This window comes from Python bivittatus, unplaced genomic scaffold, assembly GCF_059951505.1.
Source record: "Python bivittatus isolate LINGU-HERP-01145 unplaced genomic scaffold, Pbiv_v1 ctg000360_np1212, whole genome shotgun sequence".
Taxonomy (NCBI): Eukaryota; Metazoa; Chordata; class Lepidosauria; order Squamata; family Pythonidae; genus Python; species Python bivittatus.
In genome coordinates this window covers 879,212-946,871 of record NW_028277069.1, presented here as the reverse complement: position 1 = coordinate 946,871, position 67,660 = coordinate 879,212, and the positions used below count along the sequence as shown (strand labels likewise).

At 37.7% G+C, this 67,660-nt stretch overlaps 5 protein-coding genes across 5 annotated transcripts in view; 2 read left to right on the top strand and 3 right to left on the bottom strand.

The window, feature by feature from the left end:
• Positions 1-6,093: 6,093 nt before the first annotated feature.
• On the bottom strand, positions 6,094-13,144 carry LOC112542765 (vomeronasal type-2 receptor 26-like). The gene is made up of 6 exons (XM_088143673.1): positions 12,948-13,144; positions 12,057-12,348; positions 10,378-11,226; positions 8,642-8,869; positions 8,062-8,188; positions 6,094-6,992 (listed from the first exon to the last, which is right to left on the bottom strand). Exons 1-6 carry the CDS (start codon positions 13,142-13,144, stop codon positions 6,094-6,096), a joined length of 2,592 nt encoding a protein of 863 aa, XP_087999799.1.
• A 3,748-nt stretch (positions 13,145-16,892) lies between these two features.
• LOC103053816 (vomeronasal type-2 receptor 26-like) lies at positions 16,893-23,722 on the bottom strand. The gene is made up of 6 exons (XM_088143672.1): positions 23,526-23,722; positions 22,420-22,711; positions 20,644-21,306; positions 19,773-20,000; positions 19,181-19,307; positions 16,893-17,791 (listed from the first exon to the last, which is right to left on the bottom strand). The coding sequence occupies exons 1-6, from the start codon at positions 23,720-23,722 to the stop codon at positions 16,893-16,895; spliced, it is 2,406 nt and encodes an 801-aa protein (XP_087999798.1).
• A 6,622-nt stretch (positions 23,723-30,344) lies between these two features.
• On the top strand, positions 30,345-37,184 carry LOC107326644 (vomeronasal type-2 receptor 26-like). The gene is made up of 6 exons (XM_088143671.1): positions 30,345-30,580; positions 31,670-31,961; positions 32,309-33,172; positions 33,580-33,807; positions 34,010-34,136; positions 36,283-37,184. The coding sequence occupies exons 1-6, from the start codon at positions 30,345-30,347 to the stop codon at positions 37,182-37,184; spliced, it is 2,649 nt and encodes an 882-aa protein (XP_087999797.1).
• A 198-nt stretch (positions 37,185-37,382) lies between these two features.
• On the bottom strand, positions 37,383-60,415 carry LOC148215401 (vomeronasal type-2 receptor 26-like). The gene is made up of 5 exons (XM_088143670.1): positions 60,300-60,415; positions 50,582-50,873; positions 49,512-50,372; positions 48,523-48,618; positions 37,383-37,553 (listed from the first exon to the last, which is right to left on the bottom strand). The coding sequence occupies exons 1-5, from the start codon at positions 60,413-60,415 to the stop codon at positions 37,383-37,385; spliced, it is 1,536 nt and encodes a 511-aa protein (XP_087999796.1).
• A 6,690-nt stretch (positions 60,416-67,105) lies between these two features.
• The window catches only part of LOC107326680 (vomeronasal type-2 receptor 26-like), a 7,662-nt gene continuing 7,107 nt past the window's right edge, over positions 67,106-67,660 (top strand). Inside the window, exon 1 of the mRNA XM_088143669.1 lies at positions 67,106-67,362. Coding sequence (XP_087999795.1) covers positions 67,106-67,362 — 257 coding nt within the window. The remainder of the gene's footprint in view (positions 67,363-67,660) is intronic.

Here is a 67,660-nt window from a genome sequence, read left to right as displayed (position 1 = left end):
AGCTGCAGAAATTCTCAAAAAAAAAAAAAAAGAAAAAGAAAAAGAAAAAAGATATTAAAGCTAAAATGGACTTAATTAAACATAAAACGGGATCATTGGAAAAGGAAGAAATAGTACAAGAAATCAGAAACATTAAACGGAATTATTGTGAGGCCTATAAACTGAGAATTAAGGGTTAATCAACTGATAAATGAAGAGAGACAGATTTGTTCTTGGCACTGAGGGTGAGAAAAAGATTATACAAGATTATAATGGAAAATCGTACTAAGAGAATGTACAAAAAGAAGAAGTAAAACAATATTGAAAGAAACTATTGCAGATGTTTAAAGAGAAAATCAGGGGAATACAACAATGATGGAACTGACAGAAGCTTCCAAAAGCAGAATGTTCAAAAGGACACTTATTATTGCTTTCTCTTATCCAATAATATAGAAAAAGGAATGAACAGCCAGATATTTTGGGATATTGAATGAAAAGGGTGAACTCAAAATTATGCAAGCGCTGGAATAAAGTATAAATCTGAGATATATAGTTAAAAATTGTATAACATGTAGTGAAATCTGGTTAGAACTGTAACTTGGTTAGAATTGTAATTGATACTGTAACTGATATTGGTTAGAATTGTAACTCTTAAGAATTGGAAAAATTAAAAAGTACTTATGCAGGAGGAAGTTATTCAAAATTATGGAATGTGCAGAGATGAGTTAAATTGAGATTTGAAATTAGAGTAAGAAGATAAGCAATTTTATATGACACGGGATTTGTTTTTATTAATGATTAGATGAGAAAATATAGTAATGTAATAGATTAGGAAATTTTATAATAGAAATTTGATATTAATTATTATATATATACACATAAAATAGATAGATGGAGATGTATTACTAATCCTATTGAAAGTTAAAATTTTTTGTAATATATGATTTTATAGATTAGCTATGAATGATTAATAATTGTTAATTGATAAGTATACAAGTATATTTTTGAATAGATGATATGAGAATTTAAGATTATGAAAGGGGCACCAACGAGTTTAACTGGTTGACACACGGTATAAAATGGAAGATGCTTTTTTATGCCTTTTTATGTTTTTGTTTGTTCATGTTTGTTTTGTGTTTGTTGTAAAAATAAAAAAAACATTAAAAAAAAAAAAAACAATACAGCAGTGGCTTAATTTTCATGCTTTAATTTTATGTTAGAAAATAATGGGAAACTTCCTGTTCTTTGAATACTTACTAATGCCACATCCTGAACTGCCATTTCAGTTTGTTTTAATTTAATTTACTTTATTACATAATATTTTTTAAAAAGTGTTCTTTGTTCTGAAAACCCATCCAATATTTATTTCTAATTCTTTTCATCAGATACCACATTTTTACTTGGATGAGTTGCAACTATATAAAATTGTGGCATTTCCTTCGATCTTTTTTGGGAGGGAACGATAGGAAAGCATTTTTTTCACTCTCACATCAATTTCTCTTCTGATATTTCTCTGAAAAACTCATTCCCCTAGTTTCTTTCCAATAAAGATGATAGATATTGAAGCCTAATGGGTGCATACTGTATAATTGGTAATTGAACAAAATATGGAAAATATTTTGAAAGACTGGTGAACTGCATATGCAGGTTCTCTCATGATACAACAAGTAGTGGAAGCACCCATATTTGACCATGGAATCCATGAACTCAAATCTAGCTCTGGAATAGGCTGTTCTTCAAAATTATGGCAGACTCGTTGATAGATATTTTTCATGTTGAAAAGTAATTTTATTTTTAGCCGGCCATCTTAATGATTTATTTTTAGTCAATAATTCCATGTCAGTTTGTGCACTAATATCTAGGACTCTCTGTTTAAAAATTTCCCTTGCCATCCCGATGCTGAATGGAAAACCCATATCATGAAATAACTTCAGAGAGTTGACTGAACCAGGAATTGGTCTGTGCCATATTTCAGTCAAGCATATTTTGGGAAGCCTATCAGAGTCCATTGATTGGATCTTCAGCCAGTATGTAAAAGCATTAATTATTAGATGACTATGTAAGGAATGGATACCTAATTCTGCTCTGACTGCAGGAGCAGTCCTATTCTTATCCGTTCCCAATATGCATCTTAAAAAGCGGGTCTGGATTTGTTTGAGTGGGGTAGCTTTATTTAAACCCCACAATTCTGCATCATAGGTCAGCATTGGAACTATTTTGCCCTAAACATTTTCAATATAGGGATCAGGGTGCCTGGATAATTGTAGTTAAATAATTTCTATAATCTCTTAGTGCTTGCCATGGCCCTTGCCGAGCTTCTTTTGAAGTGATTTAACCACAACCGTGTACTAATAAAAACCACTCCTATGTAATTGAAAAGATTTACTTGTTCAATAGACTCCCCATTTATCTGCCAGTTATATTTCTCACATTTGCTGCTGAATACCATCACTTTAGATTTCCTTTTATTGATTTTTAAAAAATTATGAGCACAATAGGTATTCAGTGTTTGCAGCAGTCTTCTCAGGCCTATTTGGGAATGTGCCATTAGAACCATATCATCAGCATATAATAAAATATTAATAAATTTATCAAGGATCTTTGGCATATGCATGTCCACATCATACAGGAATGCAGGTAAATCACTGACATACAGATAGCATTGGGGCTAGAATACAACCCTGTCTGACACCATTAAAGATGGGTATACTCTTAGTTCAAGAGCCATTTACACCTGTACGAACTTCCAGATGGGTGTTTGAATAGAGGGCCTTAACCAAGAGTAACAGTCTGGGTTCCATATTTAAGTTGGCCAATTTCTTCCACAGAATATTTCTATTTATTGAGTCAAAAGCTGTGCTAAGATCTATAAATGCGGTAAACAGTTTCTTGCCATTTGCTACAGTAATTGCTTTGATAGAAGATGCTAATAGTTTTTTGTTTTTTTTTTAATCTGCACTCAGTGGGGCCCACCAATCAACGTGAGTCTTAAAAAGTTCCGGAGGTAAAAAATCTTCCCCAGGCACCTTATTAGGTTTTAAGGATCGAATAATAATTTTGATTTCTGTTATAGATACAGGAGGCCAAGGGGGAAGATTTTCAAAGGGTAAAAAATTGGTACTTTGTTTATGCAAAAGACCCTGGTTAGGATTAGAAAATAAATTAGCATAATAATCCTCCCAGGTGGAAGCTGGAATGGGAATATCGAATTGGAATTTACGTTCCTTTAACAAACCTGATACAGTATTCCAGAAGAAAACTGAATTTGTCCCTTTGTTCACTTGGGTATAATACCTGAGGATTATTTAATAAATGATCCACCCTGGCTTTCTAATGACCTCAAAAGAAATATTGCAGGTTCTCAACTGGTCTCCTTGATTTACAGATGTAACCTTCATATTTTAGGTGGTAAGGAACCTGATTTTATATATCCTTTTACATATTATTCAGGAAATTCCCGCAGTGTTTTAGGTTATATATGTGTTTCCCGAGACAAGTTTGAGCTATTTTCAGACATCCAAGTCCTAGTCTTTTCTAGGCAGATTGGACACAAGATTATATACATCCTATGATAAGAGGATATTAGCTAATCTTGAAGTGAGGCAGAACAGGAAACTTAATTGGGCTAAGGTTGATACCAAAGCATTATTGATCTTTTTGAATTCCGTACAGGCCCAGACTTGGAGAAACTCAATTTCTTCCTTTACTTTAGGTCCAGATAAAATTCTGACCCAGTATGCTGACCTGTGTCATGAGCTGAGAACATTTTTAACAGTTAAGCTTCCTGTTAGGAACTGTCAGCAGATTAGTTCAAATTGGTTTGACTCTGACTGCTTACACAGTAGAAAGCTCCTAAGGGCAGCAATGTGTCAGGTCCTGGGACATCCTACTAAAAAAAAATCATGCAAAAATGCTAAAAATTAGGTGTGTCCATAAGAAATGGATAGCCTTTAAGAAAGCTTCTTATAGAGCTAAATTATGGTCAGACTTGGAAGTTTGGACACCATTATAGATACTGGGCAAATTCTCATACTGGGAGTTCAAAGGAGCAGGAGTTCCTGGGTTGATGATAGCTCATTGATTTAATATGTTGCTGTTGGATCAAACACACTTCTAACCTTTGTAGGTATTGTCATATGATTGCATTTGAATATGTTCCCTGAAACTTTCATTGCTACCTTACCAGATGATAGCCTGCATCATATTTTTTGAGTGCTGCTTCCTTTACTGTTGATAGCTGATCCTAAAAGGCAAAAGTCTATTCACCACTTCAGTATCTGATTTATCAGTTGTGAGGCTGGTTGCAACATGTTATTGTTTTTTAACTATATTTAATCATAACCCTCATGCATTTGCAGATGATAACTTAAATTTTGAGCTAGGGGCCTCCCAAAGTCATGCAGGGAGCACTCACAGTCAACCATGAATATAAACCTAGGTCTCCCTGGTCCATTGTTTCTTGGCTAAAACAAACAAACAATCATAACTGAGCCTTACATGAAGATTTTTGCACACAGGTTAAGCAGGATAGATAAATCTTTTAAACTTTACACTTCCCAATTACAATAAAAAGATGAATACATACAACAAATATTTTTTCCCCTCCTCTGTGGTGGTATTATAGCTTAAATACTGTCATAATATATCAGGGCCTGAATCCAATCACTTGGATTTTAACTGTATTCTATTCAGGTTTCAGTATTTGTTATATCCCTCCTTAAAAGGTCTCACATCCCCAAAGAAACATAAGCATTTACATAAAAATAAATCCATTTTTGCCTGTCAAATGATTACTGAGAGAGGTGAGCTTGAAGAAAGACAAACTCAATATAAAAAAAGGAAAAAAAGAAAGATTTACCCATGGCAATATCTACCATTTTCTTCAGGTCATTCTGATTCTTGAAGCCTAACACAGTGTTGTAGAAATGATTTCAGGCACAGACCTGGCCTTGCATTGGTGTGACATAACAGTCCTTTACCAGCCGTGCCCACAAGAAGAGTCTGCATTCTCCTCTCTTCAAGGAATTAAAATATTGCATCTGTGTGAGTTTCTCCTTTCCCCCCATCTTGCATCTCTGGGGGCACATGCTCACTGGCTGACATAGGGATGGCAGCCAATATTCCAACTCAATCTTTCATCACTCCCCCATCACAGCAACCTTGATCTCCTTCTGTTCTTTTGAGCTTTCAGGGTTGTTGTTCTGAAGAGCAACAGACAGAACCCTATACCTGCTTAGATTTTTTTTTCCATTATTCCATGGAAAAAGTCTGTGCCTGCTCCCGTCAAAAGAATCCTAAACTAAAGTCTGGGTGTATGTATGTGTGTGTGTGTGTACGTGTGTATGTATGTATGTATGTATGTGTGTATGTGTGTGTATGTGTGCATGTGTGTGTCTATATATACACACACACACACATACATACATACATACAGGCCAAACACATATATACACACCCAGTCGAATACTTACAACTTTTTCCCCACGTATTTTCATCTTGGAGATCCTTGATGTAATGGAATGGAATTATGAAGGCCAGGCTCAGGGAGATAAGCATTTTCTTAGCTCGCCACAGGAGCATGGGAACTACAAGAGAATGAGACTGGCACCTCCCTGAGGAATTCACACCGTTGTGGCTGGCTGACTTGGGAGCTGGGGTTTCAGTCTGGGAAGATTCTTGCTAGATGTTGTAGCTAATAAACATAGCTGAACTGATTTTGCATTATCTTTTGGAGTTCCTTGGGCTAGGCCTGACACTTCCCTGTATAAGAGAGGGGTATATTAAAGGATTTGGGCCAAATTGCACCTTTGCTTTTTATGTCAAATGCTACCATTCTAATCTCAGGCCAAACCAAATCAATTGTGTTTTTCCATTATTCCATGGGAAAAATGCATGTATGTATGTATGTATATCAAAGGGGAGAAAGTGTTATGTCAAAGAACCATGGAAAATGGTTGAAAATGCAGCAGCAAGAGAACTTCTTTTGCAATGGGTGACTGTAATAAATCTTAATAAGAAGAATAATTCTCAATGATAGAAATATGACCTATATTTCCTATAGACAGCAGTCTTTTCTTCAGCAATTTCTCAGAGCGAGAAGGATCACATGATGAACTAATTCCTCCTTATTAGTTGCTCCCTGTGGTTTAGCTCAGGCCTGAAAAAAATGATGTAGCATTTTGGCAAAAAGATGCATCCTAGTAATGCAGTGCTGGAGGACAGGATGGAGAAGACCTCCACAGCTACCATGGCTTTTCCTTTTGTGCTCAGATAGGCTGGAACAAAGGAGACCCACACACTGCAGAAGGCCAGCATGCTGAAGGTGATGAACTTGGCTTCATTAAAGCTGTCAGGTAATTTACGGGCAAGAAAAGCCACAGTAAAGCTGGCGATGGCCAAGATCCCCATGTAGCCCAAGACGCAGTAGAAGAAGGAGGATGACCCCTCATTGCATTGTAAAATAATTTCTTTGGCTTCTGAGTACAGGTCTAACTCAGGGAATGGGGGAGATGTTGACAACCAAAGAGCACAAATACATACTTGGAAGAGAGAGCAGGAAAGGACAGCAGAAAAGGCCAGTCTTCTCCCCACCCATTTCCTCATTGGAGATCCTGGTTTCGTGGCCATGAAAGCCACCACCACAGTGATAGTTTTGGCCAGGACACTAGAAATGGCCACTGAGAAGGTGATGCCAAAAGTGGATTGTCGGAGAAGGCAGGTCACTTTGCCAGGTTGGCTGAGGAAGAAGAAAGAGGAGAGAAAACAGAGCAGAAGAGAGACAAGGAGGGTGTAGGTGAGGGCCCGGTTGTTGGCTTTAACAATGGGAGTGTCCCTGTGCTTAATAAAAGTTCCAAGTACCCAAGATGTCAAGACGAAGAAAGAAAGAGCACTGGAGGTTAAACCAATTCCTAATGTTTCTTCAAAAGTGAGGAAGACCACTGGTTTCAGGATACATCCTTTCTTTTCTTTATTTGGATAACAATCTTCTGAACATTCGAAGCAGTCATCCATATCTGGAAGAAAAGTTAATGAAGTGCAAACCAATATAACTCATTATATCTTTTTTAGGGTTCCTCCTGCTGAAAGAGTGAGTAAACTAAGGGAAGATCATTTTACTTGGACCAACAGGCAAAAATAAGCACCTAATTTATTTGTCTGATCCCTGTATTTTATCCTGACCTTAATGATGCTTCCGTGTTCTAGGTGGAGAACATTAGTTAGTTCTACAAGCACCCACCGTATGTCCTTTTGATGGTAGAATATCTGATCCATTCAGAAATTGTCCTTTATCTGCTGAAGTTTCATTGCTTTCACTTACTTCCAGGTTTTCATGGAAAATAAGTTCCAGAAAATGGCAGATCAAGTGGAAAAAGGTCTGCATTCATATACAGCTAAACGGAGCCAATGTAAAGTTTGTTTGCTGAGCATTACACTATCATTTGTAAAAACTGTCATTGTTGATTTAAACTTTAACTAGAGGTCTAACTTTAACTTGATTCTCCTTACTTCCATCCCATCTTTAAAGAAAAAGATTAGTGGCCCTCAAATCATACTTTAATCTGGGGAAAAGAAAAGAAAAGAAAAGAAAAGAAAAGAAAAGAAAAGAAAAGAAAAGAAAAGAAAAGAAAAGAAAAGAAAAAAGACATTTTTGAGTTAGGTCAATGCCCATAGACTCAAGTGATTCATTTGTGTGCTTTTTTTTTGGTAAGAAATACTTAATACTTCCTGGATTTACAAAAATTCATGATATTTTGTTTTCTGAGTGAAAAGTCTTAGGGAAAGGAACATCAAATGCATGAGGTTGAAAATGTAAAAAATAAATAAATAATAGATATAGATAATTTGATCACATAAGATCTATTGCTCAATCCATATATATTTTGGGCCTGTTTAGGAAATAGTACCTGCAGGAATCTTATGGACAAACTTTTACTCCTGAACAACAGATTGTGATTCACAGGTATAGAAATGAATATTTACCCTGAAGAACTAGTACAACTACTAATTCCATTCATTCTAAAGTAGTGTATTACATTTTGCTTAAGTCTATCTAATGAAAAATTGGTGTATTATCTAACCTACCATTTTGATTTGAAACCTTCCCTTCTGGGCATGGAGGACAGTCATAGCAACAGAATTGTTTTCCTTCAGCTCCTTTCTTCCAGGATCCAGGGGAACAATGGTCATTACACTGAGAAAGTGGAAGAACCTGTTCATAAACATGAAACAAAAGGAGATTTTTAAACAGGGGTGAAAGAATTCTTGACTTCCCAAAGGCTAATACATTTTATCTAGTTGGATTTATACCATACTTTAAAAAGATGTTGAAATTAAAAGGATGCGCAGAAAGGCCTGCTGAAGAACAGCAGGGTGAGTAAATACATGTACATTATGAGAATGTTATGGAAACTATGGGACTCCCTTGATTTCAAATGGAATTTCAACTGAAAGATGAAAACCCAGCATTTTCATTATAATGTCATTTTGTTAATTTGGTAAATGCTTGATCCTGGACAACATTTGTATACAATATCCCCTTTTTTTTTCTTTCAAAAAGAGATAGTAGATTTCTAAAGGCACTATGTTCAATATGGTTTAACAGATGAAGACATTTCATGGGATCCTAATGGATCAAGAGATAGTCCATTCAATGAGTCCATACCTGGTTAAAAGCTGGGTGCCAGACAATCAAGTCTTCATCAATAAATAATTCTTTCCCTCTTGGAGCACTGGGATCTAACTGTCCAACTCTAACTCTCTGAAGGGATCTGTTTGGAAAAGTGATCAAATTGATGATGTCGAATCCACCTGTTGCTTCCCGTTTCTGATTCAGGAAGACTCTCTCTCCAGCTGAATTGTTAAAAGAAATGCCTTGGAGAAACGGATGGAGCTACTTGAAAGAGAATGAGAGAAAGAGGGAGTTGAAAGGATAATAATGGAGAAGGGAACAGTATATTTAAGTTTCCTTCATTCATTTTTCCCATTCCTATAACAAATATCAAATACTGCCCCCTAAAAAATTGATCATCTGTATTGCATGGAAAAGTACAGGTCTATGCCATTATTAATTTGATATGATTTCCAGGAGAGATGAGAACCAATGTCAATTAATAAAGGCAAAATGAAAACAGGCTATTGAAATTATATAACTTCCTTCAATTATAATTTAGATTCACTATTTAAACAACTAATTAAATCTAGACCTTACATAATATTATTCTCCACTGTTCCTTGTCACTTGGCACAAAGCTAATTGAGAGCCTGAGACCTGACACATTACCTTTTGCCAGATTTTAGCATCTGAGACTCAAGCATTCTTTGATAGAAACAGAGAGAGACAGAGACAGAGACAGAGACAGAGAGACACAGCAAGACAGAGAGAGAGAGAGAGAGGTGATAGATACTATTTCTATCTAAATATCCAATTCTAACTCTCTGAAAGGATCTGTTTGGAAAAGTGATTTTGTTGATAAAGCCACCTTTACTTTCTCCTTTTTTTTAAAAAAAAAAGAATACTCTTTTTCCAGCTGAGTTGTTAAAAGAAATCCCTTGAAGAAACTTGTGGAAGAGGGAGTTGAAAGGATAATAATGGGGAAGGGAACAGCATATTTAAGTTTCCTTTATTCATTTTTCATCAGGAATCAGGATCAGAAAGAGGGAGTCAAAATTAAAAGAAGGCATCAGGGCTAAAAGAATTAAAGTTTCCCTTTCTTTACTTCTACTTCCTAGGAAACCAAAGAACATTTCCTGGCTTGAAATATGGAAGAAAAAAGGTTGACTCACAAAGAACTATCAAGAATTAAGATAGACAAATCACATTTATTTCATTAATTAATGATTAGAAGTATTTTAAAGCATCAAGCTCAGCAATTTGCCTGGTAGTTTACCATAACTATAAAAACCAACATCACTTTATGAAAATAATACACCTGTGCTACCAAAGAACAACTGACATCAACCTTAAATCCCCAATCTAACAACCCTGTCTTGATTAAATTGCCAAAATAATAAGAAAGGTGAAATGCCCACATTTCAGAAAGGCATGTGGAGCACAAAGCAAAGAAAGGCTATCTTCAGACATCTTGCCATTGAATTCTTCTTGGAACCAGGTTGGATGAATTTACAAGACAAGCCAATTCTAGGTGGAGATGAAATTGTTCTTTATGGATCCAAGGTGATAGAAAACTCTCACTGACTACACTGAAATTTGCGAAGGCATAGTTTATTTTCATCCTCTTTTATTCTATAACTACATAAGACCTCTTACACTACTAATTTTGTTGCCTCAGTATCTATATTGATATGTGGCCATAGGCCAGGTCAAACAAACCCTATTAACACATGGATGAGAATGACTATTCACTGAAACAAAAGATGAGTACAGCATGAAGAGATTACCTGCCAAGGCTGCAGATCCGGAAATTCAAATCTTGGAATTTCTCTCTGTTTGGATCTTGATCTCACTGTCTGTTGCAAAGAATGTGCCACTGTATAAACAGCATTGTAAATACTGTAGCTGTGGCCAATCATCTGCAATTCAAACAGAGGCCCAGGCAAAGCCTCCAAATTCTCTTCTCCATTACAGGTTTCATTGATCATTGAGGGTGACTCTGCATTTGGAAATGAACAGTCGAACAGTTGTTCCCAAACATCTTGAAGAAATCCATCTTTGTGGGTTGAAGGTTTGATGACTTGAAGATATTCTCTGAACCCTTGAACTTCTCTTGAATGAACTGAAAAGGAAAGAGCCCCATGGAACATCTGCAGATCCCAATTCCTTTGAATTCCTGTCAGTATGAAATCAATTGGGTTCATCAGGATCCAAACCTTTCTGAATGATGCACTTTCTTTATTTTCAGGATCACGTAGAAACACAACGCTTCTGAGCCACACAATTGTGAATGATTCTCCATAGACAAGAAAAGCATTTGATTTCTGATCTATCAATTTATTAGAAATGCTTGAGATTACATCAAACAATTCTGGCAAGTCTTCCAAGTGGGCACGTTGTGACAGTTTTTGTGTGAAAGCTAAACAGATGCCATTCTGGGAAAGCAATGGCTGCAGTTTTGGCAAGAAATGTTCTCCGTAATTATCAGTAGCAAAGACTCCAATCCACTTCCACCCAAAACGGAGAAGAAGTTGTATTACTCCAATGTACTGATGGTCCTCATTTGGGACCATGCAGTAAAGTGAAGATAACTTAGTAGTCTGAAACTCTTCTTGGGCAAAAGAGCCATAGATCAACTAAACAAAACCAAAGAAAACAACAACAGCAATAACAAAAGCAGAGTCATTATTTATGAGAATCAAAATATGGAAAAATGACTGCTGGATGGAAACTGAATGAAGGTGTCCCTACACTGAAATTTCCTCCAATTCAAGGTACACTATGGCAGTGTTGATGAACAGTCTAAGCAACTAAACCCCCAAGCAAAAATATTTTCTCACCTGTGGAATGTAACTGGATGACAAACCAAAATTTGCCTCCTAATATAGAGTTCCAGAATGCTCATCACCATGAACAGCTGGAAAGCTGCTAACTGTCTGAGCATCTGAACTCTTCCCAGCCTAAAGAAAGAATTCTTCAGAGCTAGACCTATTGGATTACATTCCTCTCTTCTCTATGGCAGATGGAATAAAATACCTATCCATGAAAGACTATCTCCATGAGATTCTGGAGAAATAGAAACAGTCAGGCATGTCCTCCTTTACTGCAATTATTATAGAGATCTCCAAAAGGACCATATAGCACCAATCCTCCAACTATCACAGTCAAAACAGTTGAGTTTTATACCAAACTATTATTATCAGACCCCAACCAAGACATAGCAAGGAGACTTGCTACTTATTGCTGGCTGGTGGTAAAACGACAATGTCAGTTGAACCCCACAACTAAGTTTAACTTATGTTTTACATTTTAATTTTCTGATCTATGATCCTAATAAAAGGTTTTGAGTTTCTGGATTGGTTTACTTGAGCCAACTGAAAAAATTGCAGAAGGGAGAAAAAGTATAATTACTTTAAGTCCTGCAAAAGAAGTCAATGTGTCTCTCTCACCCCTGTGCCCAAATTACCTGTGGGATCTTGTAGACATTTATGGTTTCTGCCATATAGGATGAGGTATCAGTCTCAAGTGCTCCAATGATGGCCATGAGATTTTTATGGCTGTCACATTTGTAGTTAGGGACAAATTCCTTGGATCTGAAAAGCAGGTCCAGAGTGGTGCGATAGGTCATCCTTGGATTGTAGTAACTGTCATAGATGTGGAATCCAAGAGTGATGTTAGGTAGGATCTGGGAGTCCTCATTGATCTCCTTCACAGCAAAGGCCAAGGCAAGGACGTGCTGGTAGAATTTTGGGATTATACTGAAAATAGGTTAAATACACCTATTCAAAAGCAATTTTACAATTCTTGTAACGTGACATCATTTCTACATGAAAAACATTCTGTCACTGATGGAAGTAGGAAGATGATAACTTTTCCAAAATGATAAATAATTTACACAAAGTTCAAATATACTTTTTACCTAGTATTTCCAGGATTTGCAACAGATAGTATGTACTACAACAAATGAAAGTGTTAACTTTTTTTTTCAGGCTACCACATTAATTTTCTATCAATTTAGCACAAAATAGAACATGGATAGATTCAGCAAGTGTCACTCATTTACTGTTTCTATGTTTTGTGAGGAGTGATAATGCAGAACATTTTTTTTAGTACCTTAGGCTCACTAAATGTTCTTCAAACACTTATTACACCAAAGTTGCATATATTTTATAAGAAAGATTTACCATAATGTAAAGAAAATTATTTCTTCTCCCACAACCAGATACATTCAAAATAGAAAGGAGACATATTACTTACAAACATCTGCACTTATGTTCATACAGCTTTTACTCATATAAACAATTTTAGGGAATCTGGCTAACATTAGAAAATGCATGAGAAGAAAAGAAATCCTTACAGTGGTAACTGATAAGGTTTTAGAGAAGGATGTTCCTGAAATTGAATTTCATAAAAGTGATAAAGAATGAGAGAAACCATCCCACCAATGATGAGGTCACCAGGCTGGTACCACTCATGTGGGACAGGGAAGGCATCACTTGCAGGACAACTCAGAGTAGCTATTTTGTTCACCAGGTGCCACAGGAGGATCAACATTGTGACTCTTTGCTTATGGAGAAAAGATCTGGGTCTATCATTCAAAGTGAAGTTCTGGCAGATAAGACAAGAGGGAGAGAAGTTGGGGAAATGAACCTCAGAGAGTCAGCATTACCCCCTCCCGCCTCTCTGTGGCTCTAGAAATATATATATATATATATATGGTTTTTTACTTCCTCTTCCCTTCTACACAGAACCTTTGATGTTTTCGTCTACTAGAGTAATAGAGTCATTTCAGTAATTCATAAGGGACATAATTATCATTGAACCATTGGAAACCTGGCAATTATTCTTCATATATCTGTTCAAGATATTTCTCTATTTTGGTTGTCAAAAATAAGTGACTGATGCTTAACTAGTTTTGAAAATACCTGGAAGAATAGAATTAGGAAGGTTGAGATCACAAAATTGCCCTAATTCTAGAAGTCAGAATTTAATTTGATCAAGGGATTAGGGAACTCTATTTCCCTGTAAAGTCTCTGGGGAAATGATCAAACAGCCACTGTCTTGTACAGATTACAAGGTCTCAGTTTGAGAATCCTATAGAAACTAGCTAAGAGGGAAAATTGAAATAGACAATATTTGACCCCCAAAGGGATAAAGAAGAAACACTTGTTCATGGCACAAGAGGAGAGAGGGATATTTGAAAAAGTAAAGTAAAACATGTTTTATGTTTAACTTGTACATGTTTTTTATAATAAGAAAAAGGGGAGTTTTCCCCAAGAACTTATACTGTATATGTGCTGGTCCAGGACCTTTAAGTTATTTTTGTAAATCCCCCCCCCCTTTCCGTCTCTCTCTCTCTCTCTTTCTCTCTCTCTCTTGTTTTAGCTCTCAGCTTGTGACTGATCTCACCCCTTCTGGCCCAGCTCTATGGCCCCAAAATGCCATCCAGAAGCAAGAAAAGAACCTGGACAAGCCCCAGTAATCTTACCAGGGCCCATAAATCCAATGAACAGTTCTGGATTGACTCATATTTCCTCACCGCAGAGACAACACAAAACTTCAGTAATGGATCTACTTTTTCAACATTTCCACCCACAAAGATATGACAACACAGAAGCCAGTAACAACACAGGCCTTCCTCCTGATCCTCCAAAACCTCAGCCCCAATCACTCCCTGGAGCAGAGGAGTAGTAGAGATTTATCCTCCTGGAACAAGTCTCATGCACCCTCCACAACTACATTATTCAACCTTTCCATTAGGTCTGCCTTCTCTCTGCTGAAATTCTGTTCTTTATATTGCAATGGCTAAATGACATTGCAGTTAAGGTAGACAACTTCCAACAAGCCCTTGATCTGCAAATCGTCCATGGTAATCAGGGGATTAAAAAGGCAGTGGAAGCTGGCCACATTGGAATTCCAACCGCCTGCTCTATAACATCAACAGGGTATCTGGAAGTCATTGATACAGCCAAATACCACCGTGTGTTACTGAAAAAGCAACTCCTCCTATAAATCCATCAGAACACCCCTAGATGGAACAGCTGCAAGACTATTGTGACCTCCCTATCGCATATCCTAAATTGCCAGAATAGAACAATTGATTTGAAAGATTTCCACTACTTACCCAGTCCAAGAAAAGTTAAGTAGATGCTCCTGAGTTTCAGCCATGATCTCTCCCCACCACATTCACACAAATGAGCAAATTCCTATGGCAGACTCACCATATCCGAACAGAGTCTTTAAGGATGAATTAGTCCATGACCTCATCACTGGGAAGTGACAAATGGTCATGACCTTGCAGACAAGAGCCATAAAAAATTATGCACCAAATGTGGTAAACCTGCCAGCCATGCCAAGAGCGAAGAGCCTAAGCACACTGCAAGAGAGGAAATTAAATCTATAAACACAGAACTCATTAAGTCTGAGAAAAAAAACTAGCAGACATCAAAACAATAATTCTGACATATCCTCCCAGACCTGGTAGTGATATGGAAGTCCAGCACCAATGGACTACAGCTGCCTCATTGTGCTGCTCATCTTCTAAACCATCACACACTGTTGCCTCTCCTCCGACTTGGACACACAGAAAGCTGTCGACACACTACTCTGACTTCCTCACCAATAACAGTGAAAGTGACACTGACAGTGACTCCTCTGAGAGCTCCACACCAGCAATATTCAAGGCACCCATGAAACCCCAAGTATCTGATGCCCAAACAAAACTGCCTGGCAAACAATACAAACCTCAGCCAAGCTCTACAGAAACCTAATCTGGAGGTACACCCCCATATGCTTCCAAATCTGAGGGGCCTCCCCTGGTTCTGGGGGAACCTGACTCACAGGAGAAACAGCTCCCCCCACCTCTTATTTCACTGGACAGGCCAAAGGATGCTCCCCTACTAAAGAGGTGGGATCCCTGCTTGCCCGGGTCGCAAGGATTACAGAGAGAAGTGAGTTTGAAGGAAGAAAAACTCAGCTTAAAAAAAAGAAAAAGAGAGAAAGAAAGATTTACCCATGGCAATATCTGCCTTTTTGTTCAAGTCATTCTGATTCTTGAAGCCTAACGAAGTGTTGCACAAATGATTCCAGCCACGGAGCTGGCCTTGCACTGCTGTAACGTAACAGTCTCTTTAGCAGCAGTGTCCACAAGAAGAGTCTGTATTTTCCTGTCTCCAATACATAAAATATGGCATCTGTGTGAGTTTCTCCTTTCCCCTCATCTTGCATCTCTGAGTGCACATGCTCACTGGCTGGCTTGGGGATGGCAGCCCATTTTCCGACTCAATCTTTCATCACTTCCCCATCACAGCAACCTTGAGCTCCTTCTGTTCTTTTGAGCTTTCAGGGTTCTACTTCTGAAGAGCAACAGAGAGAACCCTATACCTGCTTAGATCACGTTTTTCCACTATTCAAGTGGATCATGTTTTTCCACTATTCAAATCTGTGACCACTCCCATCAAGAGAAACCTAACTTTAAGTATAAGGAACACTCACACTCTTTTCCCCAGGTATTTTCATCCTGATGGTCCTTCCCAGTATAAGAGAGGGGTGTATCTTTTTTTCTAGGATTTGGGCCAAATTTCAGTGTTGCTTTTCATGCCAAATGATACACATATCAAGCCAAATCAAATCAATATTTATTATGTCCATTGAGCAGCATACACTTCTAATGAAGGCTGAGGAAGAAGGAAGAATACATTTCATTTCATTTCACTAAATGTTCAATATTATTAAAATCTGATAATAGATTACAGCGGAAATAGAATGATGGATAGAGAGTGAGCGCTTATGACCCAGCTTGCCACCTTTTTGTAAATACAGTTATATGTACCATTTTCTGAAACTGTCTACATTTTACATTTCAAAGAACCCTAACAAACCCAGATCTGATCCATGTAATACTGTGTTAAATGCAAGTCCATAAAACATTACTTAGCTTTTTACTATATTTATGCATGGTGTATGAATTGAAAGTATACAAACCATCAAAGTGGCTGCTGCAAACCTTGGACATCCTTTGTGTCAATATATCAAATCTCCTCAGAGTAACCAAGAAAACCAGATTATTAAAGCTTTTTTAGGTTAGAGTGTTGAAAGGGAGAAAGGGCAAGGTCAAAGAACCATGGAAAATGGTTGAAAATGCAGCAGCAAGAGAATTTCTTTTGCAATGGGTAGCTGTAATAATTTTTAATAATAATTCTCAATAAATTGTCTTTTCACAGAAATAAGAACTACATGTTTCCTGTAGGCAGCAGTCTTTTTCATAAGCAATGTCTCAGAGGGAGAAAAATCACATGATCTACTAATTCCTCTTTATTAGATGTTCCCTGTGGTTTAGCTCAGGCCTGAAAACAATGATGAAGCATTTTGGCAAAAAGATCCATCCCACTAATGCAGCACTGGAGGACAGGATGGAGAAGACCTCCACAGCTACCATAGCTTTTCCTTTCGTGCTCAGATAGGCTGGAACAAAGGAGACCCACACACTGCAGAAGGCCAACATGCTGAAGGTGATGAACTTGGCTTCATTAAAGCTGTCAGGCAATTTACGGGCAAGAAAGGCCACAATAAAGCTGGCAAGGGCCAAGATCCCCATGTAGCCCAAGGTGCAGTAGAAGAAGGAGGATGACCCCTCATTGCACTGGAGAATCATTTCTTTGGCTTCTGAGTGCAGGTCTAACTCAGGGAATGGGGGAGATGTTGACAACCAAAGAGTACAAATACATAATTGGACGAGAGAGCAGGAAAGGACAGTAGAAAAGGCCAGTCTTTTCCCCACCCATTTCTTCATTGAAGATCCTGGTTTTGTGGCCATGAAAGCGACCACCACAGTGATGGTTTTGGCCAGGACACTAGAAATGGCCACTGAGAAGGTGATGACAAAAGTGGATTGTCGGAGAAGGCAGATCACTTGGCCAGGTTGGCTGAGGAAGAAGAAAGAGGAGAGGAAACAGAGCAGAAGTGAGACAAGGAGGGTGTAGGTGAGGGTCCGGTTGTTGGCTTTAACAATGGGAGTATCCCTGTGCTTAATAAATGTTCCAAGAACCCAAGACGTCAGGAAGAAGAAACAAAGAGCACTGGAGGTTAAACCAATTCCTAATATTTCTTCAAAAGTGAGAAAGACCACAATTTTCTGGATACATCCTTTTTTTCCCTTATTTGGATAATGATCTTCTGAACATTCAGAACAGTCATCCATATCTGGAAGAAAAGTCAAAGAATTTATCAGGTATGCCTTCCATATTTTGAAAATTACTTTCTGAGCGGGTGCAAACTTTTATTAATTTTGAGTCCTTTCCATTGGTTACCAATTTGAGAATGTTTATATAAAAATGACTTTTTTCATTTAGGATTGGCATAAAAGAAAGTCCAATGGGAAGGACAATTATTAATGGAAATGTAGTACTTTCTAATTTTTCCAAATTTATTACAATATAGGCAATTTGGATTTTTCCAAAATATGGAGAAGAAAATTTTGATGATGGACACAAAACATTAGTAAGTGAAACAGAAGCACTGACTCTGAGGTGCAAACCAATATAATTCATTTAAATTCTTTTAGGTTTCCTCCTTCCAAAATAGCGAGCAAACTAAGGAAAGATCAGTCTTTTTACTGATCTTTACTTTTTACTTGGACCAACAAGCAAAAGTAATCACCTAATTTATTCATTTGAAATCCATATTTTATCCTGACCTTAATGATGCTTCTGTGTTCTAGGTGGAGAACATTAGTAGGTTCTACTAACACCCACCGTATGTCCCTTTGATTGTAGAATAACTGATACATTCAGAAATTGTCCTTTATCTGCTGAAGCTTCATTCCTTTCACTTTCTTTCAGGTTTTTATGGAAAATAAGTTCCAGAAAATGGCAGATCAAGTGGAAGAAAATCTCTGCATTGATTCACAGCTAAACTGACCCGAGCCAATCAAAAGGTTGTTTGTTGAATTTGTAAAAATTGTCATTGTTGGTTTAAACTTTAACTAGAGGTCTAACTTTAACTTGATTCTCCTTACTTCCATGCAATCTTTAAAAGATGAGATTACTGGTCCTCAAATCATACTTTAATCTGGGCCAAAAAAAGAAAAGAAAGAAAAAATAAAGACATTTTTGAGTTAGGTCAATGCCCATAGACTCAAGTGATACGTTCATGTGCTTTTATTTATTTATTTATTTATTTATTTATTTATTTATTTATTTATTTATTTATTTTTGAAATAAATACTTAATGCTTCCTGGGTTTACAAAAATTCATGATATTTTGTTTACTGAGTGAAAAGTCTTAGGGAAAGGAACACCAAATGCCAATGAGGATAAACATGTAAAAAAATAAATAAATAGAAATAGATCATTTAATCATATAAGATCTATCGCTCAATCCATATATATTTTGGGCCTGTTTAGGAAACACTACCTGCAGGAGTCTTATGGACAAACCTTTGCTCCTAAAAACTGATTGTGATTTACAGGTATAGAAATGAGTATTCACCCTGAAGAACTAGTACAACTACTAATTCCATTCCTTCTAAAGTAGTGTATTACATTTTGCTTAAGTCTACCTAATGAAAAATTGGTGGAATATCTAACCTACCATTTTGATTTGAAAACTTCCCTTCTGGGCATGGAGGACAGTCATAGCAACAGAATTGTTTTCCTTCAACACTTCTCTTCCAGGATCCAGGGGAACAATGGTCATTACACTGAGAAAGTGGAAGAACCTGTTCAGAAACATGGAACACTTTTAAAACAGTTTCTAGTTTATGGGAGAAAGAATTCTTGAGTTCCCAGAGGGCTAATACATTTTATCTAGTTGGATTTATACCATACTTTAAAAAGATGTTGAAATTACAAGGAAGTACAAAAAGGTCTGCTTGAAGAAGAGAAGAGTGAGAATATAAATGTACATTATGAGATTGTTATGGAAACTATTCAACTCCCATGATTTCAGGTGGAATTGCAACCCAAATATGATAACCCAGCTTTTACATTGTAATGTCATTTTGTCAGCTTGATAAATGCTTGATCAAGGACTACATTTGTACAAAATACGCCTTTTTTTTTTCTTTGAAAAGCAGAAATTAGATTTGAAAAGAGACTATGTTGAATATGATTTAACAGACAAAGACATCTTCATGGGATCATAATGGATCAAGAGACCAAGAGTCTCTTCAATTTCTCCATACCTGGTTAAAAGCTGGGTGCCAGACAATCAAATGTTCATCAATGAACAATTCTTTCCCTTTTGGAGCACTGGGATCTAACTTTCCAGCTTTAACTCTCTGAAAGGATCTGTTTGGAAAAGTGATCATGTTGACAATGTCAAAGCCACCTGGACCTTCTCTTTTGTTTTTAAAGAAGACTGTTTCTCCTGCTGAGTTGTTAAAAGAAATCCCTTGAAGAAACTTGTGGAGCTAATAGAAGGAGGACAATGAAGAGGGTGTCAAAAAGAAAATAATGCATCAGGGATGAAAGTATTCAAGTTTTCCTTCCTTTTGCTTCTACTTGCCAGGAATCCAAATAACATTCCCTGGCATGAAATATGGAAGAAAATGTCAACCCACAAAGAATGATGAAGAGTTGAGACATGCAACTCACTTTTATTTTATTAACTAATGATTACAAGTACTTTAAAGCACTAAGCTCAGCAATTCTCCTCGTAGTTTACCATAAGTATAAAAATGACCACATTTCACAAATGCGTTTTGGGCACAAGGCAAAGAAAGACTTCTTTCAGACACCTTGCCATTGAATTCTTCCTGAAAGCAGGCTTGATGAATTTACAAGGCAGACCAACTGTAGATGAAGACAAAATGATTATTTACGGAACCAAGGGTGAACAGAAGTCCCATTGACTAGACTGAAATTTGCAAAGGTATCATTTATTTTCATTCCCTTTTATTCTATAACATACAATGACCTATTGGACTACTAACTTTCTTGCCTCAGTCTCTCTATTCCTATGTGGCCATAAACCAGGGCAACCAAACTTATTAAGATGTGGATGAGAATGACTATTCACTGAAACAAAAGGTAGGCATGGCATGGAGAGATTACCTGCCAAGGCTGCAGATCTGGAAATTCAAACACTGGAATTTTTCTCTGTTTGGATCTTGATCTCACTATCTCCTGCAAAGAATGTGCCACTGCATAAACAGCATTGTAAATACTGTAGCTGTGACTAGTCATCTGAAACTCAAAGAGAGGCCCAGGCAGATTCTCCAAATTCTCTTCTCCACTACAAGTTTCACTGGTCATTGAGGGTGATTCTGCATTTGACAATGAACAGTCAAACCCTTGTTCCCAAACATCTTGAAGAAATCCATCTTTGTGGGTTGAAGGTTTGATGACTTGAAGAAATTCTTTGAACCCTTGAACTTCTCTTGAATGAACTGAAAAGGAAAGAGCCCCATGGAACATCTGCAGATCCCAACCCCTTTGATAGCCTGTCAGTATGAAATCAATTGGGTTCATCAGGATCCAAACCTTTCCAAAGAATGCCTTGTCTTTATTTTCAGGATCACATAGAAATACGACAATTCTGAGCCACACAATTGCAACTGATTCTCCATAGACAAGAAAAGCATTTGCTTTCTGATCTATCGATTTATTAGAAATAACTAAGATTTTATCACTCAGTTCTGTCATGTCTTCAAAGCGGGCAAATATTGGAATTTTTTGTGTGAAGGCTAAACAGATGCCATTCTGGTAAAGCATTCCCTGCAGTTTATGCAAAAAGTGTTCTCCCTTATTATTATCAAGAACAAAGACTCCAATCCATGTCCATCCAAAATGGAGAAAAAGTTGTATAACTCCAATGTATTGATGGTCCTCATTTGGGACCAAGCAGTAAAGTGAAGATAATTTAGTAGTCTGAAAATCTTCTTGTGCAAAAGAACCATAGGCCAACTAAACATAAATAAATAAATAAATACATAAATGAATGAATGAATGAATGAATGAATGAATGAATGAATGAATAAATAAATAGTCATTATTCATGAGAATCAAGGGAAAAATATGGAAAAATGACTGCTGGATGGAAACTGAATGAAAGTGTCCCTACATTGAACATTTCTCTAATTGTAAATACACTATGACAGTTCTGGTAAACAATAGAAGCAACTAAAACTCCAAGGTAAAATATTTTCTGGATTACAAAACAAAATGAGCTTCCTAATATAGAGTTCCAGAATGCTCATCACCCTGAATGTCTGGAAACCTGCTAATTATTTGGTCATGTGAACTCTTCCTAGCCTAAGGAAAGAACTCTTCAGAGCTAGACATTGGATTACCTTCTGCCCTTCTCTAGGACAGATAGAATAAAATACCTATCCATGAAAGACCATCTCCATGAGAATCTGGAGAAATAGAACAAGTCAAGCATGTCCTCCTTTACTGCAAATACTACAGAGATCTCCAAAAGGACCATACAGCACTAATCCTCCAACAATTCCGAGGCAAAACAGTTGAGTTTTATGCTATTATGATTAGACACCAATCAAGACACAGCAAGGAGACTTGCCACCTATTGCTGGCTGGATGGCAAAAACATGATGTCAGTTGACCCCCTCAAATAAATGTAATTTTGTTGTTCTGTAGTTTTTGTTTTACATTTTAATTTTTTGATCCATGATCATAATAAAAGATTTTGAGGTTTTGGAGTGGATTACCTTGAGCCAACTAACTGACTTGTGGAAAAAATTGCAGAAGGGAGAGGAAATTGAACTCAGCTGAAGTCCTGAAGAAAGGCATGGCAAAAAGCAAATATCTAATATTAATTACAAAAGAAGTCAATGTTTCTCTCTCACCCCCCACCCTGGCTGAAACTACCTGTGGAATCTTGTAGACATTTATACTTTCTGCCATATAGGATGAAGTATCAGAGACAAGTGCTCCAATGATGGCCATGAGATTTTTCTGGCTGTCACATTTGTAGTTGGGAACAAATTCCTTGGATTTGAAAAGCAGGTCCAGAGTGGTGCGATAGGTCATCCTTGGCTTATGGTAACTGTCATAGATGTGGAACCCAAGAGTGATGTTAGGCAAGATCTGGGAGTCCTCATTGATCTCCTTCACAGCAAAGGCCAAGGCCAGGACGTGCTGGTAGAATTTTGGGATTACACTGCCAATAGATTAAGCACAGCCTTTCAAAAAATAATTTTGCAAATTCTTCCAGTGTGCTCATGGTTTGTAAATGACCAGCAGAAATTTTTGTCTCTGAGTGAAATATTAAATACTTTTGTAATCAGTCCAAATAGACTTTGCACATAGTATTTTCCTTGATATAGTTCTAAAAAGTTAGTCAGCACACTGCATATTACAGTAATTTCTACAGTTGTAACTGTGGTGTTTAGTTTAAACTGGGCTGGGATGGCAGCAAGTATTCTGTTTCTTCTTTTTTCAGTTGATTTAGATGTTTAGGAACTTTACTGAATTAGAAAGAATTTGAGATTTAGGGTGAGATTATCTCTAGTCCCGTACATTTTGCTCTTATGAATCTTTTCAGTTCTGAAGGAACATCCCATGTGTATTCGATATTCTAACACCCCTCGGAGTCAACCTTTTTGATTCATGTCAGTATAGGCTGCAACAGATAGAAACATGAAAGAACTTCTACTCTACCGCAATCATTCCCTATCCATTTAGTAAAAATAGAATGCCAGCAGATTTTGCTAAATTCTCCTCTTTATTTATATTTTGTGAAGAGTGGCAGTGCAGATTTTGAGCATTCTTCTTTTTGATACTCTTAATCTTAACAAATGTACTTTCTTACAAGCCCTTAGAAAAACATAAAGATCGTTAGAAACAAAAAAGCTTTCAAAATGCAAAGGACTCTTACCGTTTCATACAAAACGCTGTGTTTTCTATGCAAGCAGCTATTGTAAACAATTATTGGAATGTGTGTAAGGTCAGATGATTCAAAGAAAAATCCTTACTTTGGTGAATCATACAAGTTTAGGAAAGGATGTTGTTCGAATGGAATTTCATAAAAGTGATAAAAAAGGTGGGACACCATCCCACCAATGATGAGGTCACCAGGCTGGTACCACTCATGAGGGACAGGGAAGGCATCACTTGCCGGACAGCTCAGAGCAGCTGTTTTGTTCAACAGGATCACCAGGAGGATCAACATCATGACTCTCTGCTTATGGAGAAAAGATCTGGGTCTATCATTCAAAGAGAAGTCCTGGCAAATGAGACAGGAGGGAGAGAACTTGTGGAAATGAACCTCACAGAGTCAGCATTCCCCCTTCCTGCCTCTCTGTGGCTGTAGAAATATTTATATAGATTGTTTTCGACTTCCTTGTCCCTTCTGCACATAACTTTCAATGTTTGGGCTACTAGAATAATGGAGTGATTTCAGTAATTCATCAATGGATAGCTAAAAATATAGTGTGATTCCTGTAGGAGATAATTATTTTGTTTTTGGTGAGATAATAACTGGCTGATAGTGAAACTTTTTTTTAAATGAGCAAATGACAATAAATGTAGTATAAGGGTATTGCCAATACAAATTGGCCTTAATTGTTGAAATTCATGTTCATTTCTTACAATGGAGTCAGCAAGAGTCACTTGCTGAGATGGGTGGCTATAGATATCAACTAGATAAATAAATGAATGAATAAAATGGAGCAAGTCTCCTGTTTTCCATGTAAAATGAAAAGAGTGTTTTAATAGAGAAGAGGAAATGTTTTTTATACAGTATTATGGAATGAGAAATAAACCAAAAAGCTCTTTGGAGGAAGTCATCCATATTTTCAGCAGAGAGTGCCAGTATCACTCAGTACTGATATTGATATTGACATTTAGAATTCTGCATTAGCCATGTCCTGGGGCCTAGTGAGCTACCTTTCCAAATCTTTCACTCACGTATGGGTGAATGCAGGAATCTCATGAGGATGGTTTCACGAGATTTCAGCTCTTTTAACTTGCTATATGGTGACCTAACATCTAGCTAAACAGGAACAATTGCACTGCCTGAACACTTTTCTCCATTGTTCCATTCCTATAGCACATATAACCTAACTGGGAGATATCTGTACAGGAATGGGAGGGAAAGTGAATGCTGGCAAGCTTGATGGACAAGGCACTGCAGGACGTAGAGAGGAAGTTGGTGACACCTCCATAGTTGGGGAGCATTCCAGGTCCTAAGAAGAAGCCGTAACAGAAAGTTGAGACAGGATCATGGACAGAGTTCAGCTGGTAAAGTGGCCAGTGGTGATTGACTGCTGGTCTGATAGCATGTTGGATGTATGTAGGAGTTGCCCATAAAGCAGCAACAGCAACCAGAAGAGCGGTTTCATATAGGAAGTCAGCTGACAGTGGTGGCCCAGAATAAGGAGCTGTAACGGAATCCTCTAAGCATGGAGGTGATCATGGACTCTGGGTCATGTGACTGGGAGGGAGGCAAGAAGGAGGTTTAAGAAGATGCAGTCATGGAGAGTCCAAGCCACTGGCCAGTGGACTGATCTCTCCAATGCCTGATGCATTAGGAGAATCTTTCTAAATCCATGGTCCCTATTTTGATATCTGGCCCATCTTTGAACCTGACAGTTCTTTTGTTGGTGTTGCCCACTCTTTCTCCAAATTCCATCCTCTTCTGTCCACTTTTCAAAATTAGTATGCTCACCGATAACGGCCCTCTCACTTTTCATTATTTCTAGACAAATCCTGTTGGGTTGGAAAGAAAAGAAACATGTCCTGTATGGAGGGACTTTCCATGCTTTTGGTTCTGTGCTTTACGAACATTCCTCTTTTTTTATTTTGGAAGATTCAGAACAGGTACCACTGATCTTAAGAATGGTAAATACAGTCCACCTTCTTTTTCATAAGCATTCAGATCTATAGATGCTATATAATGTCATGCCCTTATTTTAAGAGGTTTTGCGGGACTTTCACCCACACCGTTTTAGAAAGGAGGAGATTTCTCTATTATTTACACAATGTATATGCTGTGTGGTGTTTTCACTTACACTGATCATGAGAAGGCAGTACATGGTTTTGTTCTATCTGGAATGGGTCAGGTGTATGTAGCCATAGATCTTTCGATGGGCTTCAAACTCTTTGGGGTTCAATTCCAGGAGAGGGCTTAACTCCATAATAAAATCTGTGGCTATACACCCCTCACAAGTTCTAAAGAGAACAAACTTATTCTCATTTTCTCTTTCTCTCCCATCCCTTCCTCACTTGCTGTATCAGATTTCCTTTTACTCTGTTGCTAAAACCTGAGATCAGCACTGAAAATCCCATAAACTAAAATGTATCATCTCCAAATTCAAGGGAGGTATCTATTGGATGGACTGGATAAAGGAGGAAAGAGGGAATGTAGCATAACTTCTATTTCTAATTTCTCTCTTCAGATGAACACCTCAATGGTAGAAGACATAGCTCTGTTTTACTGTGTGAGAAATGGAGTGAGAGACAACCCTCCCCCTGCTTAAATTTGGAAGAGGTTTCCTCCTGGGGCAGCGTAGAGCTGCAAACCAGAAATAGAAGTACAGAAAAAAACAAAAAGAGAAACAAAACAAAAGAAAATAATATTTGTAAAATAAATCCTAGGATAATTTCAACCTTCACTGCATCCCATCCATGACTTTCTGGTCCAGTTTGGCTGGAGTTTCCTTTTGTATACAAGATGTTTCTTCCTTATCCCTTCTCCCTCCCCTCCCCCTCCCCCTCCCCCCACAGCTCTCTTTTTTCCAGCATTCCCTAAACTAAAAAATTCAATTATTTTTCATTTCCACTATATACTAAGGGAGGGTGAAGATTATCAAATACACCCAAGGAAATTATAGAGACAATGGCAGAGGGAACACCTTGATGAACCTCAGTGGTCAGGAGGCTGACTGGTTATAGAAAGTAAGATTAGTGCCATCCATAATACTTACTGAGTTCTAGAAGATTTAAAAAATCTTGAACTAGAGAAACAGTAAGAATTTCAAACAATGTTTGTTAGCTTTCAGGCAAAGGTCTGAAAAGGATTAAGACCCTTCAGAATTGTAAGTTATACTGTCTCCGCTAGGTAAGTCACCTTGTCCTTAGAGAAAGAACTTTTAAATGAGATTTTCAAAAGCTTCTGAAAAATATTTATTTATTTATTTATTTATTTATTTATTTATTTATTTATTCACTCACTCACTCATTCATTCATTCATTCATTCATTCATTCATTCATGCTGCCCATCTATCCCAGTGGGTGAGACTGGGTGGCTCACAAAAAATGTAAAAGCCACAAGCAGTTAAATAATAAATACCCCCATTCATTAATTGTAGTTAATTAATTAATTAATTAATTAAAAAGTCAGACTAGAGAAACAAACCCTACACATAAAAACTAAAAAAGAAAAGCGCTGTTTCTCCCTCTCCAGGAATTTCTTGGGTGGACAGATTCTGTTTGGAGCAGGCAGTGTCAGAGGGACATGGATATTTACACTTTGATGCAGCAGGAAAGATAAGATGATTAAAATTATTACACTTCCCTATGACCAGACTCAGATAGAAGAAGCCATCATAAAGTACAAGGAGAAAGTGGGGGAAACAGATTTGAGAGGGAATGAGGAATATTAAGTAGGTTAAGACTTGAATTTGTACATTATATTTTTATACTCTTCTGTAGATACATAGAAATGCATGCTGGTTTTGTAAATATTTTCACTTGTTTATAATATTTGATCACACTACTTTATGTATAACAGGAATAGTATAGACATCGTAGTGTCCACAATAACATCCCTCATTTGTTTAAGTGTTGGCTGTGTGTATGTCTGTACCACCTCTTCTCCTGACCCACTTCTGACCAGCTGCACCATTCAAAATAACTTATTTTCCTTATCTTAAGGATATCTTAGAAAGATTTGCTTCAAGCAACTTTGGGTGGGCTAAAATTTTTAAATAACCAACAACCTTAACAACAATGTTTTTAAAAGTGCATTGAATATCTATCACTGCAAGATTCAGATTACTTTCAGGAAGACTTCTATTTTTTTTTTTTTTTCCCCCAACAGCCCAGATCACATTTAGGTGCTAATATGCTTTCCTCCATCCACGTTTCAGCAATATAAGTATATTAACCCCTGACCACCTTTTGAACTCTTAGGTCTTCGCATCTCCATTCCAAGAGGACCCTGAAAAACGAAGGAAGAAACCAAAACATTGTTTCGATTTTTCAGATGTGGATGACTGCTCCCAATGCCCTGAAGATCAATATGCAAACAGGGACCAAGATGGATGTATCCCTAACAAGATAACTTTCCCATCGTATGCTGAACCTCTGGGCATCGCCTTAGCTTCCATTTCCCTTTCCTTCTCTTTGATCACGGCCTTTGTGTTTTGGTCCTTTATTAAACACAAGGACAGTCCCATCGTCAAAGCCAACAACTGGATCTCAATTACATTCTTCTCTCCATCTTGCTCTGTTAAAGAAAATTAAAAAGAAAGAAAAGTGCAAGAAATGAAAAAGAAAGAAACTAAAGAATATATAAAGGAATATATAAGTGACTTTGACCATCTTTTCCACAGATAATTATAGTGTTAAAATCCTTCCTCCCTCTTACATGTTATACAAGTCCCTTCAGTACCCCACTTAATCCACATCATTCTTAATCTTCAGATCCATAAATCATCATGTTATATGTTTCTTCTTTCTGCAAAAAGTCCATATAAGGTTTCCAGTCTTTCAGAAAAGTGTTTTTTTTTTGTTTGTTTGTTTTCTCTCACCAGACAGGTCAGTTTTGCCATTTGTGTGAATTGTAACATTTTCACAATCCATTCTTCTACTGTGTTGATTTCATTATTCTTCCATCTTCCATACAACAATGTTGCTGCAGTTACCATGTAAAAAATCAATCTACCATGTGTCTTTCTAATTCATTGTCCATAAGTCCCAATAATAAGATTTCTGTTTTCTTCGCAATATTAATCTTCAAAATTTTTTGCATCATTGTGTGAATTTGTATCCAAAATTTCTTAGCTTTCTCACAAATCCACTATGCATGATAAAATGTTCCCTCATGTTTTTCACATTTCCAACACTGGTTTGAAATACCTTTATACATTTTTGATAATTTCTGTGGTGTCATATACCAACGATCCATCATTTTATTAAAAAAAACTCAAATTTTTATACAATGTAAATATAATACAGTTACCCACATTCTCTCCCAAGTGCCCATCCCTATATTGTACCCAAAATTAATAGCCCATTTTGTCATGCAAACTTCAACTTGTTCTCCTGTTTCAAATCTTAACAGAGGTGTATACATTTTTGCTATAACATGTTCATCATTTCTGCATAATTCCAATTCAAACTCCATTTTTGTGTTTTTTAAGGTCCAATGGTCTTTTTATCCATATTAAACCTTTATTTGAACTGTGCAAATGAGAACTATTGAAAACTATGTCCTACTGCAGTCAATTATTCTCTTGGCTTCATCTTAATTTCTCCATCTTTCTGTATTAATAAGTCTTGATATGTTAACCATTTCTGTCTGCTTTTTCTCTTCTATAGAATGCTTCTCGTGTTGAGGGCAAAAAAGATATCTTCAGGCACAACTTGGGTTTGAATTTGTCTTTATTCTCAGTATGGCACTTCTTACATAGTGATTATTAAAATCTACATAAGTTTTATCATATCTTAAAAACCCATGCTAACTAAACCTCACATTATGAACTTCCCATTCAAACATTCTTTTATTTCTCAGCAAGACCCATTCTTTCATCCCAGCTAAACAGCAGGCTGCAAAATATAATTTAAAGAAAGGTAATCACAGTCCTCCCCTGCCTTTTGCACCTTGCAGAAGTTTATATTTAACCCTTGGTTTCTTGCCCTGCCATACAAATCTAGATAAATCTCTTTGCCATTGTTTAAAAGAGTATCATTTTTCAGAATTGGTATTGTTTGATTGAAAGGGACTCCCCTGATGTCTTATGTTCACTTTATGGTTAATTTTCTCTCTTTTGCTGTTTCCTTTCTTTGTTTCTTTTTTAATGTTTTGTTACTGTTGCAAGCTGCCCAGAGTTAATTAGAGTTGGGTGGCATCAAAATTAAATAAAACTTTAAAAAAAAAGCATTAAAAGACAGAATGGGAGAGGTGGTGTGACATGTACAATATATGTACATTAATACTGTTATCCATGTGCACTTGTCCCTCTATTTTGTATTCTGAATCAAGATAGATAATTTAATATTTCATCTTTCCTTCTGTCTGTGTCTCTCTGTGTGTACTGTATCAACATAAAAAAAAATCTAATTTTTAAAATTACTTTTTATTGCAGAAAGAGGGAGGAACATTTTCTCAAACTGACAATTAACGATTATGTGTTTTTTGGTTTGGTTTGATTTTAAGGCTAGTTATGGAGAAAATGTTTAATAGGTAATTAACTCTTCCTGGAATTGGCCCAAATTACTGTCATCTGTTTATTTGCTAAAAGCTCCAGAGATTTTAAAGAAAGCAATGGGGGAAAACAAAAAGAAAAAGAAAAAAAGCATGGCTGAAAGAGGTTATAAACTAGCCTCAGTTCCATGGAGAGCTTGGGGTGGTAGGAAGAGTCAAACAGGGCTATTGGGTTCATTTCCTCCAGTGTCTGTTTCTTCTTTGATCAGACTGACTTCAGATTTGAGTTGTAGAAATCTCAGTCAGGATTCCAGCATTTGTCTGTATCTCAATTGAAGTTCAAGATTAGATTGATGCTTTTCTCTTAGGAGATGTATTGGGAAAGTCCAGGATGCTAAGTCAGGTACATTGGTTTGGGCTGATATGCTGGAGACCTCTTTTAGAAGATTTCTGGCTGCTGATGTGTTATTCATTCTGATGGTCCTAGTGATCAAAGTGAATACTCTCAAGTGCCCAATGGTTGATACTTTTCCTGTTCCTCATGAATGGTACCAACCAGGTGATCTCCTCATTGGAGGGATGGCTTCGCAGAACCTCTATGCCTTCAGTGAGCATTTGTTTCATGAACATCCATCTCAGGAGCTCTATGGACTTTCAGAGTAAGCAAATCCCACACTTTTCTTCATCTCATAATCTGTTGCTTTTTCTCAGCTTTTTTAGATAACCACACCTATTTCTATGAATAAAAAGATGCTCAAAGAAAGCAGATGAAAACTTTATCTGGTCAAGTAATTCCCTCAGTTTTCTGAGAGTTTCTGATGTAGGCTAAATAAGACTTTATTTAGTACTTTATTGTATTTATAAGAAGGTATCATGAGAGGGTGAACATGAATGGCTAAATAATAGCTAGATTACAAAGGCATAAGACATGAGGAACTAATAAAATGAAGAAATCTTTAAAAATATGGTCCCTCTATTAAATAAAATGAGAATAGAATTTCTATGAGTAAAAAGATGCTCAAACAAAGCAGAAGAAAATTTTATCTGGTCAAGTAATTCCTTCAGTTTTCTGAGAGTTTCTGGATGTAGGCTAAATAAGGCTTTTGTTCTCCCATCAGGAAACTTTATTGTATGTTTAAGAAGATGTCTTCAGAGGATAAATATGAATGGCTAAAGAATAGCAAGATTTCAGGTTCATAAGACATGGGGAAATCTTTAAAGAGATGTGATCTCTATTAAATAAAATGAAAATAGATTTTTCTTTTTCAGAAAGAGTTCTATCCATAAGAAGGAGGATTAACATCCAACTTCAAACTGTATTTGAAACACAGAATTAGAAGCTTACTTAGGATGCTCTTCATAACTGAAAAGATTATAACTGTTGAAATTTAGAAAGTAAATCTGCAAAAGAAAACAAAACAAAACAAGATTCTTGTCTGAAGTTTCAAATGTTCATCTCAAATTATAAAACAACATTTGAAGCGATGAAAAAAGACACAGGTTTATGTCCACCTGAATGTTATTTATTTATATATCACATAGAAAAGGTTCAGTGGTCTATTTGTAATAAAATGCTCCTTCATAAATACTGTATGGACTGTAACCAAAAGTGCTCAATAGATTAGAAACATCAGCATTATTTAAAAAAAAAAAAAAAACAATTCCAATCCCAGGCTGAAATCACTAATCTTCTCAATACCATTCTATGAATTATAGAATTGTTTTCTGATAGACTTTCTTCATTGCAGTCTGATCACAAAATTCTACCAGCATGTCCTTTCCTTGGTCTTTGCTGTGAAGGAGGTCAATGAGAACCCACAAATCTTGCCCAATGTTACCCTTGGATTCCACATCTATGACAGCTACAATAATCCAAAGATGACTTATCGGACTACCCTGGACCTGCTCTTCAAATCAGACAGATTTCTCCCCAACTACAAATGTGGACTCCAGAAAAATCTCATGTCCATCATCGGAGGACTCGGATCAGATACTTCATCCCATATAGCAGAAATCGTAGATTTATACAAAATTCCACAGGTTGGTCCAGGGTGAGGGGATTCTTCCTCTTCTTCTTAATTAATTAAAACCCAAGGGCATTCTTAAATGCTCATTCTCATCAATTTCACCTAATTGTTAATAAGTGACTCAAAATCAAAGTTGAATTCCATAGTGAATGATGCTGGCATTTTAACAAGTTTCCTGTTAGGTTGAATAAAAAAATGAGTGCCCAGAAATTTAACTGTATTCTCAAAATCAAGAAATTATGGCGCAGGAATAAATTCTAATCAATCTAACCAATTAGAAGTGGTCCATAAAATGCCTAAGAAAAATCAAGATCTCTCCTTAACTCCTCCTCTGTACCATGTCTTGATGCTCTCTTTTAGCTCACATATGGATCATTTCCCCTGGAAGAAATTGATACCAGTCAATTATCTTCACTTTATTTCATGGCCCCAAATGAGGTTCCTCAGTATATTGGGATTATCCGATTGCTTCAGTTTTTTGGATGGAAGTGGATTGGGCTCTTTGTTGCTGATACTGAGAGTGGGGAACATTTTTTGCAGAAATTGCAGCCGCTGCTTTCCCAGCAGAGAATCTGTTTAGCTTTCACACAAAGATTTCCAAAACTGTTCCGTTTGGATGACTTGGACAAATTTAGTGATATAATGTCCAACTTTTTTACCCATTTCACAGACATTAAAACAAATGCATATATCCTCTATGGAGAATCTTTGACACTTGCATGGCTCACAGCTCTCAAATTTCTATGGGATGCTGCAAATAAGGGAAATACATCTTTATGTAAGGTGTGGATCACCACAACCCAAATTGATTTCATGCTAACAGGAAACCAAAAGAATTGGGATCTCCAACTGTATGATGGGGCCATTTCCTTTCAAATCCATTCAAGTGAAAATCTGGAATTCAAGGAATTTCTTCAGTCCATAAAACCATATTCAAAGCACAAAGATAGATTTCGAAACCATTTTTGGGAGCAAGCATTTGACTGCTTCTTTCCTAATTCGGAATGGTCACCAATGGGCAGTCAAAAATGCACTGGGGAAGAAGAACTGGGAAGCCTTCCTGAACCTCTGTTTCAATTACAGATGACAGGTCACAGCTACAGTATCTATAATGGAATTTATGCTGTGGCTCATTCTTTGCATACCATGCGATTAAAGGGATCCAATCAGAGAAAAATAGTGGCGGGTAAAATGGCTGAATCTCCAGAACTACAGCCTTTTAAGGTAACATTTGTCCAACAGAAATATTTTCCTTTCGATGAAGAATTTGGTACAACATAATTTAGGTCACAAAATGAGCTATGCCTAAATTCCAGGTACAGCGATCATTAAAACAATGATCTTCAACACCCTAGTTAGAATGCATTTAACTTTTTCCTCAAGGAAGTTTGCCTCACGCAATTCTGTATATGTTATTGACTGTCTATACTTTGTGGGTTGACCTCTTGTGCTATCAAAGAAAAAGGGAAACATGAAGTTCTTTACAATACATACTCTCTGTTTTGTATTGGCATTTTGTCCAATAAAACCTCATAAAGAATTTCAGAAATAAAACATGGAAAGTCTAATATGTTCATTTCTTTCCTTATTGTTATTTCAACTTCCTCTCTTTCTTCTTCATTTTGAACTAGCTCCATCCATATCTTCAAGGCATTTCTTTCAACAATTCAGCAGGAGAGAGGGTGTCCTTTAATGAGAAGAAGGAAGTTGCAGGAGGATTTGACATCATCAACTTGATCACTTTTCCAAACAAGTCCATCCGGACTGTCAAAGTTGGAAGGCTAGATATCAAAGCTTCTTATGGAAATGAACTGATCATTAATGAAAATCTAATTGAATGGCACAAAGGTTTTAATCAGGTATCGGCCTACATACATGTAGAATGTTTAAAAATTTACAGCTTCCTTAAAGAATAGAAAAGATTTCAGTTAAAATGTCTCCAACTGATCTTTGCTGGCCATGATTCTCCTTATAAGATGATTAGTTGACTCTATTTTCAGCTGATGAAAAAGCATAACAGATTGGCAACTACCTCTGCAAACTTTTCCATGTTATGAGCAGGTTCTGCCAGTTTCTCTGTGCAATGAATACTGTCACCCTGGATTTTGGAAGAGAAAGTCTGAAAGGAAAACGTTCTGCTGCTATGATTGCATTCCATGTCCCCAGGGGAAGATTTCAAGCAAGATAGGTCAGTTATGAAGTCCTTCAATTTTTTATGACACTGAGTGGAAAGAAATTGCTTCATCACAATTTATTTATTGCTAAGGGTGAGTCTGTGGTGCAGGGAACACAGCTAACCCATATTCATCTTATTTAGTAATATTCCCCAAACTCTGAAAATAAAAGAATAGCTTTAAAAATCCTGACAACACCACATGAAATCCCTTCTTTTTCAGAAAGCTTGCTCTAAATCCCAGAAAAATACAAACTGGGATTTAAAAAGAAATAAGAAAGTAAAGAAAATGATTAATTTTTAATTAGCATTAGGTTCGGGGATTGTCATCTGTGGATGCTCTCTATATAGTCCCAAGAGAAACTGGGGGCATTTTATATGGTAATCATGCACAGCACTACAGGAAAATACTATAGAGCACATTTAGGGAAGTATTAGAACTGCTGGTACATTCCTTGTAAAATGGAATGGGGAAAAATGCAGTGATCAGTATTATGTATAAATTACAGTCTATTAACTAATTAATTAAGCAAATGTCTAGGCTACCCAAATCCAAATGGCTTTGGGTACCTTGACAAATATGAAAATTATAAAATCAACACACTAAAACCAAAGAGATGACTGGCAGGGAACAGCAACCAAATTCTGTAACATCTAAATTTTAATTATTCATTATAATGAATGTCTCAAACTTCATGCTGCTTCATATCACACCTGATCAAACCATAGATTTTTGGTATACTTGGTATATATTTTGGAACAATTTTTTATGATGTTGGCTAGGGAAAAAAAAAAAAGTTTCATCAAAAGTTACCTCAAAAGTTTAGGTTTTCCAGGCAATAAAGCAAGGAACAAGGCTAACGCATATAAATCTCATTTATTAATAGTCTCCCAAAATTGAAAATATAATACCTTGCAGAATCCTGTCCTTCATACATGAAATCTCTTCTCTTATGGCATTTTATAAGCTGCAATACAAAAGTGATACATTTATTTGAGTTCCTGCAGATCTCATCTGTAGACCACAATGTAAAATTATGACCCAACTACATTTTATATGATGGTCATGACAATATAATGGATGGTATGTGGGAGAAAATTTAATATTATCTGCTTAATCCTTGCAAAATTGAATGGAATAATGCAATAATTAGCATAATATAGCTATTACATTGAGGATCCTTTCAATCAGTTGATATTAAATGAAGTCCTTTAGTTTTTTGTGACATTGCCTGCAAAGAAATTATTTCATCAAACATTACATATTGGTAAGGGTGAGTCTATGGTGCAGGGAACACTGCTAACCTCTGTTGATCTTATTTAGTGATACTCCCCAAAATCTGAGTATTCAAATATCCTGACAGAACCACATGAAATCCCTTATGTTTCAGAATGCTTGCTCCTAATCTCAGAAAACTACAAACTACGATTTAAAAAGAAAAGCAAAAGGAAAGAAAATGATTAATTTTTAATTGCAAATGGGGAAAAAAAAAACACAGTGATCAGTATTATGTATAGATCACAGTCTATTAGCTGATTAATTACTTAAGCAAATGTCTAGGCTACCTAACTCCAAATGATTCTGGGTATCTTGACAAATATGAAAATTATAAAATCAACAATAAAACCAAATTGATGACTCGCAGGTGTGATGGAATGGAATTATGAAGGCCAGACTCAGGGAGAAAAACATTTTCTTTCATCTCCTGATGCGCGAGGGAGAGATAAGAGGATGAGACTGGCACCTCCCTGAGGAATTCACAATGTTGTGGCTGGCATTATTTGGGAGCTGGGGTTTCAGTCTGGGAAGATTCTTGCTAGAATCTTGCAGCTAATAAACATTGCTGGACTGAATTTACATGGTCTCTTGGAGTTCCTTGGGCTAGGCCTGACAGCAGGGAACTCAAACCAAATTCTGCACCATCTAAATTTTAAGTATCCATTATAATGAATATCTCAAACTTTGCACTGTTTCATATCACACCTGATCAAATTATAGATTTTTGGTATACTTGGTATATATTTTGGAATAACCATTGGATAATAAGTACATAGGTAATGGATTGCAGAATGAATATCAATCTTCAAATAATAGCATGTATCATTTATTAAAAATTGGTAAATAGGAATTAAATGATTTCATGTTGATCTTTTCATGCAGACACAGAAGATTGTTTCAAATGCCCTGAAGATCAGTATCCAAGCAAGGAGCAAGATCGATGCCTTAACAAAACAATGAGTTTTCTCTCCTTTGAAGAACCTTTAGGGATCACTCTGGCCTCAGCTGCTGTTGCCTTTTCCCTCATGTCAACCAGTGTTCTTGGCATTTTCCTTAAGCGTAGAGATACTCCCATCGTCAAGGCCAACAACCGGGACCTCACTTATACTCTCCTCATCACCCTTCTGCTCTGCTTCCTTTCTTCCTTGTTATTCCTTGGTCAACCAGGGAAAGTAACCTGCCTTCTGCGGCAACCAGCATTTGGCATCATCTTCTCAGCTGCTGTTTCTTGTGTGTTAGCTAAAACTATTACTGTGGCTGTAGCTTTCATGGCCACGAAGCCGGGTTCTACAATGAGAAAATGGGTAGGGAAAAAAATGGCCCCTTCCATTGTCCTTTCTGGTTCTTTTCTTCAAGCAGCTCTTTGCACCCTGTGGTTGGCAACCTTTCCTCCATTCCCTGACTTAGACGTGCACTCCCTTATGGAAACCATGATTTTGCAATGCAATGAAGGCTCCATCTTCATGTTCTATTGTGTCCTGTGCTACCTGGGTTTCTTGGCTATTGCCAGCTTCATTGTGGCATTCCTCACTCGAAATTTACCTGACAGTTTTAATGAAGCCAAGTTTATTACTTTCAGCATGTTGGCCTTCTGCAGTGTGTGGGTCTCCTTTGTTCCAACGTACCTGAGCACCAGAGGAAAAGCCATGGTGGCTGTGGAGGTCTTCTCCATCTTGACCTCTAGTGCTGCCTTACTGGGATGTATCTTTTTCCCAAAATGCTTCATCATTGTGCTGAGGCCAGAACTAAATAGCAGGCACCAACTAATCAAACGAAGTAATTAATTTATGTACACATTTTTTTTCTAAATGAAAAAGGAAGGTTATTAGCAAACAAAAATTAAAGACTTGCCCTTTTCAATGTTCCTTCCTGTTTTCCTTTCTAACCTACATTTGTTCTATGTGGCTGGTCACCTCTCCTTAATTTCCTGAATTATATGTGCCCTCATTTACCATAGAAGTGATTCTACAATGCAGTGAAGGTCAGTTTTCATGTTTTACTCTATCCTGGTCTATCTGGGCCTCATGGCCTTCACAAGCTTCATTGTGGCTTTCTTTGCCCACCATTTGTCTGGCAACTTCAATGAAGCCAAGTTCTTCACCTGCAGCATGTTGGTCTTTTGCAGTGTGTGGATCTCCTTTGTGCCAACCTATCTGAGAACGAAAGGAAAATCCATAGGGTCTGTGGAGATCTTCTCCATCTTGGCCTCCAGTGCTGCTTCTCCTGGATATATCTTTTTCCCTTAAATCCTTCATCACTGTGCTGAGTCCTTAGCTAAACCACAGGGAGCAATCAATTTAAAAAAGAGAGAAGTAAATAATGCATTTTTCCTACCCTATTGGCAAGTTCATACACTAAATATATCAGCCACCAAGAGTAAATATGGCTTCAGTTCAGGTCATTATAGCATGAAAGATCTATATGTCTCATAATATTTATGAAACTTTTTTTTCTGAAATATAGCCCATTTGCTATGCCATTCTGTTTCCATTTTATCAACTCAGATTTTAATAAAAATTAAATATTGTTTGTTTTTTACCTTTCTATGATCTACATTTTGGAGTGTCTCCTAATGTTTACTAAAAGGACAAGTGAAGCCTTTACCTTGTAAACAGTTGTGTATAAACATTTGTCAAGAACACCAAGATCAAAATTCCCCACAAATATCCTTCGGGAGTGGGGGGGAGAACTTGACCTTATTTTCCACCTCTTGCAACACTTCTTCACTAGTTTATAAATGAAACAATAAAACAGCAATAACGTTTAAGTAAAATCCAGTTAATTAGGCTGGAACCTGCCATATTATGGATGAGAATGAATTCTACTGTATAATCCAGTGCTATAATAGCAGGCAGCAACTAATCAAATGGAGTAATTAATTTATGTCCACATTTTTTTTCTGAATGAAAAAGGAAGGATATTAGCAAACAAAAATTAAAGACTTTACCCACCTGATTATTTTCCAAGCTAAAGATAATGTTTAATATATTCTGATATGTCATAGCATACCTTTGTGAGTGCATACATGTCAATCTTAGCTAGAAGAGAATTATTTTTCTTTCCCTGAATAAGACTCACATGTAATATTTTAAAGGGCCACGGAGACCCAGTTTAAGTCCACCTTTTGACATAGAAGCTGACTTGTTGACTTCGGGCTGGTCACTTTCCCTTTGTCTAAGATAAATCACACAATTATTGTTGTGGGAAACAAATTAGAAGTACCTGGAAATTAGGCAGGCTAGAAAAGAAAGAGATGAATGTGTGAATATGTACTTGATTGGGTAGAATAAGAAGGTCCTTCAACCCAGAGTTTGAAACTAGTAGTAGTTAAGGGAAGACTAGCGGATATTAAGAGAAGCAAAGAAATTGTTCAGTTGATTTGGTGGATCATCTCTCAGTTTTTTTTCTTTAGACCTTACACAGTTAGGAGGGGCTTCAGCTAATGATCTAAATGGATAGATGAAGGGACACTCAGAGCCAAAATCTTTAAATTAGGCCCTGGAGATCCATAAGCAATAATTGCAGCTAATGTGTTACATGTGCCATGTGAACTGGCTGTGTTGTCAGATTCTGTCCAACAGAACATTCACATCATTTATTATGTGTTTAAAAGAAAATAATAAAGTAATGTATAACCCACTCTTTCCAAATGCCCCAGGGACTGTTTACCTGAACTACTCTGAATATGTGGATTTGTAGGTTAAGTCATTCTGTTTATCTTACACACAGGAGAGGTCCACGTTCTGCTTTTTTTCCCACCCTAAGAAATATACCCTCTGAAGTTGTGCTTGGTTCCCATACTTCTTTCTGAGTGTGAACCCAAGAAGCATGTCTTTCTCTATGCACTTCTTTTAAAATTATATTTAGCATTAGTCTTAATTCATAGAAGCTTTCTCTCTCTCTCTCTCTCTCTCTCTCTCTCTCTCTCTCTCTCTCTCTCAACAGCTTACTGCTAGTAAGGATTGTATATATTGCATTACTGATGCAGACTGAACTTTAATCTTTAGACATGATAAATATGATCATCTTGAGCTGACATTTGCTTAATTAACCAGAGTTAATTATTGCATTTTTCTATTCAAATTTACAATTAAGCATATAATGTTCTCCCACCTGCCATCCATTATGTTGTCATGTGATGCTTTGGATGACCATCATATAAAATGTGGCTGGATCGAGATTTTACTTTGGGCACAGATGATCTCTGCAGGAATCCAAATAAATGAATCACTTTTGTATTCCAGTTTGTATTCTGAAATCTGGGACAAAAAAGCCATTCATTTTCAAATTTGGGAGAATATTAATAACCAAGGTTTATAGGGGTTATCATTGTTCCTTGCTTTATAGGCTGGGAAACCTCAACTTTAGTAAGAAATAGATACATACACCAGTACAAATTGTAACTTTTGATGAAACAATTTCTTTGCAGCCTCACAGGACATCTTGTTTCTATGTACTATACATAGAAGTGGTTGCACATTAGGAACTCTTTTCTTCCTGAGATTATAATTGGAATCATAACATTAAAGTATTTCACAATGCTTCTGTTTCAGAAGGAAACAACACTTTTAGCTCCAGTTCAATTATCTTCATGAAATTAATCTTTTGGTTATTCATTTCATTGTATTCAGGAAGTTACTCATTTCTATGGAAAGGACATGCTGGTAGAATTTCATAATCATGCTGCAAATGGAGAAAACACCCTGTTTAAGAAGGCCACAATGCAACTTATGAGCTTCTGGCACCTCAGCGACTATAATTATTGTCTCATTTAAAGTGGAAAATAAAATAAATATCTATATTGCTGATTCACCTGTAGGAATAAGCATTTTTTCCTCTACAGTCTAATTTTAATGTTTGATGAAGAATTTGAATTTCCTGATCAGTATATCATGAAAAACCCTTTTTGTGTAGCATTCAAACACTTCATCAAACATTAGAAGTAGAACACAGAGGGAAAAATAGTAGATTTCTTGAGATTATAAGCCTATCTCCAATAAATGGATTCTGATTCTGTTTAGGGGACTTTGAGGTTATTCCACTTGCTTTTCTTTCTCAACCCTCCATCCAAGCCATGCTTTAGGATTCTAGAGAATTTGCTATACTGCAAACCAAATATGAAATTTGGTCAAAGTTTCTAGGATGTATATACAATTCTGTCATTCTCCTCCAGTTGTAAATAAATTAGCATTCCCAATATCCTCCTTTCATTTTTGAAACTGGGATTCTTCACAGAATTTTCTCTCATTTTGTAAAACCATGATGGGTGAATTAGGTTTCTCTCAGTTTTTTCAAGGTTTACGTAGCAGAGAAGCAGAATTTATGAAAGTGTATTTTCAGTTACATCAGTGAACCTCCCTCATAACTGAATTGCCTAGCAAGTGCAGTTGCTATGATTTGTTATTTCTCGTCCCACTACAGAACAATTTTCAGAATTGAATGAGGTTTGATAATAGGTGAAGAAAGATCTTGCTTAGCATAAAAACAGTGCCACTTAGACAATACAGGAAGTGAGTGGGGTGGGTGAGAAACACATGTTCTTTCTTGGACCACTTTGGGATTGTTGAATAGTCACTACCAAATGGTTGAAACTTTCTCTACTTGAGCTATTATCAGCAGGAAAAGTTGTACATTCTTTTTTTAAAATAATTTTATTAAACATTATAATTGCAATAGTAAACACTAATACAAACTGAAAGAAAGTAAGAAGATAAAAAGAAAAATGTTGTACATTCTTGACTGGGATCATAGACTTCTGCTTAAATCTGGAACTGCCTGTGTGGTACCCATCAGTAGCAATGTGACAGTAGATATTTGACTTCGTTATTGTCAGGCTTTCTTCCCCATTCAATCTTTAACTTTTAAAACATTTATATCTTAAAACAATTTTAAAAACTAACTTGAATGTAGATGAAGTATTTTCTAGCTTCAAGTGACATATATGCAGTCACGTAACTCTACCTTGAGATACTGGAATATTTTAAACATTATTTCTAACTTGGAAAATAACCCAGGGGATAAAAAATAAATCACTGCTTTCATTGTAGCACTAGAGGAACGCAACTCACTATCAGTTTTGAAATGTCAACTCCCAACCTGAGTAACTGGATTTTGATTAGATTTTATTGCTGGTTTGCTTCTTTCTTTATAAGCTACCTGGAGAAGATTCTGTCATCCAAGAGGAGGAAAATGAACATCGCACTAAGTATATATTGATTCTATGTACATAGCAGACCTGTTGTCTGATCAAATTTTCATCTACAAGACAACAATTTCAGGAAAATAAAAACATAAATACATGCATATCACTGTAGAACAGAGAAATGTTAACTGAATGAGGAAATTAAGATAAATTCTCCCAATTAGCAAATTCAAATATATATCTCATGCCTAATCCCACCTCCAAGCTGGAACATCTAGATTTGTGTGTGTGTGTGGGGGGGGGGGGGGATAGTCTGAACTTGGAGTTCCCAACAAATGTTTACCTACAACAGTCGCATGAGAAACACACTCTAAAAATCACATCAGGGCTGCAGAAATAAATAAATGAATATAATTATGCAATTCTTGTCATTTAATTTTTTATTAACATCTTACTTGATAGCAAAAACAAAATGGTGTATCAGAATATGCCATTGCTTCTAACTCGTATTCAGAATTTTTATGATACACACGCACACACACACATACACACTGTATGTATGTGTGTGTGTGTGTGTATTCCAAGTTATAGTGACCTGAAGGCAAAATTCCTCTTGGTTGCTATATATTTCCTGTATGAACTTAGCAATATCATACGGAAAATGCGTTATTTATTTATTTATTTATCACATTCAGCAAACTTGGTGTTTAGATGTCTGCTTTCCCACAATTTTGTTTTTAATTATTTTATTTATCTTGTTTATTTTTTTAAAGTGTTTTAATAGATTTGATATTGTTTTAACTATTGGTTATATTCTAGTCAGTGTCACATTCAGTGAGATGGGCAGCTATATAAATGTGTTAAATAAACAAACGAATGAATAATTAATTCTTTTTATTAGTTGTTCCCTCTTGTTTAGCTCAGGTTTCAGCACAATGAAGATGCATTTAGGGAAAGAGATACATCCAAGTATGGCAGCAGTGGAGGCCAAGATGGAGAAGATCTCCACAGCACCACGGCTTTTCCTTTTGCACTCAGATAGGTTGGCACAAAAGAGACCCACACACTGCAAAAGGCCAACATGCTGAAGGTGATGAAATTGGTTTCACTGAAGCTGCCAGACAAATGGTGGCAAAGAAAGCCACAATGAAGCTTGTGAAGGCCAAGAGACCCATATAGACTAGGAGAGAATAAAGGGTGAAAGTGGGTCCTTCATTGCATTGTACAATAATTTCTTCAATAGCTGAACTCAAGTCTAACTCAGGAAAAGGGGGAGAGATTGCCAGTCACACCATACAAATGCCTCATTGAAAAAGACAACCAAAAACTTATAGTCAAGTCTCTGGGAGAGCAGAGACAATGACCTTGGCAAAGACCAAAGAGCTGGTGAGTAGACCAGTCCTTCAGAGCCTTTCCAGACAAGGAGAGGATGTGAAATCACCCACGTGTGCTCAGATGGCTGCTCCTCATGAAAGGACTGCAGAACAGCAGCCCCGTATGGGTTTGAGTGTGGGGAGACAAAGGGATCAATCATCAAGCTCACAGCCATGGTGGAGCCTTTTATAGGATGCTAAATTTGCTAACCTTGCTTCTAATTTCTTTCAGAAATTACTTATGTAACCAACTTAAAGCTAAACTAAAATTATTTTGTCTATTGTAACTCATAACAGAGTCATTAGAATCCTTATGATTTGAATTAGACTCTAGAGGGGACTAAAGATTCCAGGCAAAAAGAGAAAGACAACAAAAAAGTCAATAGAAAGTGCTATTTTCCCCCCACCCATGTTCTCTTGGTTTGATGGCCATAAAAGCTACAACTACAATAATAATTTTGCCCAAGACGCAAGAAACAGCCACCTAGAAGATGTTGCCAAAAGTTGCTTGTTGAAGAAAGCAATTGTTACAAAACAGGCCATTGCTGCTAGGGTGTGCACAAGAGGCACTGGGCAGGGCATGGAGAGTGCAAGAGGTTGTGTGATGTTGTATGAGGATGCACAAGAGATGTAGCCTAGGTTGGGGATGGTGCAAAATAGTGCAAGGGGATGCAAGGGTGTGTGTGAGAGGTTCAGTACATGTCAGGGAGTATGCATGGAGGTGCATGAATGGCTCATACGGCATGAGTACAGAGGGGCTGGGGGAGGGTACACAGGTGGGGGACACTTACCCCAGTGACTTGTGACCTTTCCTGCTGCCTTCCCCATTGACTTTCTGGGGAAGATGGTAGAGAATGTAGCAAACGGCAGTCAATTGATTGCGGGATGCTGGAAATGGGTGAAAAGTTGAACCAGTTGCCAAGTGCCCAGATCATGATCATGTGACCATGGGGGTGTTGGGATGGCTGGACCTCTAAGGACGAGTTGTAACCACCATTTGTTCAGTGGGAATATGAAAATAAGCAACATATTGGGAGCTAAAACTTTCTACAATATCTGGATTTCACGTATTTGTTTCTTTTTCAGATTTATTTTCTTTTATTTGCCTCTTATTGTTTGCTTTCCTGCTTCTTTTATATATTAATTAATAAAAAAAACTTTCTCTTTTTTGATCCCCACCCAAGCTAGCATAGAAAATTCAATATTTTTCCTCTTAATCTGGTGACCCATAAATACTGTGAATTTGGGGAGTGTGTTAATTCTTCAGCCTCAATATTTAGATCACTTTCAAAATCATGAACCATGAAGAATACATTCCAAAAAAAAAAAAATAAAATTACGTGGAACAGAATCTGAATGAACTCAAAATTCTGGCCTCTCCCAGGTTTCTAGATTTCAAGATGTATCTTCATTTAAGGGTGGAAAAAAAGAAGTGATGAGGAAAAACCTTTAACTACTTTAGGGTGGAAATTTATATTATTGTGATTTAGTGTGGGTTAGGGTTAGGGTATGTTTTATCTATAATAAATCCAAGTAATGGTTCCACTCCAGTTTGCACATGAAGTACTAGACCATAGATTTGAGGAATAACAATTCAACTGTATGTTAGAAGAGGCTACTGAGAACTACAAACAAAAGGAAGAGAGGATGTAGTCATGTTGAGAGGAAGGGGAGGAACATAAAGGAAATCACTCCTGGAGGAAGGAGAAATTTCTTAATAGTTCCACATATATGACCTAATTTCGTATCACATCCTTGCACACAACTCGAATTCCCTATTTAGATATGGTAACAACCTTCCAATAATTATTCAGGATGATAGATTATTTTGTTTGTTTTATTGTTAAATTGTGTTTGCTTCAAATAACTAGTAAGTGCAACATAATCAATAAAGAAAAAAAAATAGAGAAAATTGTATTCATATCCATCTTCCTTGGTTATAAAAGAAATGTATTTGTTAACTTTACATTGTCATTTTGACTATTTAGCAAACACTCCTAGTTTTTCATTTTTTTACAATTAAACTTTCTTACAGAGAATGGGGATTTACCTTCACATTTTAAACTCCACTTTTGTGCTTATATTTACATGTGGTAGTTCATGAAATGTGATTGTCTCAACTCAGAAAAGTTCTCTCAGGTGTTCTTCAAAAATAATTAGTCTTCTGCCACAAAGTTCTGTGAGACTTCCTTAGATGTTATTAGGAAAAAGCTTAAATTTGATAGAATTTCCCATAAATATAGATTTCAGAGCTACAAGGAAATCAGAATGGTAAACACCCCTTCATAAGAATAACTTAAAAATGAATTTCTAATTTTGATGTTTTTCCTACCAACCTAAAAACATAATAATAAAAAAGAAAAGGTTATTTAAACTTGTCTTCTTATCAGTTGTTCCTTGTTGTTTAAATCAGGCCGCAACACAATAATGTAACACTTGGGGAAAAAGATACATCCTAGGAGCCCAGCACTAGAGCACAAGATGGAGAAGATCTCCACAGCCACCATGGCTTTTCCCTTGGTGCTCAGATATGTTGGAACAAAAGAGATCCACACGCTGCAGAAGGCCAACATGCTGAAGGTGATGAACTTGGCTTCATTGAAGCTGTCAGGCAGTTTACGAGCCTGGAAAGCCACAATGAAGCTGGCAAAGGCAAGGAGCGCCATGTAGCTCAGGACACAGTAAAACATAAAGACTGACCCTTCATTGCATTGTAGAATCATTTCTTCAGTGACTGAGTGCATGTCTAACTCTGGGAATGGGGGAGAGGTTGACAACCACACAATGCAGATACTTGCTTGGAGGAGAGAGCAGAAAAGGACAATAGAAATGGCCAGTCTTTTCCCTACCCATGTCCTCATCTGAGATCCTGGCTTGGTGGCCATGAAGGCGAGAGAAACAAGGATGGTTTTGGCCAACACACAAGAAATGGACACTGAGAAGATGAGACCAAAGGCAGACTGTCTGAGGAGACAGGTGACTCTCCCAGGTTGTCCAAGAAAGAGCAAAGGGCAGAGGAAGCAGAGCAGAAGAGAGTTCAGGAGAATGTAGGTGAGGTCCTGGTTGTTTGCTTTGACGATGGGACTATCTTTGTGCTTAATAAATGTTCCAAGCACCCATGTTGTAATGAGGAAAAGTGAAGTAGCAGCACTGGCTAAACTGATTCCTAAAGGTTCTTCATAAGACAAGAAGCTAATTGTTTTCACGATGCACCCATCTTTGTCATGGTTTACATATTGATCAGCAGGACACTGAAAGCAAGCAACAGTATCTAAAAAAGAAAAAAAAACTATGTCAGAATGGATTCATGGAAAAATAATTCATTTATATATATATATATATATATACTCTCCCTGAAGTGTATGTCTTTGGTACAAAATATACAAGTCACAGTATGAAAATATTTTTGAATATCTCCCTATGTATATTTTGTGTGTTGTTGGAATTAAGTGGAATGTTACTTTGAATGCACACAAGGACGTATAGCATAGCCCCAGGAAAATCTCCATTCATTTTTAACTTTATTAGTGTTCTTCTCATAAAGGGTTGTTCCAATGAAGATTCATGAACACCTGAAGTGATCACGTTCACATCTAACACCATATTGACGTCAAGTTCACTGTTCAAAATCGGGTATGTAAATGCAATATTTTCAACAAATTTCAAGTGAAAATGGAAGACAATAGATCAACAAGAAAATTCCAAAAAGATCAACATATTACACATACTTCAAGGGAAAATGATATAGGAAAAAACTTTTCTGATGCTACAAGAGAAGTATGTCTCATTTTTATTTAATATTTTGTCCGTCCTTCCTTCCTTCCTTCCTTCCTTCCTTCCTTCCTTCCTTCCTTCCTTCCTCCCTCCCTTCCTCCCTCCCTCCCTCCCTCCCTCCCATCATTTCTTGGGTTTACTCCCATAAAGTGGGTATTGGCATCAGGCAGCATAAAAAATCAAACACATATTACTCACCCTAGAGAGATACACATGTAAGGAAAATATGTCTAAGGAGGATTTTCTAAAGACATGAAACTGTACAGAAATGGAGCAAAATAAATCTGACTGGGTGGAAATTAAAAAAAAAAAAAAGAATTAAGGTTTTATGTAAGGAGTAATTTATTTCTCTACCTCATATCTTCTGAAAGATTCTTATTATTAAATCAAATGTTTCATTATGTGGCCCCTTTGTTCCTAAGTAGTCAGGATTTACTTGCATACATTTCAGAAATTCTGATTTCATTAGGTAATTTTGAGAATGTTTCTGGCTTACTGGCTTTCATGTAAATACCAACCATTTCTATCCAAACAACTACACATCGATTCTCAATCCTTCCTCCCTACCTCCCTCCTCTATTATTTTCACTCTGTGTAATATATGTCATTTTTTTTTAATTACAAAATCACTTTTGTAGCTTTTCTTATATTACATGTTTTTAAAAAAAGAAATTCTGAAATCGCTACTTTTTTTGCTGTCAATATTCTCTCTCTATTGCAAATGTTTCCGAACCTACTTTAAGATGCTTGTTTGGTTATGAAGCTTAAACAATTCCAGGATTCTTTTTTTTTTCTTTTTACTTTTACTAATTAAAAAGTTTTGTCATTATTATGTAATCATCATAACATGTAATTCTATGCTTAGAGTCCTATAATTTTTAATCACCTAATGAAATTGATTTCATTGCCCCATTCATTTCCGAAATAAAACCTCATGAATTCAGAACCTGAAAAACCAATTAGCTGAAAGGGTTCAGCACAACAGACCCACAAAGATACCACAGTAACATATTTGTTCAAAATGAAAGGCTGGTTGAATCTTCAACTTCATCACTCTAACAATATAATCAGAGGATTTCGTTAACTTACCCATCTTAATGGAGATTTTCCCCTCCGGGCATGGAACACAGTCATAGCAGCAGAACTTTTTCCCTTCATTCTTCCTCTTCTGATAACCAGGGTGACAATATTCATTGCACAGAGAAATGGGAAGGACCTAGTTATCAATATTAAAATGTTGTAAGATGAGGATTTATTGTTTTAAAGGAAAAAGAAATTGTTACCCTGAAAATGAAATGTGCACCACTTTGACAATAAAAAGAGAAGTTCTATCAAAAGTTTGTACAAAAAGGTCAAAAAATAAATTGGATTTGAGAATGTATTTCAAGTCACAGTTAGGTACATTTTTGACCTGTACTCCAATTTGAATTTGTGAGCATAGCTGATCTGGATTTCCAGTTTTTTTAATTGGATTCATATGAGGAATTGAAGATGTGATATTTCATTAATTCACCCATTTGAGCAGAAGGACTGAGTCAATCAAATTTCCTTTAGATCACAGCTTCAATGAAGCTTCACTCAACTAAGGAAATATAGTCCCTTAAATGCATGGGGTTTTGTTTTCCATTATCAGTTCCATTTCAATATTTGAGGGAAGTGTAATAAATATTGTGCACAACATTAGTTATGGTTAGCTTTTAACAATTAAAGTGAAAAGAATGTTATTTCTTAATCTGGTTAATCTTCCTGGGTTACCTGGAAGGAGAACAGTAAACTTCCCAACGTAATGACCCCATCCGAGAATGGTCATACAAACTCTCCTTGAAACCATACCTGATTAAACAATCTGTGCCAGACCATCATGTCCTCATTTATATCTAATTCCTTTCCTTTCAGAGCATCAGGATCCACCTTTCCAACTTTTAGTCTCTGGAAGGTGGAATTGGGAAAGGTGACTATGTTTATGATATCAAATCCACCTTCCATCTTCTTTTGATCATAAAAAGTCAGGGGTTCTCCATGAGAATTATTGAATTTCATGCCTTTAAGAAATTGGTGGAGCTACATTATTGGGTTTAAAAGAAGAAGAAAAAGAAAGAATAGAAGGCATTGGTAATTTTGTCTTAGTTGCACTGTACTTTTGAGGGAGAAACTCTGAAAACATGGAAAATCAATTTCTCCAGACTTCTGACAACCTCTATGGTGCCCTCTGCATTGGGGGGGGGGGCAGTAATAGGAAGGGCCAGATGCTTCTTCCTGAACAATAATCAAATGACAAATAAAGTGGATTCCAGTCTTCCACATCTTCTTGTTTCTAGTCCTTCATGTTGCGCAGGAAGAGGCATGTGATGAACTGGAGAAATTATTTCCAGAACTCAGGTTCCCTCCCTGTTCTCCTCGTTTTTTAAGGAAGCCTCACCAGAATGATTTGCTCCTGACTTCCCACCCATTTTTCATTTGAGGTAATTCTGACAAATAGAAGACTGTTATGGACATGGTAAGGACTGAAGGATAATTGACTAGACTAAGTAGTATTCCTCGATTCTCTTAAAGAATAGATGAAACACCTACAAAGTCACAGGGATTTGAAAACCAGGACCTGGATCTCAGTTCACTTAAGCCATCCTTACATCCTGAAGATGCTCAGGGAGTAAAATAGAAAACATATTATGGTGATGGAAATAAAGGTATATCCATAATTTTATCAATGGACAAGACATTTAACTCCATTTCAATAGTTGCTTCTTCTCTGTTTGAGTCATACAACCTAACTTTCTACTTCATTATTATCTACTAGAAAGTTCTTGTAGCACACAAATCACCTGCCATGGTTTTATATCTTCATCTTCTGATAATTTGTACCTCACCAAACGTCTGTGATTAGATCGAAGTAACGAGAGAGCAATTAAAGCTTGAGACAATACATAGACAGCATTATAGATACTATAGCTGTGCCCGGTCAACTGCATCTCAAAAAGAGCCCCAGGAATGTCCTCCAGCCTCTCCTCTCCACTACAAGTGTCACTGTCCATCAGGGTCATGGGAGGAGATGGCAATGAACAATCAAACACTTGTTCCCAGAAAAGTGGGAAAAATCCATCTTCTTGAATCCAAAGAGGTTTTATCAACTTCAGGAATTCCTTGAACCCTGGGATTTCTTTTGAAGGGATTGTAAAAAAAATGGCTCCATCAAAGAACTGCCGATCCCATCCTTTTTGCATTCCTGTTAATAAATAATCAATCTGGGCAGTCATGATCCATACCTTTCCCAAGGAACTCTGCTCAACTCCAGGATCAAGCATGAATATCGTGTTAGTTACCCACGCAATTGTCAAAGATTCTCCACAGATAATAAAGGTATTGATCTTCTCATCAGCTATATGGTTATAAATGTTTTTCCCTTTCTGAAACATTTCAAACATTTTATCCCAGTGGGTTAAATATGGAATTCTTTCTGTACAAGCAGAGCAGATTCCATGCTGGGCAAGGAGGGGCTCCATGGTCTGCAGAAAATGTTCTCCATGGCTATTATCATTAGCAAAGAGCCCAACCCATCTCCACCCAAAATGTTGAAGCAGTCGGATAATCCCAATGTATTGTGAGGACTCATTTGGAACCATGGAGTAAAAGAAAGGAATCTCAGCACTATGAATATCCTGTGGGGCAAATGACCCATACGTCAGCTAAAAGAAAATAAACACATATTATAGAAACATATCAGCATCCGTATCTCCCCCCCCCCTTATTTGAAACAATAATATTTGTCAACTAATTTGCTCAGATTGTTAAGCTATGTGGCCATCTTTCAGAGTATGATCCATATTTGTGAGCCATAGTTTGGAAAAAGAGAGGAGGAGGGTGATTTTTCTGCCTCCATCCTCCAGAATCCTACCTGTGGAATCTTGTAGAATTGTATGAGGTCTGCCATATAGGAGGAGGTTTCAGAGCTAAGTCCTCCAATGATAGAAATGAGCTTTTTCCTGGTGTCACATTTGTAGTTGGGGACAAATCTCTGTGATCTGAAGAGCAGGTCCAGGGTGGTCCGATAGGTCATCATTGCATTGTAGTAGCTGTCATGGATATGGAACCCAAGAGTGACATTGGACAGGATTTGTGGATTCTCATTGATCTCCTTCACAGCAAAGGCCAGGGAAAGGACATGCTGGTAGAATTTTGTTAGCACGCTGAAAACAAGATGATTTATATGTCTCATTAAATATTTCTAGATAATTTTCCTGGAACCTGACAGAGGTGCTTCCCCCAATTGCATTCACAAATGGAGAGCAAGTGATCCACCTCTATTGAGAACTCTACTACACTTATGTAGTTCTTGTGATTTCCATTGTTGCAGAAATCACAAATCATTGTAGCTAATTTCCCTCACACATAAAGTTCTCCTAATTAGAAATAGGATGGCTTCTGATCATATGCCACTCCAAGTACTGATCTAGAGGTTTAAGCAAATGTGAGAAAGTATAATTTCCTTGGCAAGTTCCAGGAGATGCTTGTTCATATGTCAACTTTTTATGCCAAACAGAAAAGCTGGCATTCTAATTGTACGTTATATCTGAAGAGGGGGAAAAATGTTGTTTATCTTTCATTTATTACTCATATTTGGTGTTCCACTGATGTTCTCAGTGCATTAAACAAAACTGAATGAAGCCAACTTATAATACACCCTTGAGTAAATGAGACCTAAAGCATTAGCAAACCACTGATCCCATAAAGAAGGAAATGAAGGCTGATTGTTCTTCCTGAAGGAAAGCCATATGAAGGCTGAGCCACCTGGGTCACTGGTGGCAAAATGAAAGGAACCTATAGTGTTTGAAAAAAGAAATTGAGGGATGAGGAGGCATCTGAAAGGGAAGGAAAGAGAAATATGTTCTGCTAGGGAAGAGATTCAGCAACTTGATGAAAAGATATGACTGTGTGGTCAAATGCATTTTCTTTAATGTACTCCCTATATTGTCTACTGTCCTGTCCCAGTTCAAATGTTCATAAAGGCCATAGAACCTTCATTTTGTGACCTTCTAAATTTTGATAACCAAATAGAGATTCTCTCCCAAAGTTTCACATAGTTGCTGACTGAAAAATGTTCTCCTGTTTTGAAAAAGTAAACTTGCTCTGCCATTGCTCTTCTAGATACAAAATCACAGCAAGCTCTTATTGGAAGATAGCAACTTCCACATTTCTTGTAATGTTAGTGTTATGCAGATGTCAATATACATTTTCCCCCAAGTATTCTGCTTCTGACACAAACTAGGCTTCCTAATCTAATGTTTTACATTTTCCAATACAGAATTTTGCTTCATTAAAAGCAAGCAATAACTTTATAAAATTCCATAATCCATTATGCAGTACCTTTCATTAGAAAGTGTTCTCATTATGAAAGAAAACAATCATTGCAATTCTTCTAACTAGAGATGCCGCAACGGTGAAAGATAAGAATTCCTTACTCTGGATTAGCAAAATACTCCTGAGAGGGATGCTGCTGAAATAAAACTTCATTAAAATGGTAATTAGCCATAGATACCATCCCACCAATAATGAGGTCCCCATGTTGATACCATTGATTTGGAACGATTATTGGATCACTTTGATGACATGGCAGAGATTTCACTCTGAAGAGTGGAAATATGAGAAGAAAGAACATTCTGGGCAGCAAAAGCTCTCTAAATAAAGAAGTTCCACCACGACCAGCTTCTCAAGTTAGTATATCTTCACCTGCCTCAAACCTCCTGTTAAGAGCAATACTTCATTCTAACAGTTAGCACTGTTTCTGCTTGCATCTGGTGCTAATACACAAGAAGATTTGAATCATACTGTGGAGTGACAGCAAAACAACTTAGTTTGGGGCAGCTGAATTGACAGGACTTGTCTGCTCTTTTCTTCTACTCCCAAGTCTCTATGGGACAGACATTTCTTTCTATTTTTCTCATGTCTCTAATGTCTTCTTCAGCTGTTTACACCTTTGACCGAGGGATCAAATTACTATCATTGGAATAATTCTAGTGGGGAGATAAATATTCCTTCAGTATTTTCTCTCCCAATGTTGGCCATAACTGATTTTAAAAAAAAAAAAAAAGGAAGTTGAATTTAGTATGTCCTAATTTGTTTTCTCTTTGTGGCATAATAACTGGAAAAGTTCAGATCTAATCTTCAATTCATCTCAAAGCTACTATTTGACTAATATAATTTTGTCATTTCCCATTTTTCAACCAGAATATGTTACCCTGTTAATGCTAATGTTGAAGTTTCACAACTACAAACCTGGAAGCACTTACACAAAGGGCATTTCAGTAGTAAAATGAATGAGTCACAAATATTACTTCCCAGCATTGTTTGGGAAGAGAACATTGTTCTGTTTGGATGTTGTAGGCCTTGTTTTATTTTCAAATGAATAACACAAAAGATGAATCAGTTTAGTCTGCAGAACCTGATCCACATCCACCTAGAAGGGACCCGTAGTCAGTGCAGGCCAATGGATTTGTGTGGAAATGACACAAGGTGCATGCTTTTAAGAAAGCATCCATTCCATCTGTCATCATGTATCCACGGGAGAGCTGCTGAACTTCCATCCATTTGCAAGACATCAAGTTGAAGGTTATCCTGATTTCCATTCCCATGTGAGACTTCTCCATGAGTCTATATGAAGCAGGCCTATCAAAATGTTGTCTGTTCCATCTCATAGGGTTCAAAAAAATATATTGCAAGAAATTGAGAATTAAGTTTAATATGAAATTACAGGAAAAGCCAATGGAAAATGGAGTCGATCCGAAAACCCAGTTGTATGGGTATACATTGACAGAATACAACATGTTTATTTCAAGAAGAAAACCAAAAATAAAACAAGACAAAGTTGAGTAGAAATTAGTTGTTTTCAATTCCCTAGGAAATGATTAAGGGGGGGGGGGGGAAGGCCTATTCTAACCCCAACCTAATCCTCTTCTATCATCATACAGGGCATCACTGAAAAATGGTCTTATGTTACATGATCACAGCTTGCAGCTTAATGCCAGGACAAACTTGCTAACAGTAAGAATGTCTCAGTACTTACATTAGTTCTAATGGAGATTAACCCCCTTTCCCGGGGTGATTTCCACCAAAGTCTGGGCAGCCATTTTTAAGAAATATTTTGATTTATTTTCTGGATGATGTTGATGCATTAGCTCTATTGATGTTAACACTTGGTGTCATGGTGGGGTGGAGAAGACATTACATTTTGGGATAATGTAATGAATGTAAAAAAAATATTCAATATGTCTTTAGGAAGATGTGGTTGTTTATTCAAGACGTGGGATCTGGTCTTTGAAATTTTGAATTGTATCATTTTCCACCTCTATTGGCTAGTACCAAACTTTGGATGTATTTTTCTAGTGCAAATTCCCCTTTCTGTGTATCATGAGAATATTCATACTTTACACATTTCTCTTGTTCAACTGTCTTGAAATCCAAATATAATAGATTTCAAATAGTTTCTCTTACTATTATATTTGAGTCAATATAATAGGGTGCAAAATACCATTTTGTACACGTAACATAGTCTTTGTGTGTCTTATGTGTACAAAATGGTATATTGTACCCTTTTCTCAATCTACTGTAAGTTAACGCTATGGGTAATCCAGATCACAGAATTAACTAAAGGGGAAAAAAACCTAATAAATTGATTATTTATTTAAATATTCATTTATTATTAAATTTGTATGCTGCCCATCTCCCCCCAATGGGTGAGAATTTGGGGGAAAGCCAACATTTACACTTTACATCAATTAGTAGGTGAATTTTTTTTTCTCCTTTAAAGAACAAATATTTTCTGCCTAGGACAGCCCATTACAGTATTTATAATTGTAACATCTATTGACATCCCAATTTTTACATGCATTCTCCTGTGAGACAAGAGTTAATATCCTCAAAGATTAAATTCACATACCTATGTGAATGTGTACCATAAAAGTAATTGCATGGTAATTAAGCTATGGATAAGCAAAGAGAATTGTCCATTTTAATTAAGCTAAAAAGCTTATGTTTGGCAAATAGCCCCAGTTCTCACTGGACTGTAGAATATTTATGCAAAACTTTTATAAATGTATTAATATTGGTCCATATTAGGCATGTATGCCTTTTTGAGATTTATTTTGTTTCATTTACCTCTTATTGTTTGTTTTGCCTGCTTCTTTTATGTATTTAATTAATAAAAGGAGAAAAAAATCTGTCTCTTTTTTGATCCCCACCAAAGCTAGCATAGAAAATTCAAGAGTTTTCCCCTTAATTTGATTACCCAGAAATAGTGTGAATTTGGGGAGCATATTAGTTCTTCAGCCCCAATATTTAGATTGCTTTCAAAATCAGGAACCATGATGAATATATAAAAACAAATAATTTAAATGGAATAGAATCTGAACGAACTCAAAATGCTGGCCTCTCCCAGGTTTCTAGATTTCAAGATTTGTCTTCATTTAAGGGTGGGAAAAAAAAGAAGTGATGAGGAAAAACCCTTCACGACTTTAGGGTGGAAACTTTAGATTATTGTGATATAATGTGGATGTGACCCCATTTGAGAGATAAGGGGGAATCTGATTTTCTCTTATTTTGTAGGTGTTGAAGATTCCTGTTCTATATGTTTTATCTATAATAAATCCAAGTAATGGTTCCACTCCAGATTGCACATGAAGTACTGGACCATAGATTTGAGGAATTGCAATTCAACTGTATATTAGAAGAGGCTACTGAGAACTACAAACAAAAGGAAGAGAGGATGTAGTCCTGTGGATAGGAAGGGGAGGAACATATAGGAAATTGCCAGGTCGTGCCTGGTGGAGCCTGGTGGAGGTTGGTGTGACTCGGTAGAGGGTGGCAGGAGCTCATCAGAGTCTGATGGAGGCAGGCTGCACAGCTGAGTGGCACAGCGAACACCAGAGTAAGTGGCCTGGAACGAGCAACACAGCAAGTCCCCTGAAGGGAGGCCTGGTCTGCAGTGGCCTGGAGAACAGCCAGAGTAGGACCTAGACAGTTCAAAGGACTGGAGATTTACTAGACTGGCACTGGAGTAATAGTTGTACCTAAAATGGGACTGGGCGCATTAGCCAAAGAATTGGTGGTGACGGCCCAAGGCCTGGAAATCAGCCAGAGACTTGGTCTGAGGTGAAACCTGAGGGGCATCCTAGGTTGTCAACTCAATTGGCCCCTATAGCCTATGCAGAGAGGGCAGAGGTGGGTGGGGGTCCCTCCTAGTGTGAGAGACAGGGAGGGGAGCCCAAGGGTGAACATTAAAGTGTGAATGAGGGTGTGAATGTTGTGAGGATCCTTGCCTCCCTGAGTGAGAGTCGGGGAGGGAAGGGAAGTGGATTGGGTACCCCCTGTCTGCTTGTGAGAGAGGCAGGTGAAGGGGGTGAGGGTTAGGGCTCTGATGGCGCTGAAAGCAGTAGCTGAAGTGCTGAGGAGCCCACCACCACCCCTGATTGACTGAGGTGTGTGTTGGTATATGGCTAGATGGAGGCCCCCCTAACCTGGGAAACCAGAGGCTGGAGATTGAGGGGAAGTGGAGGCTCTGGGGAAGTTAGGGTGGGTTACATTAGTCAGGTGGTGATGGGCAGGCCGCTCTCAGGGAAGACAACCCCGGTGTTTGTTACTAGTGGCATGTTCCGGCCCTCTGGATTCAGACCCAGGCCCCTGACAGCAGATCCATGGTGGCCCTGGCTTTTGGCTGCTGCTTCTTAACACCAGGTCAATTAACAACAAGGCCCCCCTTTTATGTGATCTGATCACTGAGAAACAGGCCAACCTGGCATGATTTACTGACACCTGGCTGGGCCTTGAAGGGAGGGTGCTCCTTTCACAAATGTGCCCAACTGGGTTTACAGTTTGGCACCAGCTGAGACCCCAGGGCAGGGGAGGAGGGGTAGCTGTTGTCATTTGGGACTCTCTATTGGCCTTCAGGGGCACTGCTTCACAAGTGGCCAGCTGTGAGACCCTGTTCCTGAAGCTGGGTTCGCGAGAACAGTTGGGATTGTTGCTTCTGTACCAGTCTCCCTGCTGCGTGGCAACCTCCCTGCCTGAGCTGCTGGAGGCCGTCTCAGGGCTGGTGGTGGAGTTCCCCAGACTTATGGTTCTAGGGGATTTTAATCTGGCATCCCTAGGATGTGCCTCAGATGCAGCCCAGGAGTTCATGGCCACCATGGCAGCCATGAGCCTATCCCTGATTATTCGGAAACTGACTCAGGACAGTGGCCTCACACCAGACTTGGTTTTCTTGTCTGACCAGTGGCAATGTGATCTGAAGGGGGAATTACATCTGTCCCCCCCTGTCATGGTCTGATCATGCCTTGCTGGCCTTGAGATTCTCCTATGCCATCCCCCTTCACAGGGAGGTAGGACCCATTTGATTGGTCCTCCCCCAGCAACTAATGGACCCAATGGGGTTCCAGAGGGAGCTGGGGGTTATATCCAAGGATCTGCTGCATGGCCCAGTGGAGGCCCTGGCCACCACCTGTAATAGGAACGTGGCTGAGGCCTCGGACAAGATTGACCCATGCAATCTCTCTTGACCCATCGAGCCGAATACTTCTCGTGGTTTATGGAGGAGTTGAGGGTTCTGAAAAGGATTAAGAGATGTCTAGAGCACCACTGGAGGAAAACAAGGTCTGAATCCAACCGAACATAGGCTAGAGCTGCTATTAAGGCCTACCTTGTTGCGGTAAAAGTGGCGAAATGCCAACATTTCTCTGCTCTTATTGCTTCTGCAGAATGCTACCCAGCGGCCCTGTTTAAGATCAACCAATCTCTTCTGGGTAAGGTGGGCCCAGTGACCCACCTACAAGGCCAACCAGAGGAGTTTTCTGGGCATCTGGTGGATAAAATCGCTCAGATACGTTCCCAGTTGGATGCCAAACATGTGGCATGGCCTGTGGAGATGCCGGGGGTACGTATTTGCCCTGTTATCTGGGAATAGTTTGATCCTATTGGGCCTGAGGAAGTGGACAGGGTCCTCTGGGCTGTAAATGCCACCACCTGTCAATTAGATCCATGCCCCTCCTGGCTGGTTAAGGCAGCTTGGGAGGGTGGGTGGGTCCAGGTGATGGTGAATTCATCCTTGAGAGAGGGAGTGTTTCCAGTGGCCTTTGAAGAGCCACTGGTACACCCCCTCCTCAAGAAACTATCATTGGATCCCACCATACTGGACAATTTTGGTCCAGTCTCCCATCTTCCCTTTTTAGGGAAGGTGGTTGAGAAAGTGGTGGCATTGCAGCTCCAGAGGATCCTGGATAAAATGGATTATCTGGACTCTTTTCAGTTGGGTTTCAGGCCCGGACCTGGGACTGAAACAGCATTGGTTGCACTTTTGGATGATCTCTGGCACGAGCGGAATGGGGGTAGTGCATCCATCCGTGCTCTTCTTGACCTCTCAGTGGCTTTCGATACCATTGACCCTGGTATCCTTTTGGGTCAGCTTGGGGAGTTGTGGGTGGGTGGCGTAATTTTGTGCTGGTTCACCTCCTTCCTCCAAGGTCGGTCCCAATTGGTGTTTATAGGGAGTGAGAGGTCCAGCCTGCAGCCCCTCCTTTGTGGGGTGATGCAGGTTCGGTACTTTCCCAGCTCCTTTTTAACATCTACATGAAACTGCTGGGTGAGATCATCCACCACCATGGGATGAGGTATTATCAATATGCAGATGATACCCAGTTATACATCTCCATCCCAGACGATGTGAGTGATGCTGTTTCTACCCTTTCGTGGTCCCTGGAAGCTGTGGGGGTCTGGATGGGGAACAACAGGCTTCAGCTGAACCCTGGTAAGATGGAGTGGCTGTGGGCTGTGGGCTCCTCTGTATCCAGAAGTTTACCATCTTTGGTTCTGGATGGGGTCGCAGTACCCCAGACAGACCTGGTGCATAATCTGGGGGTCCTCCTGGAGTCACAACTACTGCTCAAAGAGCAGGTGGCAGTCATGGCCAGGAGGGCCTTTGCTCAACTACGTATTGTGCACTATTTACACCCTTTTCTGGATCGGGAGTCCCTCCAGTCAGTTACTCATGCCTTAGTCATCTCCCACATAGACTATTGCAATGTGGTCTACATGGGGCTACCCTTGAAAAGTATCCAGAAGCTTCATCTGGTTCAAAATGCAGCTGCACGGGCAGTTTTAGGTGCCCCAAAGATGGCACATGTTACACCTTTGCTGCGTGAGCTGCATTGGGTCCCAGTTTGTTTCCAGGTCCAATTTAAGGTGTTGGTTATCACCTTTAAACTCCTACATGGCATGGGAACGGGTAACCCCTACATGGCATGGGAACGGGTAACCTGGGGGACCATCTCACCTCCATTCTATCTATCCATCCCACCTGGTCAGGAAGAGAGGGTATGCTGCAGACCCTGTCGATGAAAGAATCTTAACTGGCATCATCCAGAAAGAGAGCCTTCTCTGCCATGGTTCCTGCCCTATGTAATACTCTCCCCCCCAAGGTTAGGCAGGCCCTAACTCTCTTGTCCTGGAAAGCAGTCAAGACCTGGCTCTGCCAACTGGCATGGGGCAAAAAAAGGAGCAACCAGCCCTGGGGGTGGCTAGCATCTTGAAGATGCTCCCATATGTAAACATCTTACTGATCATGAATATCTTGGAAGATATTTTTATTGTGTATGTGTTTGGTTTTATTCTACTTTTACTGTATGTTTATATTCTTTTTACTGTATTTTAATTAATATTTATTGCTGTTTTATTGTGAACTGCCCAGAGTCACTTTTTCATGAGATGGGCAGTATCTAAATCTGAAATATAAATATACGATAAATAAATCATTCCTGGAGGAAGGAGAAATTTCTTAACAGTTTTACATATATGACTTAATTGTTAACAGCTCGAATTCCCTATTTAGATGTGGTGACAACCTTCCAATAATTATTCAGGATGATAGATTGTTTTGTTTGTTTTATTGTTAAATTGTGTGTTTGCTTCAAATAACTAGTAAGTGCAACATAATCAATAAAGAAAAAAAAATAGAGAAAATTGTATTCATATCCATCTTCCTTGGTTATAAAAGAAATGTATTTATTAACTTTACATTGTCATTTTGACTATTTAGCAAACACTCCTAGTTTTTCATTTTTAAAAAATTAAACTTTCTTACAGAGAATGGGGATTTACCTTCACATTTTAAACTCCACTTTCGTGCTTATATTTACATGTGGTAGTTCATGAAACATGATTGTCTCAACTCAGAAAAGTTCTCTCGGGTGTTCCTCAAAAATAATTAGTCTTCTGCCACAAAGTTCCGTGCGACTTCCTTGGAAGTTGTTAGGAAAAAGCTTAAATTTGATAGAATTTCCCATAGATTTCAGAGCTATAAGTAAATCAGAATGGTAAACACCCCTTCATAAAAATAACTTAAAAATTAATTTCTAATTTTGATTTTTCTCCTACCAACTTAAAATGTAATAAAAAAAAAAGAAATAAATATTTAAACATGTCTTATCAGTTGTTCCTTGTTGTTTAAATCAGGCCGCAACACAATAATGTAACACTTGGGGAAAAAGATACATCCTAGGAGCCCGGCACTAGAGCACAAGATGGAGAAGATCTCCACAGCCACCATGGCTTTTTCCCTGGTGCTCAAGTACGTAGGAACAAAGGAGACCCACACACTGAAGGTGATAAACCTGGCTTCATTGAAGCTGTCAGGCAGTTTACGAGCCTGGAAAGCCACAATGAAGCTGGCAAAGGCAAGGAGCGTCATGTAGCTCAGGACACAGTAAAACATAAAGACTGACCCTTCATTGCATTGTAGAATCATTTCTTCAGTGACTGAGTGCATGTCTAACTCTGGGAATGGGGGAGAGGTTGACAACCACACAATGCAGATACTTGCTTGGAGGACTGAGCAGAAAAGGACAATACAAATGGCCAGTCTTTTCCCCACCCATGTCCTCATCCGAGATCCTGGCTTGGTGGCCATGAAGTCGAGAGAAACAAGGATGATTTTGGCCAACACACAGGAAATGGACACTGAGAAGATGAGACCAAAGGCAGACTGTCTGAGGAGACAGGTCACTCCCCCAGGTTGTCCAAGAAAGAGCAAAGGGCAGAGGAAGCAGAGCAGAAGGGAGACGAGGAGAGTGTAGGTGAGGTCCTGGTTGTTTGCTTTGACGATGGGACTATCCTTGTACTTAATAAATGTTCCAAGCACCCATATTGTAGTGAGGAAAAATAAAGTAGCAACAGTAGCTAAACTAAGTCCTAAAGTTTCTTCGTAAGACAAGAAGCTAATTGTCTTCATCATGCACCCATCTTTGTCATGGTTTGCATATTGATCATCAGGACATTGAAAACAAGCAACGGTGTCTGAAAAGAAAAAAAGTCTTATGTCAATGGGGATCCATGAGAATGAAAATCAATCATTTCCATATATATACTCACCCTGATATTTATGTCTTTGGTACAAATCATACAAGCCACAGCAGGAAAATACATTTGAATATCTCCCTTTGTATATTTTGTGTGTTGTAGCAATTAAGTCAGATATTACTCTGAATACAGAGAAAGAAGTGCACCATACCCTAGGAAAATCTCCATCCATTTTTTAAGTTTATTTATGTTTTTATTGTAAAGGGCTCTTCAAATGAAGATTCATGAGTACCTGAAGTGACACCATATTGACTTCAAGATCACAGTTCAAATAAGGCATATAAATGAAATGTTTTCACCAAATTTCAAGTGAAAATGAAAGACAATAAATCAAGGAGGAAATTTCAAAAAGATAAATATATTACACATATTTCCAGGGAAAACTATATTGGAAAAATAGTTTAATGATATTGCAAGAGAAGTATGGCTCATTTTTATTTAATAATTTTATTTTTATTTTTGCTTGCCTTCTTTGTTTCTTTTAAAACTTCATTTTTTGTGTTTACCCCCATAAAGAGAATATTGTTTCAGATGGCATCAAATATCATATATATATATATGTGGGTGTGGGTGTGGGTGTGCGCGCATGCGCGCACATACATGTGTATGTATGTGTATATATGCATATATGCATATATGTATATATGTATACACACACACACACACACACACAAATCTTACACAGCCTACAGAGACTACAAACTCTAGGGAAAATATGAATAAGGAGGATTTTCCAAAGAAGTAAAACTGTGTAGAAATGGAGCAAAATAAAACAGACTAAATGGAAATAAAAAGAATTAAGATTTAAGGTAGGGAGTAATATATTTCTATTCCTCATAACTTCTGTAAACTTCTTATTATTAAATTAAATGTTTCATTAGGTGGCCCCATGTTATTAAGAAGGATTTACTTCCATGAATTTCAGAAATTCTGATTTCGTTATCAAATTTTAAGAGCATTTCTATTTATTTTGTGCACATTGGAGGCTTCTGTCTTTCATATCAAAACCAACTGTTTCTATCCAATAACTACACATCAATTCTGAATCCTCCCTCCCTCCCTCCCTCCCTCCCTCCCTCCCTCCCTCCCTCCCTCCCTTCCTAATTGTCATGGATATGGAATCCAAGAGTGCAAAATTTGTGGATTCTCATTGATCTCCTTCACAACAAGGCCAAGGAAAGCACATGCTGGTAGAATTTTGTTAGCACCCTGTGAATAAAAAGATTTTACTCTTTCAGAAATTAGCTTGAGAGAAGAGTTTGTGTCTGAACAATAGTCATTGCTATGGCTGATTTAAATATTTCAATAATCCCCACCACACACGCACACACACACGTTTCAGACAGGGATATACCATCTCAGCTGAGAACTCTGCCACGTTGAGATATTTTCTATGATTGGCATGGTTGCAGAATGAGTCAACATTTGGCTAGTTCCCACAAACAAAAATGCCCTCCTATTTCAAAAAATAAAATTATTCTTCATTTTTGCTACCACTTTCTGTAAGGTCTTATAAGGAAATAACAACCTGCACTTTTCCTGTAGGCTTAATGTGATATAAAAACCCATGATATTCCTTTCTAGCACCCTGCCACTGCGATCAACTGGGCTACCTAATTTTGCACACTTGACATACAGAATTTTAATTCATTTTAAACTGTATCAAATTCTGGACACGAAGCAATACCCTCAGAGAGAAAGAGTTCTCATTATGCAAGAAAGCAATCCACTTTTCCCTATTTCCCTCCACTCCTTGAAACTTTCCTAACTGTTGCAGTGGGGCAAGATAGAAAATTCATACTCTGGAATTCCAAAAAACTCTTGAGAAGGGAGCTTCTGAAATGAAACTTCATTAAAATGGTAATGTATCAGGGAAACCATCCCGCCGAGAAGGAAGTCCCCTTCCTGGTACCACACATACGGAGTAGGGATGGGATCAACCACATGACATGCCAGACAATTCACTCTGACTAGTGGGATCATGAGAAGAAGAAGAAACATCTGGGCAGCAAAAGTCTTCTGAACTGTGGATGGCTCTGATTTCACTGTAATCAGAATCCTGCATTAGCAAAGAATGGCCACACTGAACACCACTTTTAAGAGCTTTCCTACTCTTTACCTATAAGAAGATAGATGTGTCCTTTATTCAAATTGCCAAAATCAAGCTAACATTGTGCTCAGAGGATTGCACCCTGGTACTATGGCAAACCACAGTCTGAAGCAAAAGAAAGTGAAGACTCCCATCTACCCTTTCCAGTTCTTACTCTCACTTCCAACTCTCCATGGGACAAAATCTTTATATGCTTTTTCATTCTCACTGATAGATTGTATGTCTCTGTTGGCTTCTTTGTATGTTTACATCTTTGACCAAGTGAGCAAATTATACTCACTGGAATAGTTCTAGTGGAGAGATAATTAATTTGCTCTGAATGTTGTCTGTCATTAAAAAAAATGATGTAATAAGTAGAGAAGTAGTAAAGATTAGATGTGTTTTCATAATTGTTCGGGCACTGTAGTTTCTCCCAGAATCCCTCTTCACTTGTTCGAAGTTCAGCCATTGTCTAATTTTCAAACAGATTGTCTCGATAAATTCAGTGTTTAAACTAATAAACCTAGAAGCATACAAACATATTTCCAGATGTAGTAAAATTCATGCTTCAGTGGGGTTATTTCCCAATATTTCCTATAGAGAGCAGAGTGTTTTAGGTGGGACTGTAGGGTTTCTCACATGAATAACAGGATGTAGCTCTGTGGACAAGGATCTTCCTCCTCTAAAGAAAGGAGTTGTTTGCTGAATTCTTAGTTTTTGAATTAAAAAAAATATAAACAAACAAATCCTCTTCATAAGTCAGAAGTGGAGATATCAACAGCAATAACCAGAACAGAGGGAGAGAGAGAGAGAGAGAGAAGGGAAATAATGGTATTCTATTTATTTATTTATTTGTTTGTTTGTTTGTTTGTTTGTTTGTCATTTATTTATTTATTCAATTTGTATGCTGCCCATCTCCCCCAATAGCTTACTCTGGGCAGCTAGTAATTCTAATATCTCAACCTGCATTATTAAAATAAATATTTATTAATTCTACTTCTCTTTAATGTATTTGGATCTTTTTATTGGTTTCATCTGACAATCAAAGGAGTTTTCAGTAATAAGATGACTGCAGTGGAACACTAACTGTTGCTACATGGTGATGAAATTTTAGTTCGTTAGGATGATTTTCAGATTTCTCCAACCAAAAATGATGGATTTAGTGAAACATTACTAACAAAGCTTATCAAGCATTTGGGTTATTCAAACAATTGGACAAAAACTTATATATGTTATGCAGCATTTGACTTATCTAAGGAAGTTTTTATTACTATGGATCTTAAATAACCTTGAAATCCTTTAAAGATATTGAAATACCTGGATAACTAATACCCTTCTCCTATCAACTTAACCACATAATCAATAAACCACATAATAAAGCATGTTGGACTACTCCAGACAGACTCAGTGTGCAGTCTGGGGGTCCTCCTAGACCTACAACTTCTGCTCAAAGAGCAGGTAGCAGCTGTGGCTAGGAGGGCCTTTGCACACCTTCAGGTTGTGCACCAATTGTGCCCATTCCTGGACTGGGAAGCACTGCTCACTGTCACTCGTGCCCTTGTGACCTCCTATCTGGACTACTACAATGCAGTCTACATGGGGCTGCCCTTGAAAAGCATTCAGAAGTTTCAAATGGTGCAGAATATAGCTGTACAGGTAGTAAATTATACTGGTTACTTGGCACATGTAACACCAGTACTCCATGAGCTGCATTGGTTGTCAGCATCCTTCTATGTGCAATTCAAGTGGATGGTTGTCCCCCTTAAAGGCCTTCATGGCTTGGGACCAGGTCACCTGAGGAACAAGGCCTTTTCCTAGTTGTTTCTACCCATTCTATTTGGTACAGCAGATGGGCACATTCCAGGTCTCATCGGTCAGGGAATGCCGGTTGGTGGGGCCCAGGAGATGTGCCTTTTCTGCCATAGCACCTGCCCTATGGAACATTCTCCCTCCAGAGATTAGGATGGCCCTGACTCTGCTCGCCTTTCATAAGGCCCTACACACTCAGGTCTGTGACTCGGCCTGGGGCCCTGATGGTGTGAAGGGTCCCGTCTTCTGGTTATGCTAACAACCATTGATTGTGACATCCTATAGTTTCACATACACACCCCACTCCCATCACTATGGCAACAGATCTTACATATGTCTATCAAGGTCATATTCCTTACTTGTACAACTGGCTGCTAATGGGCTTCTTGGTGCTACTCAAGGTGCTGGTTATTAAAGCCCAACATAGCATAAGTGACCACCTATCTTTCATTTTTTCTGCACATCTGGTGAGACAGGGCAGAGTGGGCACACTTCAAGTCCCATAGATCAATCAATGTCACTTTTCAGGACCCAGGATGTGTGCCTTCTCTGTTGCAGCACCTGCCCCCTGGAATGAAGTCCCGCCCCCTCAAATCCACCCAGCTCCCACGCTGATGGGATTTCAGAAGGCCTTGAAAACCTAGCTATTTACCCAGGCCTTGGGTAGGGTGGATGGGACTCCCCTGTTTGTTCTAATATATATTTATAAATATTTTTTTCATAGAATAAAAGAAAAATCGAAAGCAGAAAAGAAAAGAAAGAAGGAAAAAAAAACCAAAAAAAGTGCAAGAAATGAAAAAGATAGAAACTAAATTTAAAGAATATATAAGTAACTTCCTTTTTGTAGAAATAATTTTTATTAAGTATTGTGCAGATAAAAATTAATACAAATTACAAAAAGAAAGAAAAAAAGAAAGAAAGAAAGAAAGAAAGAAAGAAAGAAAGAAAGAAAGAAAGAAAGAAAGAAAGAAAGAAAGAAAGAAGGAAGAAGGAAGGGAGGAAGGAAGGAAGGAAGGAAGGAAGGAAGGAAGGAAGGAAGGAAGAAAAAGAATAGAATAGAATAGAATAGAATAGAATAGAATAGAATAGAATAGAATAGAATAGAATAGAATAGAATAGAATAGAATAGAATAGAATAGAATAGAATAAAAAAATTAAAAGTCCAGAAAAGGAAAAAGAAAGAAAAGTGATTGAAGAAAACTCATCAAGTGAATACTATCAAACTTGACATTCCAAAGGTTCTTAGTATTAAAAAAGCAATAAAAGGGTTATTCCAAATGTGATTAAGAAATGAGACTTGGCCAAGCTTTATGTCCATATAGGCTACATTATGGTTGTGAGCATAGATGGAATCCCTCAACTCCGAGCTGCTCCACTCACCAACTGACTGCAAAGACCTTGGTTCCTGCATCCTACTCATGGAGGGCAGCTGTCTGGAGTGCATGTGGGCAATCCCATGATCTCTCCTGTCCCTGGAGAGATTTCACTGGCCAGGATATGTCCACTCGGACTGCTGATCTCAGACATAATGCCATCCTCACTCCTTCAGGGACATCTAGCTCACCATGTCCTCACCGGAAGTGATATATAACTGACTTCCAAATTTCCTTTCAACAGTTAATTACAATCTTACTGTCCTTTCCCCTTCCTAGATGTTATACAAGTCCCTTCAGTACCCCATTTAATCCACATCCACATTGAGAGGAGAACACTTCTCAAACTGACAATTAACAATTATGTGTTTTTTGTTTTGGTTTGATTTTAAGGCCAGTTATGGGGAAAATGTTTAACAGATAATTAACTCTTTCTGGAATTGGTCCAAATTACTGTCATCTGTTTATTCACTCAAATCTCCAGAGATTTTCAAGAAAGCAGTGAAAAAAAGAAAGCATGGCTGAAAGAGGTTATAAACTAACCCCAGTTCCATGGAGAGCTTGGGGTGGTGGGAAGGGTCAAACAGGACTATTGGGTTAATTTCCTCCAGTGTCTGTTTCTTCTTTGATCAGACTGACTTAAGATTTGAGCTATAGAAATCTCAGTATTCAAGCATGTGTCTGTATCTCCATTGAAGTTTGAGGTTAGATTGATGCTTTTCTCTTAGGAGATGTATGGGGAAAATCCAAGATGCTAAGTTGGTTTGGAACATGTTGGAAACCTCTTTTAGAAGATTTTTTGGCTGCTGATGTGTTATTCATTCTGATCTTCCCTGTGATCAAAGTGAATACTCTCAAGTGCCCAATGACTGATCCTTTTCCTATTCCTCATGAATGGTACCAACCAGGTGATCTCCTCATTGGAGGGGTGGCTTCGCAGAACGTCTATGCCTTCAGTGAGCATTTGTTTCATGAACATCCATCTCAGGAGCTCTATGGACTTTCAGAGTAAGCAAATCCCACACTTTTCTTCATCTCATAATCTGTTGCTTTTTCTCAGCTTTTTTAGATAACCACACCTATTTCTATGAATAAAAAGATGCTCAAAGAAAGCAGATGAAAACTTTATCTGGTCAAGTAATTCCCTCAGTTTTCTGAGAGTTTCTGATGTAGGCTAAATAAGACTTTATTTAGTACTTTATTGTATTTATAAGAAGGTATCATGAGAGGGTGAACATGAATGGCTAAATAATAGCTAGATTACAAAGGCATAAGACATGAGGAACTAATAAAATGAAGAAATCTT

Bases quoted from the DNA above. Each gene is read 5' to 3' on its own strand.
- LOC148215401 (XM_088143670.1), bottom strand. From the start codon at position 60,415: ATGACGCTCCTTGCCTTTGCCAGCTTCATTGTGGCTTTCCAGGCTCGT. The intron at 48,619-49,511 runs GTGATTTGTGTG...TCCACCTTCCAG, and splicing joins AAGATATAAAACCATGGCAG to AGACTAAAAGTTGGAAAGGT. The intron at 37,554-48,522 runs GTATGGTTTCAA...TTTCGTTCTCAG, and splicing joins GGCACAGATTGTTTAATCAG to ATAGGTTGGCACAAAGGAGA.
- LOC112542765 (XM_088143673.1), bottom strand. From the start codon at position 13,144: ATGTTGATCCTCCTGTGGCACCTGGTGAACAAAATAGCTACTCTGAGT. The intron at 8,870-10,377 runs GTAATCTCTTCA...TCTTTCAAGTAG, and splicing joins CGGATCTGCAGCCTTGGCAG to CTCCATCCGTTTCTCCAAGG. The intron at 6,993-8,061 runs GTAGGTTAGATA...CTTTTCTTCCAG, and splicing joins GAAGGTTTCAAATCAAAATG to ATATGGATGACTGCTTCGAA.
- LOC103053816 (XM_088143672.1), bottom strand. From the start codon at position 23,722: ATGTTGATCCTCCTGGTGATCCTGTTGAACAAAACAGCTGCTCTGAGC. The intron at 21,307-22,419 runs GTAGTTTCAGCC...CATAAACTGCAG, and splicing joins ATGTCTACAAGATTCCACAG to GGAATGCTTTACCAGAATGG. The intron at 20,001-20,643 runs GTAATCTCTCCA...TCCTTCTATTAG, and splicing joins CAGATCTGCAGCCTTGGCAG to CTCCACAAGTTTCTTCAAGG.
- LOC107326644 (XM_088143671.1), top strand. From the start codon at position 30,345: ATGCTGGAGACCTCTTTTAGAAGATTTCTGGCTGCTGATGTGTTATTC. The intron at 31,962-32,308 runs GTTGGTCCAGGG...GCTCTCTTTTAG, and splicing joins ATTTATACAAAATTCCACAG to CTCACATATGGATCATTTCC. The intron at 34,137-36,282 runs GTCAGTTATGAA...CTTTTCATGCAG, and splicing joins GAAGATTTCAAGCAAGATAG to ACACAGAAGATTGTTTCAAA.